Source organism: Chenopodium quinoa, unplaced genomic scaffold (assembly GCF_001683475.1).
Source record: "Chenopodium quinoa cultivar QQ74 unplaced genomic scaffold, ASM168347v1, whole genome shotgun sequence".
NCBI classification, from domain to species: Eukaryota; Viridiplantae; Streptophyta; class Magnoliopsida; order Caryophyllales; family Amaranthaceae; genus Chenopodium; species Chenopodium quinoa.
The window spans coordinates 1,816,880-1,886,885 of record NW_018743099.1 but is presented as its reverse complement, the minus strand read 5'-3'; the positions used below and the strand labels follow the sequence as shown (position 1 = coordinate 1,886,885).

At 37.4% G+C, this 70,006-nt stretch overlaps 7 protein-coding genes and 1 pseudogene across 9 annotated transcripts; 7 read left to right on the top strand and 1 right to left on the bottom strand.

The window, feature by feature from the left end:
- The window catches only part of LOC110731913, a 2,211-nt pseudogene extending 2,155 nt beyond the window's left edge, over positions 1-56 (top strand).
- Positions 57-1,173: 1,117 nt separating this feature from the next.
- On the top strand, positions 1,174-2,997 carry LOC110731912 (probable serine/threonine-protein kinase PBL26). Its single transcript, XM_021911830.1, has 4 exons — positions 1,174-1,230; positions 1,453-1,654; positions 1,973-2,370; positions 2,785-2,997. The coding sequence occupies exons 1-4, from the start codon at positions 1,174-1,176 to the stop codon at positions 2,995-2,997; spliced, it is 870 nt and encodes a 289-aa protein (XP_021767522.1).
- Positions 2,998-3,810: 813 nt separating this feature from the next.
- On the top strand, positions 3,811-7,009 carry LOC110731786 (probable serine/threonine-protein kinase PBL7). The gene is made up of 5 exons (XM_021911667.1): positions 3,811-3,937; positions 4,069-4,241; positions 4,397-4,586; positions 4,687-5,081; positions 5,553-7,009. Exons 1-5 carry the CDS (start codon positions 3,811-3,813, stop codon positions 5,784-5,786), a joined length of 1,119 nt encoding a protein of 372 aa, XP_021767359.1. The 3' UTR covers positions 5,787-7,009.
- Positions 7,010-7,446: 437 nt separating this feature from the next.
- Positions 7,447-10,542, top strand: LOC110731851 (probable serine/threonine-protein kinase PBL25). 2 transcript variants are annotated; one of them, XM_021911749.1, is made up of 5 exons: positions 7,447-8,321; positions 8,601-8,788; positions 8,923-9,112; positions 9,215-9,606; positions 9,879-10,542. In XM_021911749.1, exons 1-5 carry the CDS (start codon positions 8,237-8,239, stop codon positions 10,251-10,253), a joined length of 1,230 nt encoding a protein of 409 aa, XP_021767441.1. In that variant the 5' UTR covers positions 7,447-8,236; the 3' UTR covers positions 10,254-10,542. The 2 variants fall into 2 exon arrangements, with proteins under 2 accessions (XP_021767441.1, XP_021767440.1); XM_021911748.1 differs by having other exon boundaries at positions 8,923-9,606.
- Positions 10,543-14,682: 4,140 nt separating this feature from the next.
- Positions 14,683-21,040, top strand: LOC110731849 (thiamine-repressible mitochondrial transport protein THI74-like). The gene is made up of 4 exons (XM_021911746.1): positions 14,683-14,995; positions 15,400-16,097; positions 16,225-16,642; positions 20,223-21,040. The coding sequence occupies exons 2-4, from the start codon at positions 15,534-15,536 to the stop codon at positions 20,519-20,521; spliced, it is 1,281 nt and encodes a 426-aa protein (XP_021767438.1). The 5' UTR covers positions 14,683-14,995; positions 15,400-15,533; the 3' UTR covers positions 20,522-21,040.
- A 561-nt stretch (positions 21,041-21,601) lies between these two features.
- On the bottom strand, positions 21,602-27,599 carry LOC110731850 (desumoylating isopeptidase 1-like). The gene is made up of 5 exons (XM_021911747.1): positions 27,501-27,599; positions 24,505-24,547; positions 24,293-24,390; positions 22,775-23,091; positions 21,602-22,246 (listed from the first exon to the last, which is right to left on the bottom strand). The coding sequence occupies exons 2-5, from the start codon at positions 24,511-24,513 to the stop codon at positions 21,807-21,809; spliced, it is 864 nt and encodes a 287-aa protein (XP_021767439.1). The 5' UTR covers positions 24,514-24,547; positions 27,501-27,599; the 3' UTR covers positions 21,602-21,806.
- A 16,331-nt stretch (positions 27,600-43,930) lies between these two features.
- LOC110731848 (transcriptional corepressor LEUNIG_HOMOLOG-like) lies at positions 43,931-55,577 on the top strand. 2 transcript variants are annotated; one of them, XM_021911745.1, is made up of 19 exons: positions 43,931-44,220; positions 44,524-44,581; positions 45,810-45,907; positions 46,013-46,122; positions 46,931-47,087; positions 47,216-47,267; positions 47,376-47,451; positions 47,567-47,678; positions 49,959-50,008; positions 50,120-50,332; positions 51,010-51,081; positions 51,286-51,507; positions 52,263-52,404; positions 52,493-52,599; positions 53,035-53,184; positions 53,263-53,418; positions 53,738-53,854; positions 53,962-54,159; positions 54,844-55,577. In XM_021911745.1, the coding sequence occupies exons 2-19, from the start codon at positions 44,550-44,552 to the stop codon at positions 54,982-54,984; spliced, it is 2,205 nt and encodes a 734-aa protein (XP_021767437.1). In that variant the 5' UTR covers positions 43,931-44,220; positions 44,524-44,549; the 3' UTR covers positions 54,985-55,577. The 2 variants fall into 2 exon arrangements, with proteins under 2 accessions (XP_021767437.1, XP_021767436.1); XM_021911744.1 differs by having other exon boundaries at positions 43,934-44,220; positions 50,093-50,332.
- A 1,046-nt stretch (positions 55,578-56,623) lies between these two features.
- Positions 56,624-63,675, top strand: LOC110731847 (E3 ubiquitin-protein ligase PRT1-like). Its single transcript, XM_021911742.1, has 7 exons — positions 56,624-56,906; positions 58,088-58,116; positions 58,199-58,378; positions 58,913-59,209; positions 59,407-59,610; positions 61,712-61,839; positions 62,825-63,675. Exons 1-7 carry the CDS (start codon positions 56,824-56,826, stop codon positions 63,308-63,310), a joined length of 1,407 nt encoding a protein of 468 aa, XP_021767434.1. The 5' UTR covers positions 56,624-56,823; the 3' UTR covers positions 63,311-63,675.
- Positions 63,676-70,006: the final 6,331 nt, after the last annotated feature.

Here is a 70,006-nt window from a genome sequence, read left to right as displayed (position 1 = left end):
TTGATGACAACATGATATCTCTTCCCCATGAAGCCTATGTTGAGCATTTGACTTGAAGAAGGGTGCTGATGTAATTGATCATGGAAAATAGTGTTGAATTGCATCCAATTCAGTACCAGAACACCATTATTTATAAACATCATTCAGACTGAGTGCTTTGTAAATATAATGTTTGTTTTCTCTGTCTTTATAGATGATTGCCTCTTGTGTATAACCAAAATGTTTTCAGAAACTGAGACGTAACATACGCATTGTGAACAATTGAACTGGTGTATCAATATTCAATACTAGTTCTAGTTATTAATTGCAAACAAGAAACAAAAGACAGAAATGTGGTGTTAGGCTCCATTTTATATTTTTGATTTTGCTTTCATATTTAGACTTCATACTTTTCCCCTGTTTTCCTTAACTGATTCAAAAACTGCGCAAATTAATTTATCAAAAAAATATCTAGAATTATGTTATCTGACTAAAACCAGACTTGACTGACCTTTGAAATATGATATTACTATCGATTATCAGAACGGAATTATTATTACAGTTAGTGGCACCCAAGTACTGCTTTACCCCCATAAGACTTTGTATGCAGTCTACTCTTCTTCCACACAAAAACTTCAGGCCTTCTTCTTGTCACAAATTATATGTTTCTGACATTTTTAGCATATTACATACTTGTATTGTTTTCATTCACATAAAACTGTTTGATATTTGAATAGATAGGAAAAAAAATAAAACACAAATTCATGTAAGAAAATTGAGAATCATGAGCTGGTATTGTTGTGGTTCATCATCCCAAAGGACTACTAGCAAAGTGAGACGGCCACCTTCTGATTCCACTCTTTTGCCCGCGACAAATTCACAACTTGGTGAGTTTACCTCAATGCTTTTTCCTTTTTTTTTTTTTTTTTTTTTTAACTCTAAATTGAACTTGTAAGAATTCATCCTAAATTGGCATTAATCTACATGCTAGATTAGGCAGGTTCGCATATCTTAGTTGAATTGTATATCTTCTGCAACTGTTTTTAACTAAATCAACTGAGGCTTCACTATCTTCAGAAAACAAAGAACCTAACACAGCTGAAAGAACGAATGATGACAGTGCTCCAACCAGAAAGATACATGAGTTTACATTACAGCAGCTACTTGATGCAACGCAGAGATTCAGTATAGAATATGGATGAACGTAGCTTTGGACCAGTTTATCAAGGGAAACTCAACGATACCGGAGAGGTACTAACAAGGACTTCATTTCCCGCTTTCTCCGTTTCTAAATGTTCTTCTAGGTTTGACTTTTTTCTATCAAAAACATAACAACTAGGATTCTAGGAAGAACATTTAGGAACAAAGGAAGTACTTGACGAAGTTGAATTCTATCACCAATTCATGCAATGCTTCCTATCATATGTTTTCTCGTTGTTGGAAGACTGCTGACATTAAATCGTTTGATCTTAGATTGTAGCTGTCGAGCTATGGGATCGAAAGATTCAACATGAATCACAAGAACACAAAGAATTTCTTCGACAGTTAAAGATACTGAGCTTCCTTAATCATCCAAATGTGATAACTCTTATAGGATATTGTATTGAAGGAGATCAGAGAATATTAGTGTGCGAATATCTGTCTTTGACATCATCCCTGTACCAACATCTACACGGTAATAATCTTTGTTCTGAAATTGTGATCTTATGTTTATACATGAACCATCTTAAATAAGCACAATTTCGTACACATGACAAGATAACAAATTTTTCAATAAAACTGCTTACCATCAATCATAAGACTACCTTGTAGGTGGGTTAGGCCAAAGGGAGATAGAATTTCTGATAGTCATATGCTTGTATTGACTCAAAAAAGTACGTGCTCTTATGATGGTAAGATGGTCTTACACAAAGGTTTCTTAGATTTCATGGCAGCCAACTACTAATTGTTTCATGTGATATTTTGCATCAGCAAGTAAACTTTGAAATTTCAGGCAGATTATCAAAGCAAAAGCCGCCCTTAGATTGGAATACAAGAATGAAAATAGCTCTGGGGATAGCCAGAGGTTTAGAATGTATACATGCTGCCAGCCCTCCAATTATCTACGTCGATCTGAAACCCTGCAACATCTTTATAGATGATGATTTCAATGCTAAGCTCTCTGATTTCTGGCTATCTAAGCTTGAACCTTATGATGACGACGAGTATACTTGCACAACATTGATTGGAATTGCCTCTGGTGGCTACCATGCACCGGAGTATATAGCTACAGGTCATTTGACTGTGAAGGCAGATGTTTACAGCTTCGGAGTTGTTTTACTAGAGTTGGTCACAGGGCGAAAAGCTAAGGACATCTCAAGGCCAACTAAGGAACAGGATCTGATCTCTTGGGTAAATTTTATCCTCATTTCATGACTGCCTAATTTTCAATACAGATTGAAACTTTTACACACTTACCTAAACACACGTTATATGTTACACGTACCTTTATGTTTGAGACAGAGGGAGTAATTGTTAAGCCGAAAATTATTCCAATACTGGACCTTATCCCTAGTTGCATCATTGCAGACTGCAGTCTGCAGGCTATTGATTCATACTCTTTGCTCCTCTTACTGTCTAGCATAAACACTCCATTTTCTACGACGAACCCTACAAGGGCTACAACCTTCAATTTTTGAAGCTAACTAGTTCATTTAATCTTGTGTATAGCCATATCATGTAATTTATCCTGCAAATTTATATTTGGAATTTACTAGATCGTTTTGACTTTTGGAAAATAATGTTTTTTCTCCAATTAATTATTAGGCACAGCAGAAAATAAAGAACCCGAACAAGTTTCCAGAGTTAGCAGACCCGCTCCTTCAGGGGAATTTTCCAGCAAATGGATTCAGTCAAGCACTCGTGTTGGCAGTCAAGTGTCTTCGGTTAAAAGAATCAACACGACCCATGATGAGCAATGTGGTTGCAGACATTATGTGCCTCACATCAGATGAACTTAATGACAAACGACTTGTGTAGTCGTACACTCGTACGTGGATGAAGGGTGTCATTGAAGATCACCCTGTGTATTATGCTACACTTTTCATGCAATGCAACTAGCCCACTTTATTTTGCTATTCTTTGCTTGTTATAGGTGATTTTCAATATACATGTAACTACCCTTTCATTTTTCATATGTGGATTGATGAATGAATTTTGACTTATTGTTGACAATTGGAATTGTTCACTTATAAAGTGTTAAGACATAGTTGTCTTAGAGCATATGTTTTCCTAACGTGTCTAGATTTTAAAGTGTTGAACATGATGTAAAAAAATATGGTAATTGCAGTTACAAACTAATTTAGCATATTGGTAAGACTCTTAGATTGTGTGAACTACTTTCCGATTATTACAAACTAGCAATAAACAACAATTAAAGGAAATCAAGCAAACAAACCGACTATAAATAAAATAAAAAGACGAGTGACAAGAAATTGACATGAGAACCCAAATGATGACAGAAATTTCATTAACTTGCGCAATGGAGTAACAATCTATCACTGAATGACGAGTTCTCACCTAGATCCCAACCCTATATTACACCCCATTAATTATACTTTATATTGTGAACGCGATTCGACTTGACTAGATCGATTATATCAACAATTGTTAGTCTTCCTGCTATTATTATAACGGATAGTGGCAGCGTGGCGCCCAAGTAACTATTTCCCCTTATTGCATTAGACTTTTCTGCAAGTTCATGAAATCTTCTACTCTCCTACATTCTTCAATGAAAACTTCAGCACCTCCTTTTTTTTTTCAGGTAAGAAAATTGGCAAATTTTAGTAAATCATGAGTTGGTATTGTTGTGAATCATCGTCCCGACTCAATAAAGCACTGAAAAAGATAAATGGAAAACTGAGGCAGCACCCTTCCTCTGATTTGACAGTTTCGCCTAAGAGACTTACACAACCTGCTGGTGAGAATATATGAATGCAATTTCGTGTTTTTCTGTAAATGGGTTGATGATATTGTCTGAACAATAGAGGTGATCATGGAATGGCAATATAATTAAGTGAGGCTCTACCATTTTTTTTTCTTCAGACAAAGATGAGCCTAATAACACGGCTGAAAGAGCTATCAATGACAGTGGTCCACCTATCGCCGACATTTATACTTACAGAGAGCTAGCTGATGCAACACATGACTTCAGTCGGAATTGTCTGGTGAATGTAGGCAGCTTTGGCAATGTTTACAGAGGAAAACTCGGAGAAACAAGAGAGGTATATTATAAACATGTACCTTCATTAACATATAAACTTTTAATTTCTGACCGGTTTTTAGCTCAAGTAAAATTTGTTGCTGTTCTTTTTGGCTTTGCTCCCTTTCATATACATTCTTCATGTGGGAAGACTGACATTGGATAATTTATTCTTAGATCGTAGCAATCGAACATTTGGACAGAAATGGATCACGAGGAGATAGTGAATTTAATGTACAGGTGATGATGTTGAACCTCCTTAATCATCCAAATGTGATCAATCTTATAGGATACTGTACTCGAGGAAATGACAGATTTTTTATTCACGAGTATCTGCCTTTGGGATCCTTAGACAAGCATCTGCACGGTAATATTTTGTCGAATTCTCTTAAGCTGTTATCTGATGCAATCCTAGCAGAGTCAAATTTTTTGTTTTTATAAAAACTTTAGTCATTTTGAAATTTCAGACAGATTATCCCTGCAAATGCCACCCTTAGATTGGCACACGAGAATGAAAATAGCTCTGGGGACTGCTAAAGCCTTAGAATATATGCACGATAAGGCCAACCCTCCAGTCATATATCGCAACCTGAAACCCTGCAACATCTTACTAGACAATGACTATAATGCTAAGCTCTCTGATTTCGGCCTGTCTAAGTTTGGACCTATTTGTGATAAGGAACATGTTTCTGTGAGAGTTAGGGGAACATTTGGCTACATTGCACCGGAGTATGTGAAACGAGGTTTTTTGTCTGTCAAGGCAGATGTATACAACTTTGGAATTGTTTTGTTAGAGTTGCTCACAGGGCGAAGAGCTGTCGACATCATAAGGGAAACTAAGGAGCAGGAGCTGTCCTATTGGGTTAGTTTTCCTCTCGATTCATTTTCATAACAAAAAGATTGCTTCCTATTTATTTCACATCTATGTTACTCATGAAATTTAAGGCGCAAACTACCTCCATCTCAATCCATTTTCATAACAAAAAGATTGCTTCCTATTCATTTTGCATCTATGTTACTCGTGAAATTTGAGATGGAGGTAGTCTGCATCTCAAAAAACTTTTAGAGACAGAGAGAGTATTACATACTCTTTCTTCACCTAAACACGAGCTATGTTACTCATGCGAGTTAGAGATGGAGGTAGTCAGTCTGCATCACTGCAGACTACTGATTCATACCGTAGTTAGTCTTTTACTGTCTAATGTGAAGCTAACTATTATTCCTTATTTCATTAAAAATTGTGCTTTACATGAGATTCATGCAGCAAGTTTAACTTCAGAACTTCCTGGAACTAAAACTTTTGAAAAACAATGTTTCTTAATTTCCTAATTAGGCCAATCGAATGATATTGAAGAAATCAAAGAAGGTTCTAGAGTTAGCAGACCCGCTTTTGCAGGGGACTTTTCCAACTCGAAGATTCTACCAAACATTCGCGGTGGCACATATGTGCCTTCGAGAAAATTCAACAGTACGACCCATGATGAGCGATGTAGTAGCTGCCATCTTGTACATTTCATCCGATGGCAACGTTGATGGCAGCATAAATTCTCCACTACATGAAGCTTGAGTAGAGCATAATAACATGACTATGGGTGTCTATAATTTCAATCATTAAAAATAGGGATGAATTGCACAATACCCAATAACCATTCATATGCATCATTCTAAATATAATGCTTGTTTTCTTTTCAATATCTCATTACTTTTTTTTTTTTTTTTTTGAGGGGATCAATATCTCATTGCTTGCAGTATATGATTTGTGTATAAACAAATAGTTTTCTAATTTTAAGACGTACCCGTAACATATATTCCAATAAGGGTAATAAGCCAATAACTACGACTAACCTACTTGTCTAGGCCTTAGTGCCTTCCCCTATTGTCGTGTCGCCCCATGCTTGTACCATGTTCTAATTTTTTCATGACAAGTAGGTTAGTTGTGTCTATGGCTAAGCCTTGGTATACCCCTCGTTAGGGGTTTGCAAAAAAAGTACCGAGACCAGAAACTGAACCGGAATTAGACCGGACCGCTAGATTCCGAATCGGTCTTCGGTCCTCACAAATTGGTGATTTCGGGTTTTCGGTCCGGTCCGGGTAAAAACCAGAATGCATCAGAAATGTTTTTTTTTTTTTTTTGTGAAAATTTTAAATTTTATGTTTAAATTTCTAAAAAATTTAGGTACAAAACTTGTAAGTTATAATTTTTAGGTGCAAAATAGAAAAACACGCAAACAAAAACAAGACGTTAAAAAATGATGTATATATAAAGATATTAAATGCAAAAAAAAAGAAAAGAAAAGAATATAACTGGTCTATTCCGGTCCAAAATCGGACTGGACCGGAATAAACAGGTCTAGACCGGAACCCAGACCGATTGATTACAGTCCGGTCCCCGATCCGCAAAAACAGGCGATTCCGGGTTCCGATCCCAATCCAATTTTGGACCGTGCGCAGCCCTACCCCTCGTCCCCTCTATTGCTTAATGTTCATGTTTTTGATACTCCCTTTTTTTTTTTGTTTTATTGCAACAACACTTCTCTAAATTGATTTTTTTTTAAGGTGCAACTGCGTAATACTGTAAAAATTTGAACCTCATCTATACTTTAGTACTCGTACAAAGTATTATATCTTTATCTTCTCATGGTCTTCAAATCTTCACTCTTATTTTCTTCTTATTAAATCTATGTAATGTTGTTGGAGTTGTTTATAATTTTCACTACATAGTGATACAAATTTAAACACATGGCTAATTAAAAAAAATTATGCATTACCAATTATGAAAAAACAAATAGGTGGATGAACATTATTGAAATTTTATGATACACTAAGTTATAATTTATTCAATGTGTTTTGTGTGCGACTGGCCACACCGTGTGGCCGCTTTTAAAAGAACAAAGTAATTCCTAAAACACTGATGTAGTAACCCTGTAACACTGACCGAGTAACTCCTATCATACTAACGAAGTAATCCCTGCAACACTAACAAAGTAACCCCTGAATACTCATCGGGTAACCCCTGAATAACGATCGAGTAACCCCTATAACATTAATAAAACTAACGACGTAACCCCCATTATGACTTGCCACACGATGTGGCCAGCCACATATAAAAATTTGTGTAATTTATTAGTTGTTACTTGTTAGTACTTCTTCCAATCAAATTGTATCATTATCATTCACCTATAAACAATCAACACGATTATTAATTTCGAACTTAATTATGATCTTATGTATACTGTAATGCCACGGCAACATAATTACCCGCCAAATGCCCCGCTTATTTGGTTTTGATGAGATACCTTTCCTTAACTTCTTTAGTTCCTTCTTTAACCTCCCTCCATTTTTGTCGGAAATTCCAGCCAACAACTTTTTGCACAATCTACTATTTTTATTTTTATTTTTTCTCAAAAAAGCTGACTCCTTTCCACTTTGATCAATTCATTTTTCCTTTTTGTTTAATCAAGTGTCATGTTATTTTTTTTTTTTTTTTTTAATATTATTATGATCATATATAAATCCATGATTCATCTAGGTTGATTTTTAAATTGCTGAAAATTTCTGCATTTCGCCTGAATTCTTGGTTCCAATTTTAGTTTTAATTTCTGAGTTTTTGTGGGTCTTTTGATTTTTTTTTTTCTCTTTTAAATGATTCATTTTTTACAAATGTCAACCATTTAATCCATTTTCACACCCCAAAAATCTCAACAATTTTTTGAATTTTGAATTAAAAACCCCAAGTTCTTTCATTTTTCCAATTTTCATTATCAAACTTGAATGTGATGTTAATTTCCTCTATTTTTGACTTTTGAGGAAAAAAAGTTTTGTTTTTTTTCTAATTTCATTTCAAATTTTGTCAATAAGAAGTCTTAATACTATATTGCTAACAGCTGCGTACATCTTGTTTGATAAAAGTCCTCAACCAAAAAGCAAATTTTTTTTTCACATTAACAAAGAAATTATAAGATATTATCTTAAGTTTGTGTATTTTTTATTTCTGGGTTTTTCCAGAAAGGGTAAAATATGGGTTGTTTTCCATGCTTTTCATCACAGAGGAAAGCAAAATTGAGGCACAATAGCAGAAGGAATGTTTCTTCGCCTCGACACGGTAAGCTTCAGGATCACTGCACCTGTGAATTGATTCATATTGTATTCCTTACATTGCCTTCTATATGTACTAATCAGAATTCTGAAGTTGAAGTAATTTTGTGTCAGAGTCAATAAAATGGCAATCTTTATTTTCTGTTTTATTAACTGTTAGTAGTTGCAGAACATTGCTGTTTGTTGCTGGCTTGTAATAGTTGTATATCATCATTCATCAGTATCTTTTAAAATATGCAACAAAAAATTGGCAGATATTATATTTTAGCTCTGTTTTTTATAGCAGAAACTCAGGGAGCTAGAGAAACAACTTATAATAAAAATGAATATAGGGAAAATGGGGACAATAATATTGCAGCACAGACTTTTACATTCAGAGAGCTCGCGACTGCAACGAAGAATTTCCGTCCAGAATGTCTGATAGGTGAAGGTGGGTTTGGAAGAGTGTACAAGGGCCAACTTTCAAATGGACAGGTATATTTTAGTTGTCTGTCAATTCATTGCGTTTTCTTTTATGGTCTCACTTATAATACTAATTTCATTTTTCTCAAGTGAACTTTTTTAGTTGAGCTACTTGCTGATTATTTTATTTTAATGTTTGGTTTCAGACAATAGCAGTAAAGCAACTCGATCGAAATGGGTTGCAAGGGAATAAAGAATTTCTTGTTGAGGTTCTGATGCTTAGTCTTCTACATCATTCAAATCTGGTTAATCTCATAGGCTACTGTGCTGATGGAGATCAGAGGCTTTTGGTTTATGAATACATGTCTTTAGGATCTTTGGAAGACCATCTGTTTGGTAATCATTTGTCCTATTATTATCACCTCAAATTTAACTTTGTATCACATATACCTGCACTCTATTGGCTGATTTCGTGGGTGAAAAACTTGTATTGTACAGATATTTCGCGGGAGCTAAGACCATTAGATTGGTATAATAGAATGAAAATAGCATTGGATGCTGCCAAGGGATTAGAATATCTACACGATGCAGCAAACCCTCCAGTTATATACCGGGACTTGAAATCATCTAATATCTTGCTAGAGAAACACTACCATGCAAAGCTCTCTGATTTTGGACTAGCAAAGCTCGGTCCTACAGGGGAAAATTCGCATGTTTCTACTAGAGTTATGGGAACCTATGGCTATTGTGCACCAGAATACCAAAGAACAGGTCGACTAACAACTAAATCGGATGTATACAGTTTTGGAGTTGTTTTACTGGAGCTAATTACAGGGCGAAGAGTCATTGACACCAATAGACCAAATCACGAGCAGAATCTTGTCACTTGGGTGAGCTCTTGGTTCTTTTGACACAAACCCTCCCCCACCCCCTCCTCCCAGAATCAAGGGAAACATGTCTAGAATCTTAATTAACATCACCTAATTGAATGAAGATAACAGTCTTAAACAAATTACTCTCTAAATTAAAGAAAGATTGTTAATACTGAATTATTGTCAGTTAAACATCACAAAACTTTGCTATAGTATCTAAGATTTCTTTTCTTAGAACAAGAAAGCTTCTTACACTATGCATTCTCTTACTTGCGAAACTTAATATGCAGGCACAACCATACTTCAGTAATCCAATAGAATACCCACAGTTGGCTGATCCTCTTCTTGATGGGGATTTTCCAGTGAGGGGCTTAAACCAGGCTGTGGCAATAGCAGCCATGTGCCTTCAGGAAGAAGAAAATGCACGGCCCTATATGAGTGATGTGGTGACCGCCCTCAATTATCTGACAGTAGACCCACATGATGGCTATACTTCTCCTGATGGGTCTCCTGTCAGTGAATACACCGACTGTAACAACCACCATGTCCAAGGACATCACGATCAGAGTGCTATAGAGCGCCAGCGAGCATTAGCAGAAGCCATGGAATGGGGCTCTACTCACGCTGCTCTATCCCGGGCTACTAGCTATAACTCAACAACATAAATCTTTTTTTTCACTTTTTGTCCTATGGTTTGACTTTGCTAATAGCAATGCATAATGCAACCTAAGGCAGTATAACAAATTTGTTACGTATGTGCAATGTGTGTTGGAGTTTGGGTTTGCCAAATTGTGCAGTTTTTTTGTTTCGAGGATACAAATGCATATATGAGAGGGAAAGTGGTGTGTTGACAGTTGAGCTCTACATGTGTGGACTTGTTTAACTCCGGAAAGACAAATCTGTATAATGATATATGTGGGCAGAATGCTCAAATTTCTAATGAAATTTTTACAAACAGTAATAAACGTCTTTTCTAGAAGTTAAACAAGCTCAACTTATATATTATGCAATGCAGTACAATGTTGATAATACTTTGCTGTTGTGGTGCCAGTGTCCTACGTTCTGTACGCCAGGCGTGTACTTTCAAATCTGATTGAGGAATGTGTAATTGCCTATGTACCTTTGTGATTAAGACAATACCTTCTGTTGGGTATGGCCCAAATTTTATAAGCCCATTATATTGATGGAGTATAATCTAGAAGCTTCCTTAAAAATCAAGAGAAGATTACACTTGATTTTTCTAGAATTATCTACAACTTTAATATCTCCTAGAATATTCTAGAGAATATTAAAAGTAGAACCCTCTAGATTAAGAGCCATAATTATGGAGAAATTCCCATAAAAATCTAGAAGCCTCCATCCTCACCTATAAATATGGGTCAAGGGCATAACAACAACAACACAACACAAAAACACAAGAAGCCATACCAAATACAAGCCTTTCTACAAAATATTCTCCCTCCTTGTAATATTCCACTACTATCATAATACTCCTTTGTGACTTTCTTATAGTGAGAGTTCTCTTGTAATAATCACCCTCTCAAGGGTTCTTGTACTCTCATACTTTCGAATAGTGGAATAAAAGTGCTCGTTGTTGTATAAAATCGTGTGTTTATTTATATTAATTATCTTGTCAATTATCAATTTAGTTTATATTTCTCAATCAAACACATCTTCGCTTCCGCTGTGCACTCACCAACCCTAACAAGTGGTATCCGAGCCAAAGGTTGATTAGAGTGTTTACACATTAAAGATGTCTTCGATCACGAAGTTCGAGATTGAGAAATTTGACGGCAAGATTAATTTCAGCATCTGGAAAGTCCAGATGAAAGTCGTTCTAGTACAGAGCGGATTAAAGAAGGCTTTGGATGGAAAAGCTAAAAAACCAGAGTCAATGACAGACGAGCAATGGCAAGAGTTGGACGAAAAAGCCCTCTCGGCAATCCAACTATGTTTAACCAAGGAGGTACTGCGCGAGGTTGTCCATGAAGACACAGCAGCTGACCTATGGCTGAAGTTAGAGTCACTATATATGACTAAAAGCCTCGCTAACAAGCTTCGACTTGAAGAAAGGCTTTATACAATTCGAATGGCCGAAGGTACTTCTATTCAAACTCATCTCGATGAATTTAATTCAATTATAATTGATCTGGAAAATTTAGATATTAAAATCGAAGATGAGGATAAGGCCGTGTTATTAATTGTCTCCCTACCACCTTCGTATAAACACTTCAAGGAAATTATGCTTTATAGCAATAGTGATACTCTTTCTTTTGAGGATGTTAAATCTCACTTACTCTCAAAAGAAAAGTTTGACCTTGAAGTTCATTCTAATGAAAATGCCGAAGGTTTAAGTATACAAGGGAGATCACACGGTAGTAAAAGTACCAATAAGAAGTCCAAATTTAATGGACACAAATCCGGAAAATCTTGCAAGTTTTGCAAGAAACTTGGGCACACAGTTGAAGAATGCTGGTTTGCAAATAAAAAGCTCGAAAAGAAAGAGCAAGAGGAAAAGCCGAAAGAGACGGCAGAAGCCGGTTTTGGAGAAATAAAGTCCGGTGATGAAGTTCTCTTAGCTACTTCACCAAGAAGAAATAAAAATTCTGATTGGGTACTTGATTCGGGTTCTGCCAACCATATTTGTTCTCAAAAGTCTCACTTTACCGACTATCAACCGGTAAAGAATAAAACTGTTACAATGGGTAACGGTTATCATTGCAAAGTTCGTGGTGTTGGCTCCGTACGGATCAAGACGCAAGACGGTGTGATCAGGACTTTGTCTAATGTTCATCATGTTCCTGATCTGAAAAAGAATATCATTTCTGTTGGCATTCTGGACTCAAAAGGATATAAGATTTCGGCTCAAGGTGGAGCACTCAAAGTCTCCAAGGGTGCTCAAGAAATATTGAAGGCCATCAGACATAGAAATATCTATGTATTACAAGGATCTTCTATTATGGCTTCGTCATACTCAATCCGGACTCGGCAACAACGCTCACATAATACGGGTCCAAGTAACATACGACGAGCGCACAGATAAAATTTGGTCCAAGGTGGAGATTGTTGGGTATGGCCCAAATTTTATAAGCCCATTATATTGATGGAGTATAATCTAGAAGCTTCCTTAAAAATCAAGAGAAGATTACACTTGATTTTTTTAGAGTTATCTACAACTTTAATATCTCCTAGAATATTCTAGAGAATATTAAAAGTAGAACCCTCTAGATTAAGAGCCATAATTATGGAGAAATTCCCATAAAAATCTAGAAGCCTCCATCCTCACCTATAAATATGGGTCAAGGGCATAACAACAACAACACAACACAAAAACACAAGAAGCCATACCAAATACAAGCCTTTCTACAAAATATTCTCCCTCCTTGTAATATTCCACTACTATCATAATACTCCTTTGTGACTTTCTTATAGTGAGAGTTCTCTTGTAATAATCACCCTCTCAAGGGTTCTTGTACTCTCATACTTTCGAATAGTGGAATAAAAGTGCTCGTTGTTGTATAAAATCGTGTGTTTATTTATATTAATTATCTTGTCAATTATCAATTTAGTTTATATTTCTCAATCAAACACATCTTCGCTTCCGCTGTGCACTCACCAACCCTAACACCTTCTGCAGAGAAGGCAGCGTAGAATGGGAAAATGGGTGGTAATTACATTCATGAGATGCTAGGTTGGAAATATAACAAGTGAATTTAAGAAACACTGCACAATCCCTCAAAACAAAATAAGGAAATACAATTAATCGAATTGTTCTTTATCGTCCACCCTATAGGGCAGCTTCATGCCTTATAGGGTAGAACTAGCATGTTTGCACATAGAATATAAGGAGTATTTTCTAAATTTGTCCGCCCAATAGGGAAAATTTCCGTTAAGGATGGTGTCAGGCGGCGATCTCTAGACAAATGAGCGTAAATTTTGCTTGTTATGTATACCTTTTTTCTCTCCTACAAAATAATATTTTGGCCTCAACTTTAATATTAAAAATATGTATAAACCTATGACTTATACACATTTCTCTTCACATTAATTTCCTTTCAATTGAGGAAATGAAGTTCCAAACAGTTGGAAGTTAGTTGTGTTATCTTTGGGGAGTAGTCGTCACATAAGATAATATTGAAGATAATAACTATGGATAAAATTGTACTTAACGAATTAACAATAATAACTTAGAAACTTATAGTATTGAAGATATTACACAACTTGTTAAACCATGTATAAATTTGGTAAGAAATCAATTTTGGAGATCTTGCCCAATTCCTAAAGGTGGGTAGCTTTATCAAACATGTTGATTCAAAACTTGTGGGAGACATCAAAAAAATTACACACAATGAAACTAGTAGAGGACTAACGTTAATATAGTAAATTTATTTATTTTCTTATACTAGTATGAAAATTCGGATCGAATATCCAAAAATTCAGGTCGGTTGCGGATCGTATTATTGTATTATTCGATAATACAAAGCGGATATTGGATGCGGATTTGGATATCGATTTTCAAAATTTCGGATATCCGATACCCGAAATATAAAGGCTAAAATAGTGAAATATATATAAAAATTTAAATTGTTCATATAAAACTAATCCTTATTATTAATTAATTATAATATTCTTAATATATTTGATGATAATTTTTATTGCAAAAAGACTACTATTTTGTTAAAATATGTTGTACAGTGATAAAAAAAACGGTAAAATTAGTGAAATTTAGAAAATAATCATAATTAATTTTACTTAATACTTCCTCCGTTCCTTAATAGATGACACGTTTCTTTTATCACATTTGCCAACGCAGAATTTTCACGAGTTATATCTCCCATTATCAACATTGTAAAATTATAAAAAGTGGATATTAATAAAATATACATTAAGACGATTCAAACAAGATCCCACATGATTATGTTTTATCGTAGCTACAAATCACAAAAGCTAGTCAAAGTGTTGTTTGTGAATAGTGCAAAAGTCAAACTGTGTTATCTATTAAGAAACAGAGGAAGTATTGAATAATGGATATGCGAAACATCTATACAAAAATTTTGGATATTTGAATGGGATTTGGATATCAAATCGGATATCGGATTTCGATCCGTGAACAGGTACGGAGTATTAACTTTTCCTGCCAATAAAACTTAAAATTCCATCTTTTCCGATCTCAATACGACAATAACAATCTATCTCAAACCCAAAATTTATTACTTAACTAGACTTGAAAAATACTCCGTACTCTAATTTTTTTCATCAGTTTCATGGTTGAACATTCTACATTGAATCAAACCCAGATCACCCTCTCTCCCCAATTTTTCCGATTAATTCTTATTTTCTACCGACATTCAATCAAAAAATTTAATCTTTCTGATTCAGCAATCGCTTCTGGGTTCACCCAAGACAGGTGCGTACTTTATTTAATGCTAATTAAACTTGATAATTTCCCTATGTTCATCTTTATAGAAGTTATAATTTTTGAAGATATTATGCTGCAATTCGCGTTATATTTGATTTTGATATGTTGGGTCTTTAGATTTTTTATCAAAACTATAATCTATGTCCCAATGCAAAAGATTTGATTTTTTTAGTAGGGTTTCTGTGCTTTTTGCTAAATTCGGCTTAATTCGTTTTTCTGGGTATATGTATTTCACTGAATCATAACCTTGTTTTAACAGTGTAGTATTAAGTTTTTTTTTTGTTTCCTTGGACCTAAAATTAATTTGTTGTTTGTGTTGGTGCTGAGTTATAATTATTCTATGTTTTGACTGTAATTTTCCCCTTTTTTTGATCAATTCCTGCATAATTCAGGTGATAGTTGATCCATATTCGTTGTTTACACCAATGATAATGAGGCTGTAGTATTTGAGTGTGACGGTAATTGGGTATTTCGGCTTGATGCTATCTCTAGTTTTAGAGAGTTTTGTAGCTTAGGTGTGTGGACTATGAGAACTGAGGTTTCGAGATGGATTATAGGTTTGATATACATTGTGGCGGTGGCCGGTATTTGGATTGCTGCTAGCTACGTGGTTCAATCTGTTGTTGATGAAGGAATTTCGCCCTTCCTCATCACATACATTTGTAATTCATTGTTTATAGTCTATATCCCTCTTGTGGAAGCTTCAAGATATTTGGAAGGTTATAATGGGAGATTTTGCTTTTGGCGGAAAAAAGTAGAAGTTGGCTTGCAAGAATTAGCTCGTTCTGAGGAGGCTGTCCTTCTTGGGAAAAGTGATTTAGATGAGCCTACAAGTGGTTTAAATCCCCATTTAGGTATTAGCCAAGAAGAAACTAATCAAAGCTCTATAGAATCTGGTCCTGAGCCAAATTTTGAAGAGGAAAATGATTTGCCTGGCCAAGTTAGAATTGATGAAGATCTTGATAAACAACTAGATTCAAAGGGACGTTGGACACGCTCTAGGGTAGCAAGAGTCAGCCTATTGATCTGCCCATTTTGGTTTTTGGCACAGCTTACCTTTAACCTTTCGCTGAAGTATACGACAGTCACTGTAAGAACAAATCCTCCCATCTTTGTCCTTTCCTTTTCACTTTCTTGGATATATTTCTTTTTTTGATTATATGTTATGTTTGAAGAACATTGCATAGGTGCCTAAACTGTATCTCTAACTTCTGCAGTCAAATACAATCTTAAGCACGTCTTCTAGCCTTTTCACCTTTATGCTCTCTCTGGCATTCTTGGGCGAGAAGTTCACTTGGTTGAAGCTCATGGGTGTACTTCTTTGCATGGGAGGAACAATTATTGTCAGCTTGGGTGACAAGGAAGCAGGAAAGGGTGCAATCAACTCGAATCCTATTCTTGGAGATATATTGTCTCTTTCTTCAGCTGGTCTATATGCTGTATATATAACACTCCTTCGTAAAAAGTTGCCTGATGATGAGAAAAGCGGTCAAGCTAGCATGGCACAGTTTCTGGGGTATCTGGGATTTTTCAACATGGTGATTTTCCTACCTGTTGTGCTTGTATTGCATTTGGCTAAGGTGGAATTTTTTACCACATTTACCTGGAAGCAGTTTGGCTTGATTATAGGCAAAGGTATGTTTCCAAGTAATTTTCTTTTTTTGATGGGTTATCCATGTCTTCCTTGCATGTATGCAAAGCCTGAAGTTGAAACACATGATCCTTCTTTCATAGCTATCTGCTTTTACATCAACTCCCCCCCCCCCCCACTCTCTCTCTCTCTCTTTCTCTCCCCCACCTCTTAAAAACATAAGTGAGATACTGCATTGATGATTGCGATGTAGCTGTACAAAATACATGTCTTGCAGATAGTAGTTAAAGTAAATTCCTTTGGTAAATCAACCTAGCATTTATATCTACGATGCATCTTGTACACAGTCTGGATCCTGTATCACCTTTTTCCTTATTGCTCAGATCCTACTTGCCATAAATAACTTTTCAGTTTTACAACGATGAGGATTCAATTAAGGGCCCAAGAGGCGATAAATAAGCCTAGATAGATAGGTTTAGAAAATAACAGAGGTTACAGGCCTTAGGGCAGTCATCAAAGTTTGTCTATTGCATACTATGACAACCTATCTGATCTGAGCTATCTCTATGTTTCCTTGACCGTATGATTTGTTGAGGTCAGCCAGCCATCACCACATACTCAGTATATTTTAGTTTGTAGGATTCAAAAATGGGTTTGTTACTTGGACTTGGCTACATGCCCTAGTGTCACACTGTATTTTCAAAAATATACTGCTTGATTTTGGTTTGATCTAAAGGGTTTTGGCCTTTGGAGGAGATGGATTCAGGGTTATTTCGTGTTTTTCAGTGATAGTAAAAGGACAGCCTAAGAGGTGTTTGTGGCTACTTGTGATCCATGGAGGAAATGAACTAGGGAGCTTTTGTTTTTACAATTTAAACTGCGGGGAAACAGGCTTTGACAGGGTGATCCTCTTTCAATTTTATGCTTTCTATGGGAGAAGAGTTGTTTTTTTTTTTCCTTTTATGGTTTTCATATAGAATGGGAAGGGGTGGGGATGTCTCATAGATTTTTGAGTTGCTCCCAGCTCTAAGCATTGATTTATTCTGGAGTTTATATCCTTCCCACTGTCCTTAGGCTTTCTTCTTTGGCTGGCTGTATTTGTTGTGATTTACCTCCTGCTTACACCTTCCATTTGGGAATAATCCTCATGGTTTTTTAGGACCTACTTGTTTAAAAAGGTTGCTTGGAAGTTACCTTGCCCATCTACCTTTGTTTTTATTTCCCTTTCTAAGCTTACTATGGGTGTTTCTAGGAGACTCAAGAGGCTTATTGTGAGTTTTTTGTGTTTAAGGATAGTTTAGGGGAAGAGGGATCATTTTGTGTTGTGGAATAGTGTTTGTAGCTCTAAGGACGAGGGTGGCCTTGGTTCTAAATATATTTGGTTCTTAATCGGAAGCAATAGTGGCGTTTATGCTAATGCCTGGTACAGAGTAATCTTAAGGCTTGGTTGGATGTGATAACAGGATGTCAGATTGGTTATTTTGACCCTGTAATAGACTGAAAGTACTGCGAAATTACTCACACAAAATAACAGGAAAATAGAGAGAAAAAGATTGATTTGATTAAAAGATTGATTTTTACACCCTACCGGAGTTGCAACTTTAGGTTGCAAATCTCCAAGGTAGCTTGAGGCTACTACTCTACTAATAGTGACTTGAGGTCACAACTCTCAAAATGATTCATTCCAAATTCTGCCTACCTTTTCCTTTCTTCCCTCTCTCTATTTATACTAAAGCTAAAGACTTTTAACCTAATAATACTAGACTAACCATGTTGCCCTTTCCTTAGGATAGTTTATTACAGACCCAAGGAAGTTGTTTCACTGCATTCATTTCTCTTTAATCTTCTTTACCTTGGTCGAATACAAGGGTAATATAGAGCATATCGGGCGTATTCTTGAGCAGGATAGCATCTTTTGGTTCCTTTTCTCCTCTCTTTCAGCTGACAAATTCGTGAATAAATATACTCCTAATTAACACTTTTGGGTGGGTAAAAGTGAACTCTTTAAATTTCTTTTTAGAAGAAATCTCCATGATTGGAAACTCGCTGAACTTAGTAGCTTACTACCTTGTTTGGAATCCTTTAGACTGATTCCTGGGTTCCTTTTATATCCACCTTCAGAACGCCAAATTGACAATCCTCCCCTTTTTCTAAATTCATTTGAAAGGCTAAGGCTCCATAACAGGTGGGCTTTTATTAGTGCTGCTTATCTGGGAATTCTTAGTACTTGTGATGATCTGCAAGCTCAGAGACCACAGAAGCGATTTATCCCCTCTCATGTGTATGTTATGTCTTGCTAATTAGGAGACATGGAATTATTTGTTATTGCATTGGACCGCCCCCTTTACTCTTCAAGGTCATCTACACTTTGCTGATATAATTTATGAAGTTCATTAGGAGAAAGGGGCATAAACATTTGTGGCAGGTTGCTTTTTTGACATTATGTGGGTGTTTTGGTGTATACTGGGGTATTTTATGGGAGCGAATGGTGTTTGCTCATGGGGCAATTCCTATTTCCTATTAAGTCCCTTTTTAATGTATTGCGAAATTTGAGTTCTTCTTTCCTATTGCCTTGATCTATGGTGGACTTTTTTCCCCTGCTTTGTATCATCACTTGAGAAGTTGAGCTACTAAACAAAAATTTATACTTACCAAAAAAATGGACGCATCGAAGCACTTGCAATGTACTTTTTAGCTATTAGCAGCTGTGTGAAATGAAATGAATCTGCAGATCAGAACATTTAGAAGATTTTGATTTTGAAAGAAATCATGTTTGAATTTTTTTTCACCTATTTCAATTGAACTTACAAAACTTATTTGAACATGCCTAAACTTGTTAGCCCTAGACTGAATTTTTTTGTTTATACTCGTCAAGGAACTAATAAATCCTGAACTAAAGTTATCTAAACTCATTAGCTTTTGATCTATGAACTTATTAAAGTTATCTAAACTAATTAGCTATGAAGGTTAAATCCTGTACGCCTTAGATCTGAAACGTGTTATTAAAATGGAAAAGGAAATAGGAAAAAGCCAGGATTTGAGGATGGTCATGGCATTGTATGAAGGACTCTGCCTTTTGACATGAACTTATGAAGTGGTGCTGTATGTTTGAAAGAATTTCACATGACTAGGCGGCAAGCAAGCACTCGTGAATTGTTTAAATTTTTTTGCATTCTCCTGGGGCAGATCTGAGAGTTTTCAAATGATAAGTTGCATTGGAAGGTTGTGTGATTAGTGAGACTATGCCTTGCCGGCTTGCCCTTTCAATGCTGAGGGTCATGTCCAGTTCTTTATTTTTATTTTTATTTTGGCTGGGAAAATTGCAAGGTTTTTCTATTTCCTAAAGTCCTTGCTTAGTGTCTAAGGTTGTTCATTGAAATGCTCTGGTGTAGTAACTGCAGTTAACTGTGTTTTAGGTCATTTCCCTCTCCCACTATCCTAACCACCCTTTTAGACTTTTGGTGTCCGAAAGACTGATGCATTAGTTGAATTAGAGCACTTTGTGGCTTGGTAGCCTGTGAGTTCCAAAAAAGTTGAAACATTGCGTCAAAAAAAAAAAAAAAAAATTAAAAGAAAAAATGAAACATTATTCTGATAAATATGTTACCGTGTTCCTAATTTCAGGTTTGCTTGATAATGTTTTGAGTGACTACTTGTGGGCCAAAGCTGTTCTTTTGACGACAACAACAGTGGCAACGGCTGGTCTCACAATTCAGGTACCTTTGGCAGCTTTGGTTGATACACTGGTGGGCAACGCTCCCAATGCAATGGATTACATTGGAGCTGCAGCTGTCATGGCTGGGTTTGCTGGCATCAATATTCCTTCAGATGTATGTAGTCAGTCCGAGGAGGCTACCTTGGAGTTAGAAAACAGAACTCACCATCAGAACCATGTCCTATCAGACACCACAGAAGAACTTTAGGTTTCTCTAAGGATTACACTCGATATCTGCCAGAGTATGCTGAACACCATCCCGGGAAATGGTTCTACCTCTCCATCAGAGGCAGATTTACGCTAGATTTCAGCCAATGCTTGGCCATTATTGAACAGTTTCAACTTCTACTCAGAGTCCATTACACTTGTACACTAGATAGCCTTGTATCTATTTTTTGTGGATATAGTTCAGTGACATATAGATGCTACTAAGAATTTTTATCAAGAAATTTTATGAAATGTAAAAAGAAAAAAAAATATAACTAAGCCATTGCTGGTTGATCTTCAAATAATTTACCTCGAATGTACTTGATTGGTTATATGTGTGGCACAAAATTGGTCACTATTCACTATGAATCTTCAAAAATCAAAATATTAACATTAGAATGATATTTGGGAGTTGGCTAAGATGGATTTGCCCTAAATCAAAATTTCACCCATTTGACAAATTAGAAAGAACACAATCCAACATTTGGAAAATTTTGAGTGAACAGTTGGTTGAACTGCAATGAAAATATGAAATCGCAGATAACTATGAAATCAAAACTAACTAGAACAGATGCTTTATTGTCTCACATCAGAAGAAACTTGAGGTGTTTTTTTTTTTTTCTTTGTTGGTAGAGTATCTACAAGAACAGATGCTTTATTGTCTCACATTAAGATAATCAAATGTAAAATCGAATTATTTTAATCAATATACTCGTTCTAATAAATGGTATTCTGTTCTAGTTAGACCTCATTGGGGACTGAGTATCTTGCTAAGTTGCTAGAATGCTTTTAATCACTTTTTTCTTGACCTGATTTGTTTCAAAATTGTATTACTAATTGAATTGTTTTTCTCGTGAGTTAATTGATTATAATTTAGCCACTCAAACTCCATATAATTCGGAGAGTTGATAAATCTAACTAGTTAAGCTTAGACAAGTGTTAAGAAGACCCACATTTAATTTATAACTAAAATAAATTTTTACATTTGGTAGATAAATTTAATTTAATTCAACTAAGTTACATCTAAACATTAACTGAGAGTAAAGAAACCTTTTAGTTCAATTAAGATCAAATAGTTCCCTTAAAAAATATAGTTGCATTTTCTATGAATTTGAATTAAAGCGTTATCAAAATGACTAACCAGTATCCAATGCAATGTGTCAAAGCAGTTAATACTACACTACTACACTTCAACAGGGAAAAAGCTATGTAGCAATCTATCATATAGATTTAATTAAGTTAAAATTTAAAATAAAATTAAAAAAATGATAATAAGATAATTGTTTCTAAGACATTGCAACATTTAACTTTCCATATCTCTCCATCACTTTACGAGTTGCTAGAGCAGCGGCCTCACTTGCCCTCAGAGTCCCTGTTGCCATGAGAGCAGCAAATTCTCTGGTTATCTCCTCTTGCACTTTACCTCTGGCATTACCAAGAGGGTCTTCTGCTGGATCAGCCGATGTGTCTTGCGCTCCCTTTGGCTGAACAGCAGGAGGCACTTCTTTATCTAGAGTCTTCTGAGATGTATTTGCTTCCTCCTTTTTGTCGGATTGCTCCTGAGATTTGCTATTGCTCTCGGTTGCTTTGGCAGACACATTTGAGGACTTGCTCTGACTGCTAGTAACACTTGTTGCGGCCTGCCCCAATGATGATGGTCTGAACTGAGGAGCTTGAGGAACCGCCCCTGCTTTCATTGTTGCCTCTAGTTGCTGAATCATAGGCACTGTGAACAAAGGTTGCAAAGTCCGTCAGCTTTGGTTAGGTAATAAAAATAACAACTATTGATAGATATAAACAAACATCAAGTATTGATAAATAAACAAACATCAACTATTGATATATTCATAACACAATTTAGAACTTCAGCTTTGATAAATCAATATACTTCAATATCACAACAAAATCTCAGAAATGTACCACATAACTTCATTAGCCTACATTCAGAGGGATACCAAGTATGAAAACAAGTCACAGAACTCCAAAATAACCAGATTAGTCTAGAATCAGCTTGGATGAAATAATTTAAATGCAAATCATTTTGAAAAGATCTCAACAACACTAAATTCAACAAAAAGTCAATCATCAACAATAAAATTCATAAAGTTGTTAAAACAAAACAGTGTTTAGTACACATAGGAATGGTAAAGGACAGATTTGAGAAGAGAGGACGCACCAGCAAAAACAGTTAAGGTGATAACAGAAAAGGACACAGCAATGATATACAAGTCAATGTAATGGAATGACAACTTACATATCATAGCACCCATGGGGCTACTCATAACTTCATTAGGAAGCTGAAGAATATAATCTGGAATGGATGTTCCTACAAGAAATTGAGCAACCTCATTGCTGAAGTTGTTGCAATTGTGGGAAAGTAAACTGTAAGTTTCAGCAGTGTAACGATCACTGATTTCCTCCAGGTAACTTTCAAACACATCTTGTGGCACATATGTGATCCCCAATTCTACAACTTTCATTGGTGTCCCATATTGTGTTGATCCAGCAGGAGCATGCTGTATTCCTCCTCCAAAGAAGTACTCCTTACCATAAACTACAATTCCGGTGTGCCTGAAATAGAAAAATTCAAGTAAAAAAAGATATCCAGCCAGATTTCCTATATTGCACTTTAGCTACATCAAAAGATTCAAAACAATCCCATCCATGGTATTTCCGCATTCTTTCATCCTAAATACTGCAGTGTGATACAGATGAAGGGCAAGTATACTCCCTCTGTAGACATTATCTTTACAGTTTTAATTTTGGTCTCTTTTGAGATTTTTTACATTATTATATAAAAAAAAATTATAATACCTCTATTTCTATTTATTTGCAACGATGTGACATTCATCAAAATCTAGGTAAATTTGTTTGTGAGTGGTAAATGGAGAGAGAAAAATAAAGTTGCATGTGATGAGGAGAGAGAGAGAAAGAAATGAAAAGTAAAAAAGGAAAGAAAGCATTTGTTGCAAATAATTTGTAGTATCAATTTATTTTAAGTAAATGTTGTAAATAAATTGGAACGGAGGTAGTATATCATTTTTTCTGGCATAGTAAGCAGTTTCTCTCTATCTCTTTCCTCATCACATGAGTACCTTAAGAAGCATGAATATTGAAAAAGGTTCTTATCTATATTAATCTCTTGTTTTGGAGTTTTAATAAGTAATATCCTTAAAGATCTTCCCATCTCTCGTCTCATCACACCGGAAAGTCATTGGCAAGCGAAAGGAGAACTTCAAAGCCACCACAGATCACTACTTTTCACAAGTATTTGCTGGTCTAAAACTAAAATGGTTTCTTGTTAAATATGTTATGAAAAAATTCCTCTGCATTTTATTAGTGAAAAATGGTAGTCTACAACTAAAATGGTTCCTTGTTAAGCATGTTATGATATGATTCCTCTGCTTCATATTGGTGGAAACGTTTAGACTTCAGCACTATTCACATAAGGTGGTTTGACATCCTTTTGTAATATACAATTACATAATTATAAAAACAGTCATGAAAGTTCTAGTTAGATTCATCTCAACCAGCTGAAGTGTATTTTCTGAATATCAACTATTTATATTTTATGCCTACTATATTGATAATTGAAGGTATTGATGTTTGACATCATGCATTGGAAAACCATGCCTACAACGTGTCAACTAATATGAAACAAAGAAAGTACTACTATATCCATTCTAAATAGAGCAGTTGCAAATCAGATACTATAGGATCGCTTATTTACTGTGATAGATCCAAGTATACAACATATCACATAGACACATACCATATAGCTTCAATGGCTTTCCCAAGAAAAGTGGTAGAAAGTTGCCGAGCAAGTCCCTGGCTCAAGTCATAGACATTCAAAGTGACTCTGTGACCCTCCTGTAAGCATGACAAGTAAACAACAAGATCAGCACCATCCTATTGCTTGAAAATTAGTACATTAATAATACCAAGAAAGAAGTGTAATTCATTGGACATTGGTTGATGCCTTACTTCAGCCATCCTCAAAAAAAATCACCAACCAGAATAATCAGCCCTGAAAAAAAGACAAAAAAAAATTCCGTTTATCAAAGCTGCATAAGGCTCCAGCAACATCAAACTAAAAAGAAGATAGCCAAAAGCCAACCCAATGCTTCACATAACCAAACCAAAAAAAATTAAAAATATAATTAAAAAAAAAAAAAAACATGTAATACCACACTTTAAGTGTGATGCCATCTGGGCTTATTAATATTACAGAGTAGTAGAATACCATAAAGCTGGGTAAAGGGAAGTGCCGCAAGTCCCAAGAAAGACATGTTAATGCCTATGCTATTGTGAAATAGTCATGTATTCATCTTTTTTTATGCCCAAGAACGAAAGACTTAGTTTACTAAAGAACCCCTTTTGATAATATTTTAAGGACAGTTATTATGGATTGCCAAGAAATTAGTTTTTTTTATAGTTTAAAAAAATATAACATGACTCGAAAAGACAATGACCCATAGGTTTGCAGATTAGGGGGAAAAAATCACTTTCAAATGAAAACAAACACTGGACATACTAGTATAACAACAAGTCATTCAGTACTACAAAACCCAAATGGCAAATGCAACAGGCACTCTACAATTTGCAGACTGATTGTCTGCGTAACAATGGAACTTAAAAAATTACTGCAGCTAAAGGACTAAAAGGGTTGTGTCTCCACTTAAATCCCATTCAAGAATTGATTTCATATACCCAAAAGAAGAAATTGCCGGTATTTAAGATCTTCACTCCATATTTTAGGCACAAATGTCTCAAAGACCTCCTATGATGTTCTCCCATTCCTAATATATTGCGAGAGAGCCAATCACTAAAAAGTACTCTTATTGCGAGAGACCCAGTTACTAAGGAACTCTTATGAAGCAAGTACAATAAAGACATCTTATTCCTTATGAAAACCAAATCAGAAGTTAAACCAACCACTAGCATCCAGTAGCATCATAATACAGCATAGATCTTCATATCTAAAAAATCATAGTAGAGTCTGTCAATAAGCTTTTGAACTACTAAAATGAATAGGAGACCTAAACTTAAGACTAAAATCAATTATAAGTAAAGGACAATATATTCATCCAATAATCTCTCTTTCACCCAAGGTTAAGATATAAAAAAAAAAAAAAAAAAAAAAAAAAGAAAAAAATTAAAATACAAATATGCTAATATCGTCCCATCTCCAGTGAATCAATGATAGCGAGTGAAAATCAAAAATGATGCTTCAATTCAATTATCCCAAAAGTATGCTGTGTGAAAAGTGATACAAGTGCAAGGGCAAGAGCGTTGGATTTTTGCTGCTCAAATGCTCCACATACGGCAATTGGAACTTTGGAAACTACTGACATGCATTGTGTGGTTGAAAAAACTTCAAACCTGGGAGAAAAGGTGGCACCTGAAATAAGTTAGAATTGGCCACTTCCCTCCAGAATTTGTTTGGTTCAAAGATGGGAGGAAGACAGCTAGATCAGGAGTAAGGTGACTTATTGTTTCCTGACTATGCATAATTCCGTAGGTCAAGTAGCCTTGACGAGGAAGGGGCAGTGACTGGACCAAAAACACTAGACTTCGTCGAACACCTAATGGTAGAGAAGAAATATGTGACAAACAGCCTGTAAACCACCATTGGCAACCACACGAAACATGTGACTGAGGCTGACAGCTAAACGGATGAAGGCAATGTGGTTCTGAGAAAGATGTTACACAACACGAAACAAGCAAAGGATGTGGGAAGCCAGAAACAAAAATAGCTATTACTCTGACTAAGATTACTTCAGCATTATTGAGAGGCTAAAAGGTGAGATTGTCCTAATACTTCAACTTCCTATAACACAATAGACAGGGTCTTTGGCAAAAAAGTTCAGCTTTCTATCTTAATCATTTGTTTACAGAAACGACATTGCCACCGCTTAATCTAGCCAGTTTGTGACTTTAAAGCTTCATAATAATCGTAACAAATAACATTATCAATCAAAGCATCAAGCAAGTTCAGAAATTCCAGCAATTCAAGATGCTGCTCACCAAATACAGTTTTCAACCTTAACTCTTAGTGCTCATTTGGTTCACATGGGAATTAACTTCCCATGAGAATTTATATTTCATGGGAAATTTTTTCCCTTGTGATTTTCCTAGGAATTAAGCTAAATTGTTTGGTTGACACTATAGGAAAAGGAATTAAGCTAAATTGTTTGGTTGACACAATAGGAAATTGCATTTCCTAGGAAATTCAACTCACCAAGGGGGAGTTGGTGAGTAATTTCCCATGAATTGTGGGAATTTGTATTTCCCTTGGAATTGCTATTTCCCATGTTTAGCTTATTTTCCTCCAACCAAACACACCTTCATTTTAATACTTCCTAGGGAATTCCATTTCCAAGGAAATTATCTTCCAACCAAACAACACCTTAGTCTCTTACAAACCTAGCAGTGAACAATTCACAGATCTACTCTGTCCTAGGAACAACCCACAGCCACACATTTGTAGTACCACAAATTCAGTCAACCAATGTCAGTACTAGCAGCGTGCATCCATATGTCCACCCCCTAAATTATCATCATCAAATCTACAATACTCGCAATCTGTATAATCAGCAGCTACAATTACAACAATGCGCTTTACACAAGCACTGATCACACTACATTCAATATACATACCACACAATCATAATATGAAACAATCCGAACTCTCTCGCACACCATAGAAAAAGAAAAAAAAAAAATCAATTACCTACAACAAGCAAATTGTACTAATATAAACTCAAATTCAAGCAATTTCATCGCAATTTCAGAAAAGATGAAACTAATTATCCAATTACAAATCACTCCAAAAAAAAATGCATAGCAAAACAATTAAGCATAGATCGATCGTAGTTTACACATGAAAATTTCTTCCCTAAAATATTCAATCAGTCATCATCAAGCATTCAAAAAACCTAATTTCAATCAAATTTGTAAAGAGAGAGAGGGAGTTTTACCTGAGCAAGCGTTAGTTGGGGAGGAGAGAGAAAGTCGTAAGAATGCACCAAATTTATTGGATTTGAAAGCAATTTGGGGTTTTATAATTAGTGCGAAGGAAAGTTTGGTGTGTGGGTTTCTCCCATATTCTGTGACATTCTAGAAAGTACCTGACCACTTCCTTTTCGACACGTGTTATGTGCTGTTAGAATGTTAACCACGGGAAAATTCTTCAATGTGTTTTTTATGTTTTTTGTTGCAAAGGAAAATTCTTGAATGTTAAAATGGGGTTGGGTGATTGGCGCGTATTTATTTTGACATTTCTCTTGGGTAATTTCTGATTGTTATGTTTAACCTGTGTTTAAACCTTTTACTCTTATTAATTAACACATAAGAAAATAAATATTATATCACATACGGGATAAAATAAATTGTAGTAAATTCTAGAGTTATTACAAAGATTAATGTTCGTGTTATCATTTACCAACCTATTTACATTAGTACGAAGTAAAATCTAGGCGAGGTGATAATGTGTGTATGGGATTTGATCTCATGACCTTTAAGGTATGAGGTCAAATCATTAGTTCGTTACCATTAGGCTAAGTTTTTAATTTGTTTGCTATGAATGCTTTGGTGTTGTTGATGTTAACTTGTTAAGTGTACATCATTGTGTGTTTACAACTTGAATTGCAATGTATAAAATCAAATGTAATATAACTTTGATTATAAAAGTCAATTGTGGTAGGAAAGTTAAGTCAAGTTCTGACTATACAGTGGTCAATTCGATATAAACTGTGAGTTTGACTTATATTGACATTCAATTTTAAATTAATGAACGATATTGTGTTATGTGGGTCACATCTCACTAGGATTATGATGAAACGCACATAAGTTTTATATGGAGTTAAAGTGTTTTGACATATGAAACAATGTGTATAAAATATACTCGTATTTATTAAGTTTAGAAATAAGCTTTACAGCATCCAATGTAAGTTTTTGAACATTTTAATTTTTGGAATTTAGATATTTCGTACAGCTATTTGAAATTATATACCAGCGTTTTAAATTTAAAATTATTTTTTTGGACATTTCATATAAGTTTTACACATGATACCCGGCCTTTTGGAATTTAGATACTCGTATTTAACAGGGGTTTTTACTTTTTATCAAACTAGTAAAAAGTAAAAATCCGCCTTAATTTTTCCAGTTCAATTGATAAATACATAGTAAGATCTTAAAATAATTATGAGGGAATCAAACCAAATTATAGCAAATAATGTACTCGTATTTGTTCCATACAAGCTAAGAGATCTCGTATTCGTAGTGAAAATAGGGTACTACACTACTACTCTATTTATATTTGCCTTTTATATCATTTTTGATACTACCTGTTTAGGGTAAAAATACCCCTAAGACACGTGGCCCTATAAAGGCTTGTCACGTGTCAAGCTTGCAATGATCAGCAAAGGCTCAATCCCTTTACGACACATGTCATTGTACCCTAATTGAGGTACAGCTCTCCCCTACTATAAATAGTAAGGGCAGACCTCATTTATGGGGATCGAATCATTTTCCACCAACCAACCAAACACAAATCCCCTTGCAAACGCTCTCAAATCGAGAAGCATTTATTGTCTTATTTCCTCATTAAGAAAGGGACTAACTTAATCTTCGGAGGCGGAACACCCCAGCCCCAGCCGGAGTATTCCGTTATTTGTGCAGGTACAGGCAAAGGAAGGAGCATACTAGGAAATTGTAACTCTCCCGTAGGACACATAAAAAACCCCCAAACATCTGGCGCCGTCTGTGGGGAGAGTACTTTCTAGATGACTTCAGAACCGGTACTGCCGGGTAAAGGTGGTCAACCTGCTGGTGAGGCTGAGGTCCACTCGGACCAAGATACAGCCGACAACCATGAGATTGAGACTTACACAGCTGCCGATGGTTCTTTCAGAACCAAGCATACTTGTTCCGAAGACAAAAGAGAACGGGCAGAGCAGCAGGCAGGCCCAAACCATCCCATTAGGGGAGCGCTTGGGTTAACTCCTGCTTCAGAAGGGGCCACCCCAGTCTCCAGGGATGAACTCATGAATATGATGATGAGTTTCAAAGGGGAGATCAAAGACCTTCTGGATAACACAGCCGGCCCCGTAAGGGTCAGGCGGAAGAAAGGCGTCTTGGAAAAAAGACGGCCAGAACAGTAAAGGGTAGAGCATCTACCCCGCATCCGAAGTCAAATGTGCCGGCTAGGCCCATTGATTTCTCGAAGATACACACTCCCATGGATGGAGCCAGAAAACCCGTCCGGCACATACAGCCGGATGGAACAAAGAAAGTCTAATCTGATGCTCGGACGCTCATTCAGGATAAAAAGACTCAGCAGCGCTCCGAGTCGGCATCAACATCAACCTTTCGAGGCAGCTTCAATGTCACTTCAGGGAGGCACTCGAGAACAAACAATGGCAGCCGGACGAGCAAGGTTTCCGCTCGATCCGACCCTCATATCATCCAACCGGCATTGCATGGGACACCATACACGCCTTTTGGATCTCCGTATGCACAGCCGGGTCTTTTCGGGGGGCAGCAGCAGCCGCCTGTCCAGCCTATGGACTGGCAGCTCCGGCTGCTCAACCTTGGGGAACAGCCAACGGCGTTTTCCAGGGAAATCACCGAGATGACCCAGCCGGCAAAAATTAAAAACGTGTTGGTAGGTGCCTATGACGGTACCACCAACCCGGAAGATCACCTCATGGCATACACCAACCTGATGTATTTGCAGGGTTTGGATGATGCCTCATGGTGTAGGTGCTTCCCGGCAACGTTGAAAGGGATTGTTCAATGTTGGTTTGGCAACCTCCCAGCCGGATGCATCAACAATTTCAGGACGTTGGCCTACTGGTTTACGTCCAACTTTTCTATGAATATCCATGCCAAGAAAACAAGCCTTGATCTAGGGGCAATTCAGCAGGGAGATAAGGAAGGGCTCCGGTCATATGTCAGGCGGTTTAACCTGATGAGGATCCAAATCCATGGATTGTCTGATGATGTTGCCTACACCGATTTCTTTAAAGGCTTAAAAGACGGGTCAACTTTTAAGTTTGACTTGGTTAGGAAGAGGATCTCTTCTCTTCACGAGGCGCTTATGAAGGCGGAGGCTTACATTCAGGCAATGGAATTATGTGCTGTGAAACTTCCAACGGATTACAAAAGATCCGACAAAAAAGAGAATCGGCCTACCCAGCCGGCCAAAAAGGAAGAAAATAAGATAAAGGGGGTATGGGCGGCAGACGCATCCGAACAACCTTTCCAGAAAAGAAAGAGGTCGGATCCGTATGTGCCAAAGTACGAATTCAACAAGGATTGTGCCTCCATTCTCAAAGAAGTAAAGGACCAGTTGAATCTTGAAAAACCGGCTCCCATGAAGAGTCCTGTAAGTTCCCGGGATAAGAGCAAATATTACCTTTTCCATGAAGAAATTGGCCATGACACTGAGGGTTGCTTTAGCCTCAGGCGGCTCTTTGACCGGCTTGCTGACGAGGAGGCTCTCAAGTCCTATCTATCCAAGTCAAAGGGTGCTCCCAAACAAGTAAAAGGACCACCCCCAAAGACGCCGGCTACTCAATCGGATACGGATGAGGATACCATCCTGACCATAGCCGGTGGATTTGCGGGAGGTGGGCCTACCATCCGGGGCACAAAGGATAACATTCGGAAACTGGTCAATTCAGTGGATGAGGGCCAGTCATCTTAATATTCATTTCCGAAAGTTAACATCTTCGAGAAAGATAGAGGAAAGGTCAGGCGGCCTCATGATGACCCCATAGTCATCGAGTGCAAAATCGCCAATCAAAGAGTTGGCCGGATCTTGATCGATATCGGGAGCTCATCTGACCTCATAAGCTACCGGTGCTTGGAAAAACTCAAGTACAAGCCCAGTAGCATGCATCCGGCCTCATACCCTCTTGCTGGTTTTGGGGGAGGAGTAGTACATCCGGTGGGCATGATTGATCTACCCATCCGGTTCGGAGAAAAGGGAAAGGGCCGGCACCTGGTTGTCAAGTTTCTTGTTGTAGGAGAGCTGACTGCCTACAACTTGATTATTGGCCGCCCACCCTTAACATCTCAAAAGCAGTCATCATCCCATCTCTAATGTTGATTAAGTTTGAAAGGGATGATGGCACAGTCGGTTCCTTGAGTGGGGACCAAAAGATGGCGAGAGAGTGTTACCTCCCGGACATCAAACCAACGCTTGACACAAACGGTCAAGAGAAAGAAATAGTTGAACTTGACGACTGTGATCAAAGCTCACCGGCTACTAAACCGGCCGGTAAAAAGAGGAAGGCGGGCCAACTGGCGCCTGTAAAGGAGAAACAATAGCAATCACTGTCAGGGTAGAGGCCAGACGGCCTTCGCCCCCAGCCGGCTGGAGAAATAATTGACATTGTCCTTGAAGACAGCCGGCCAGACAGAACTGTCAAGATTGGAACGACTGCTTTTGAAAGCTTGGGACCTGACTTGCTCCTTTTGCTGAAGGAGTTCAAAGATGTGTTTGCCTTTGAAGTAGAAGAGATGCCGGGTGTAAGCCCGGATCTCGCTGTTCATAAACTCGCTGTGGATCCTAAGAAGAAGCCGGTCAGGCAAAAGAAAAGGAACCATGGCGAGGAAAGGTCCCAGGCGGCAGCAACCGAGGTCAAGAAGCTCTTAGATGCTGGGTTCATCCGGCAATGCTACTACCCGGATTGGGTAGCCAATGTTGTCCTCGTGAAAAAACCGAATGGAACCTGGCGAATGTATGTAGATTACACGGACTTAAACAGAGTTTGTCCAAAAGATAGCTACCCGCTTCCAAAGATAGATCATTTAGTAGATTCAACAGCCGACCATGCCCTGATGAGTTTTATGGATGCCTACTCCGGCTTCCATCAGATACCTTTGTGGAAGAAAGACCAAGAAAAGACGGCTTTCGTCACAGATCAAGGGCTATACTGCTACACGGTGATGCCGTTTGGGTCGAAGAATGCGCCCGCCACTTTCCAACGAATGATGAACTCGGTCTTTTATGATCAGATTGGAAGGAATGTGGAGGTGTACATCGATGACATGATAGTCAATTCAAAACTACAGACGGATCATCTAGCCGACCTCCGAGAAACCTTCACCACCCTCAGGCGACATAAAGTCATGTTAAACCCGAAAAAATGCGTCTTTGGAGTTGAGTCTGGGAAGTTTCTCGGATTTTTGATTGATCAGAGAGGCATAGAGGCCAATCCGGACAAAGTATAGGCGGTGATTGACATGCAGTCGCCTCGTACCGTCAGGGAGGCTCAAAAGCTTACCGGTTGCCTGGCGGCATTGGGGAGATTCCTCAGCCGGTCAGGTGACAAGTGCCTGTATTTATTTCAAGCAATAAAAAAGAGGTCAAGGTTTGAATGGGGTGAAGAGGCTGAGGCGGCATTTCAAAGGTTGAAGCAACACTTGCATTCTTTGCCAAGATTAGTGAGTCCCCTACCCCAGGAGGCTCTCTACATGTACTTGGCCGTCTTAGATCATTCCTTAAGTGCCGTTCTCCTTGCTGAGAGAGGCGGCAACCAGCTCCCGGTCTACTTTATAAGCCACGTCCTCCGGAATGCGGAACTTCGCTATCCCATGATCGAAAAATTCGGTCTGGCTTTGTTCAAAGCAGTCAAGCGGTTGAAACCTTATTTCCTGGCTCATCCGGTTACCGTCTACACTGACCAACCGCTTAAAAGGCCTATGACCACTTTAGAGTCATCCGGAAGAATGATTAAATGGGCTGTGAAAATTCAAAGTCTAGAAATCACTTTCGAACCTAGGCGGGCAGTGAAGGGTCAGGCGTTTTCCGACTTCATTGTTGAAATGACAAGGCCGATACAGCCGGATAAAACTGATCAAGTGTGGAAAGTATATGTAGACGAGAGCTCTACTGTGAATGGTTGTGGGGCAGGCGTAATTTGTCATTCTCCAGAGGGGACAAATACGAATATGCTCTACGATTCAAATTTCAAGCTTCAAATAATGAAGCTGAATACGAGGCCCTGCTAGCCGGTATCCGCATGTGTAAGGCAGCCAGGGCAAGGAAAGTTGACGCCTGTTCCTATTCACAACTCATCGTTAGCCAGTACAACGGTGACTATGAGGCTACCCATCCGGTGATGATAAAGTATAATCTGGCGGTCAAAGAGGAGGCTGGGGCATTTGATGAATTCAATCTAATTCAAGTACCCAGGCCCGAGAATAATCAGGCGGATGCACTATCAAAATTGGCATCATCCGCCACATGTGATACGCCTAGGTCAGTCTTCTGGGAAGTCATGGAAAAGAAAAGCATTGAACATGATCCCATTGGAGTTCTAGATCGAAGCTCCACTTGGATGGACCCATCCGGGATTACTTGGTAGACGGCACTCTACCGGGTGTCTCATCAGAGGCGCCTGCTCTTAAAAGACGAGCATTAAGCTTCGTAATGCTCAAAGATGAACTCTTCCGGAAGGGTTACCTGCAGCCGCTATTCAAATGTGTTACCCCCGAAAGGGGAATGGAAATACTGGAAGATCTACATGCCGGCTTCTGTGGATCGCACAGTGGCGGGAAGACCCTTCCCAAAAGAGCCAGGCGACAGGGATACTTTTGGCCCACTCTCGAGGCAGACGCATTAGATCTGGTAAAAAGATGTGACAAGTGCCAGAAGTTTGGTCGGCTGATCCGACAGCCGGCCACTGATTTAACGGCTATTCACAACCCTATTCCTTTTGCCAAATGGGGCATGGACATTTTGGGGCCATACACACCTGCCCCAGGCGGCAAAAGATACATTTTAGTGGCTGTTGATTACTTCACAAAGTGGGTTGAGGCCGAGGCGGTAAAGGGCATCAAAACTAAGGATGTCATCTCCTTCATCTGGAGAAATGTCATCACCCGGTTCGGTGTACCTATGTCAATGGTCTTTGACAATGGTACCTAGTTCGATACTCCTGTCCTAAAGACTTGGTTGCAAGATCAAGGGATTTCCCATTACTTTGCATCCGTTGACCGCCCTCAAGCAAACGGTCAAGTTGAAGCTTTTAACAAGCTCATCTCAGGCGGCATAAAGAAAAAGATTGAAAAGGCAGGCGGTCTTTGGGCAGAGGAATTGACTCATGTTCTTTGGTCTATCGGAACTACTGAGAAGGGGTCAACCGGTGAAACTCCATTTCTCATGGCATATGGCATAGAGGCGGTGCTTCCCATTGAATTATATGAGCCAACACTTCGAATCATGTTATATAATGAAGAGGCAAATTGGGAAGCCATGCGCCTGACTTTGGATACTCTTCCTGAAAGAAGGGGCAACGCCGCCTTGCGTCATGAAATCTACCGTCTGCGAATGACGAGGGCCTACAACAAAAGGGTGCGCAAACGCCCCCTCAAAGTTGGAGATTTTGTTTTACGAAAGCTTGAGGCAACCGGTAGGGCGAATGAACAAGGGAAATTAACCCCAAACTGGGAAGGACCCTACCGGATTTTTGAATAAGTTAGAAATGGCACATACTGCCTGGAAACCCCAGACAGAATGCGGCTGCCTCGTACCTGGAATGTAGATAACTTGAAAAAGTACTACTTCTAAGGAATTTGTAATTTATTGTAATTAGTATTGAAATGTGAAAGCATATAATTTCCATTCATACAACTGTATTAGCACCTGTCTAGTGCAAAATCACAGACGGAAGAACACTTGTTAAAAACCACTGTTCCAAAAAGAGCAGTAATCCGGCGACACCCATCCGGGTGAAATCGTTGAAGAGAACAGCTCCCTTCCAAGTGGTACATTGTTCTAGCGATCAAATAACAAACGGCATTTTCTTAAAAGAAACTTGCAGCCGTTAGAAGTGATCCTTCGCATCTAGGATTCATCCGACGAGGACCCAAAAGTGGTCCATCCGGCAAAATGAAAATCCTAGTGGGTTAATACAACCGGGTATTATCTAAAATCCACCCAAACGGTTTTACAACCCTTCCGGCTGCCAATGAAACGGCTGCCTGTTTACCGTCAGAGTAAACAGTTGGCCATTTCAGGGGCATTTTATTGTACCAGCCGGGGCAGGAGTAGATTAGCCATTGATCACCCGTCCGGCTGCCAATGAAACGGCTACCTCTTTACCATCGGAGTAAACAGTTGGCCATTTCAGGGGCATTTTATTGTACCAGCCGGGGCAGGAGTAGATCAGCCATTGATCACCCGTCCGGCTGCCAATGAAACGGCTGCCTGTTTACCGTCGGAGTAAACAACTGGCCATTTCAGGGGCATTTTATTGTACCAGCCGGGGCAGGAGTAGATCAACCATTGATCACCCATTCGGCTGCCAATGAAACGGCTGCCTGTTTACTATTGGAGTAAACAGTTGGCCATTTCAGGGGCATTTTATTGTACCAGCCGGGGCAGGAGTAGATCAACCATTGATCACCCATCCGGCTGCCAATGAAACGGCTGCCTGTTTACCGTTGGGGTAAACAGTTAGCCATTTCAGGGGCATATCATGGTACCACCGCCTCATCCGGCGAAAAATAGAACGGCTGATCATGTTAACCGGATGAGTAGTAGAAACTTGTTAAAATGCATAAATAAAAAAAATGCAAATAGTAGAATAGCAAAACCGACTGCGTCGGTTAGTAGATTAAAAATTTATATATAGAAATGTTAACCGGACCCCCGTCCGGGAAAGTTACACTAAAAGATACTCGGCTCGCAGGCCGGAAAAGAAGATAGAAAATGTTTATGGTTGTTGCTGTTGAGGTTGTTGTTGTTGTTGAGCTTGCTGCTGCTGATGCTCCGGCTGTTGAGTTGGATCGACTAGAACTTCGGCTGACTGCTCCACCACTTGCTGATCCTCTACTTGCGCTTCTTGATTAGCCCCATCCGGCTGAATCCCATTGTTGCACTCAACCCACTCGTCAAAAGCGGGAGGAGGGTCAGTCCCGAGTACCTTTGCCTCATAAACCTCAGAGGCATACTGGTATCGAAGATTCCAGTATTCGTACTCGAAATCCGGATGGATCAGGTTCCAAGCGAGCTTCATACGCTCTTCGCAGTCGGCCTCATTTTCTGCAATCAAGCGGAGTTGTTCCTCTTCCAGCTCTTTCTTATGAGCCGCCTGATTGTTTGCAAGTTCAGTTACTAGCCGGTTGTTGTCCTTCCGGAGATTGACATTTTCCTTGTCAGCATTCTCCAGGGCTTTAAGGTCAGTTTGAAGATTTTTGACTTGGAGCTCAAGCTCATCAACTCTCTTTAAGGCCGCCTCCCCAGCTTCAGCCGCCTTCTTCAACAGTTCCTCCTGTTGCAACTTCCTTTGTTCAGTTTCCAAGTCATATGAAATGGCATTGAATTGGCAAACGTCAATAAGCTCAGATGCGCGCTTCTGAGCGTCTCTTACCTCCTCCTGCTTCTTGCGGAGAGGGACGCTAAGCCCATCAACTCTCAGCAGCGTCTGCGATATCAGCCGGGAAAAGTGTTAGGAAAGATAAAAAATAAAGTACTTGCATCCGGTAAAAAAGATTATTGCTTAAACATAGGCCATCCGGTTTACGTACCTCAGCAAGAAGAGAAGTGATCCGGTCAAGATTGACCGTGTGCACAGCCGGCACAGCTTCTCTCTCAGACCGAGTGATGGTCTTGACCATCCTCTTAGCATATTGCTGGTAGTTTGGACGGCTGGAGGTTGTATCTGCAAGCATAGAATCATCTGTAAGGTATTGGGCATATGCCTCGCCAATATCCAGGCGATGTCCAGAAGAATCCCCGGATTGGCTTGCTTGGATTTTTACTCTCATATGCCCAAGCGGCCAGGGGGGGATCAAAGGCAGAAGTTTTACCTTTCTCGGACTGTGGGGTCAAAGCCCCCCCAGCCGCTAAAGAACCGGAGCCCGTTTGAGTACGAGCATCCGGTCTTGCTGACTCCACCACCATTTCAAAGTGGGGAGTGAATTGTAGGCTCTTCCCTGCTGTTGTTGGCCTGTCCTTATCAGGCGTTTTCTATTTCTGACCAGCAGCCGGGGTAGGAGCCGCCAACCTAGGCACTTTGGCGGCTGGCTTGGGAATATTCCCAGCCGGTCGTTTTTGCATACTCGCTACAGAGCGAGGTATGACTTGGCTCCCGGCCTGAAAACAGTCAAAATAGGATGCATCCGGTAAAAACCTTGTAACAAGGTAAAGGGTACATCCGGCAAAAGAAGAATAAATTGTAAACAGAAAGATGGTTAAGGAAAGACTACCCCGGCATTTTTGGCGGCCATCGCCGCCTTCTTCTCTTCCAGCTGCTTCTTCCTCAAGAAAATGGCAGAAATAGCCGGTGTCTTCTGTGGTGGCACCATTCTTTTTGCTTCTTCTACAAAAAGAAAAGAAAAACATGGTTAGAGATCATACAAAGCATACCCATCTGGGAAAAACTTGATCAATCAGTGAACCTACCCTTGTTAAACATAGTGCTTAAGTTACAAAGGGACAAAAAAGCCTCATCCTTAAACCAATCCGGATGGGGCACCCAAAATTGGGGAACTATGATCTCACCCCCGTCATCTAGTGGGGCGGTTGTCTTCAGAAAGAGACCCTTCTGCATTATTTGGTCTCATGCCTCTCCCGGTACTCTAGGGAGAGCGCATTTTCTTCCCAGCAATGACGGGTGCTTATTGTATCTACGCAGCCGGCGGTTAAGTTGGGGGGATGGGGAAGAGACGACATAAAATTTACTCTTCCAATTACTCCATTTAGACGGCTTGTCCAAAGTCATCATGTACTCCGGAAGCGTGGTGAGAGTGTACCACGCATTCCACCCACCCGGCGCTCTGCTTAAATAATGCATATGCGCAAATGCTTGCGAGCTTGGCTTGACACCCTGCAGCTCGCAGGCGGCGATATATCCAAGAATGTTGACCCATGAATTAGGGGTCAACTGCCATACACCTAAGTCATACCCCTTTAGTATGGCTTTTATGCAGTGATGGAGGGGGAACCGGAGGCCGGCTGTAAATGTCGCCTCGTAGCAGCCGAAGTAGTTGTCGGCATTGTCCACATCGTCGGTCTAAACGACGCTTGCCTCTACAGGCGGGACAACCACTTCCCATTCCTCCCCAACCGGCTTCTTCTTTAGAAAAGCAGGGAGTGTGGCGTTTAAAGTGACCACATCCCTGGCGGACATGGTCATATCAGTTGGGTCGCCCTTAGCTGGCCATTTGTAGGCCTCTTCATCAATGGGAGCCGCCTCTTCAGAAGACTCTTCATCAGGGCCAGGGCCGGACTCCTCATTATCAGCTGACCCCTCTCCGGATTTTTCACCGGATCCCTCTCCGGATTCCTCAGCGTTAGAACCAGAGCTATCCAAGATACTGTCACCCGGTGTGCTAGGTGTATTCGGGGAATTTTGCAGAACCTCTTCATTAGGACCCATCTCAGCCGGTTCCTCGGCTTGTTCTTGATTTATAGGGTCAGCCGGGTCAACGGCTGCATCGTCGGACTGGTAGTCAGGGTCGATTGTCGTCACTCTGATCCGAGCCATTCTGTCCTGCACATGAACAAAGACGATCGGATTCGATGTAGGTGAAGGTTGTTCCAAGCACCCCCAAACGGCAATCCCAGTCCTAGACTCAGCCGTTCCTGGTGATCGGCTGACCACAGTTATAGGATGTGCCGTGTGTGCATTGGTGGAGTCCATATCCTAATACTATGCAACCGGAAATAAAAGAAAGTGACAAGTATGGGATGCAGGCGGTACCTTTGAAATGAGAAAGATGAGAGTTGGCTTGAAGTCCCCTCAGGCGGGGAACTCCGCAAAAGTGTTTTAAGCTGAAAAAGACAAAGTAAATACTTAGCCGGTTATTCATTAACTCGCCCAAAAGCACCCCAGACGGTGTTCAATGAGGTAGGTCAGATTTACCCCAGACGGTAAAAAGACCGGATGGGGGGTTATGACTTGCATTTTTGAAAAGGCTAGCTAGATTATTGTAAAGCTCTCTATGATACCCCAGACGGTATTCAGCGAGCTAGGTCAAAAGTACCCCAGACGGTTTAAGACCGGATGGGGGGTTATAACTTGTATTATTGTAAAGCTTAGCTAGATTAATTGTACAGTTCACTGAATAATACCCCAGACGGTATTCAGTGAGCTAGGTTAGAAGTACCCCCAAACGGTATAAAACCGGATGGGGTGGGTTGTGATAGGAATTGGCAAAAGTAGTAAAAAGAATTGTAAGGCTCACTCCATGATACCCCAGACGGTATCAGGGAAGTTGGGTCAGAGATACCCCATCCGGTAAAGATGTCGGATGTAGGTGCTGCAAGCAGCATTTAGGGTCAACCATACCTCAAATGGTAAAATACCGGATGAGGATATAGTAAGACCTGCTTCAAAAGGCATGTTCAAACAATACCCAGACGGTGAGTCACCGGATGGGGGTACATTCAACGCATCTTTAAATTTGAAGAGGTCGCGAAAAGTCAAGAATGATGACCCAACCGGCTTTAAAACCGGTTGGGGTTTTTGAATTCATTTCTTGACAAAACAAATACCCAGGCGGTGTAATACCGGATGGGGATACTTTAAAAACCTTGTTACCCTTTTTTTTTTAAAAAAAAAAAGCCTGCTCAAACAATACCCAGACGGTGAGTCACCGGATGGGGGTGCATTGAGCGCATCTTAAAATTTGAAAGGTCATGAAAAAGACAAGGATGATGACCCAATCGGCTTTAAAACCGGTTGGGGTTTTTGAAATCATTTCTTGGTAAAGGCTCAAAAGTACCCCAGCCGGAGTTTCACCGGATGGGTACTTTGAATGCCTGGTTTTATAAAGGACAAGTCTATTTGGGAATGGACCAGAGATCCCCCAGACGGTGTTAAATCGGATGGGGGTGTTTAGAATGCATAATTCTTAAAGGTTGAAGACCCCTCAGACGGAGCTATGCCGGTTGAGGGAGAGAATCCAGCACTGGGATATGGGCTAAAGGCCCCCCAGACGACATGCAACCCGGATGGGGTAAAACGTTCAAAGTCCTCAAAAACGGAAGTTAAAAGCAGAAAGGAAAGAACAGCCGGTACCTTAGAGATTGGAGAAAGAATACTCAACCGGTCGCCGGATGTGCTTGATTCGAAAATGCCGGATGCAAGGAAACTTAGGAAATTATGCAGTCGGTATCAGAGCTCTCTCAGAAAATTTTTGAAAAATTATGCAAAGTGTGGAGGAGAGAGAGAGTGTCTCTCATTTATAGAGAAGGAGCAGAAGGCGAAACGCCTTCTGCCCTAAAAACTTGAAATTTGAAAAAAGGAGGGAAGAAGACGAACCGTCCCCTCCCATGCGTCTGACACTTGTCACAGGTGACACGTGTACATGCCACGTCACACCTGTGAGGGGCAGATGTTTAGGGTAAAAATACCCCTAAGACACGTGGCCCTATAAAGGCTTGCCACGTGTCAAGCTTGCAACGGTCAGCAAAGGCCCAATCCCTTTGCGACACGTGTCATTGTACCCTAATTGAGGTACAGCTCTCCCCTACTATAAATAGTAAGGGCAGACCTCATTTATGGGGATCGAATCATTTTCCACCAACCAACCAAACACAAATCCCCTTGCAAACGCTCTCAAATCGAGAAGCATTTATTGTCTTATTTCCTCATTAAGAAAGGGACTAACTTAATCTTCGGAGGCGGAACACCCCAGCCCCAGCCGGAGTATTCCGTTATTTGTGCAGGTACAGGCAAAGGAAGGAGCATACTAGGAAATTGTAACTCTCCCGTAGGACACATTAAAAACCCCCAAACACTACCTCCATTACATATTCTTTGCAACTTTTGTATTTTTTTTATATCACACAAATAATACCCAAAAGCTACAAATAATATTGTAAACATTAATTTTAATTTGTAAATAATAAATGAAACAAAATGTTAACTTTATTAATTTAAAAATTTCTGGGTACAATCTCTAATTGGTCCCCTAATTTGATCTCCACTTTGACTTTGATTTGAATCACGCGCGGACTGACTTGAATTGTTGATTGAAGGTCGTCAAGGCTTGATCTCAATCAAAGATAGTTGATGTAGGTTTTAGACTTGCATCATGAATTGACTTGATTTCTTGATTAAGGGTCATCAAGGCTTAATCTCGATTGAAGATATTTGACGGACGAACTCATGATGTGCTTGATGTTTTGAACCTCTTCTTTTCTCCTTTGTTGAAGGCCGCTGAGGCTAGATCTCCCATAAGGATTGTTCTTCTTTTTTCATGTTAAAGGTCGTCGAGGCTTGCCTCGTCTATGGATGATCATCTAGAGTAGAAAGACACATCGAATGCTTGTTATTCTTCTTCTAAGTTTTGAGAGGTTTTCTTTGGGGAGGTGTAGGGTTTTGAGAAACTTTCTTTGTTTTATGAAGTAGCCTCCTTGTTTCCTTCTCCCTCTCCAATGAAGAAGCTCTATTTATAGAGTAAGTGACTCTTAGGATTAAGTTTTAATGTGTACAGGGGTCTTGACTTGGTAATCATGATCCATTTATTATAGTTTAACCCATTATTTTATAGGTTTTAACCATTAAAGTAAATGGACTCAATTAAAATGGGATAATTTAATATATTTTACCCAAAGTCAAATAACGTCGAGTCAATAATTTGACTTTTGATGACCAACATCACATCTAACGTGGCACATGTACAAATTTTGTGCGCCTGACCAAATCTCAACCCTCACATTTTTTTAAGTCCAATATTTGAAGGCTAGAAACTTGGACTTTGGGGGTGAGGGGAAAGGATAAAGGGATTCTCACCCCCAAGTATCACAACCGAGAGAACTCAACCTTGTAAACTTGTAAATTCATCACCAAAACTTAAATGAAAAAATTACAAAATAAAGGATGAAATCATTCATGAAAAGACCACGCGATCCTTGTTTTAAAAAGTTACCTAAAGCTGAAGAAATATTGTATAAAACGTGAGGGTTGCTTTCTTGAGTCTCACACCTATAAATTTGCGTGCGGATAATCCACCACTAGATTGTCTTCTTAATAAACATAGATAATCTTCACCAAGAAACAAATTCCCACTATCTTACTTCGTATTTTTTTAATTCACTTTTCAAAAATTGTTAATAAATCCCAAATGAAGACGTTTAATTGTTATTATTATTATTATTTATTTTTGTACGGTAGGGAGATAAGGATCCTAACCAGACTTCAACCCTTACGATATTTTTTTTTTGTCCAATATCTGCTACTTAGACTCTTGGGAAGTTGGGAGTGAGGGGGAAGGATAAGAGATCCTCACCCCGGCCTCAAGTATTGCAACTGAGAGAATTTAACCTTGTAAACTTGTGAATGTCTCAATAGCAGCTAAAACTAAAATTAAAACTAAAAGAAAACCGAATAAAGGATGAAATTAGGAATGATAAGGCCATGCACCGAGATTCCTACACCCACAATATTCTCATTTCAAAAACTGCCTAAAGCTGAAGGAATATCGTATATAACGTGAGAGTTACTCTCATAAGTACGTCACATCGATTTGCAAAGCTAATACACTGTTAGATTGTCTTTTCCATAAACGTGGATAATCTTCATAAATCAACAAATCTTCACATATCTTTACTCTGTAATTTTAATTCACCTTTTTCTAAAATTGTGTACAAAAGGCAAATTAAGACTTTTATTTATTTATTTATTCTTATGGTAAGGAGAGAAAAACCATGGTCAAACCTCAACCTTCAATGTTTATTGGTCCAATATTTGTGGACTAGATACTTAGGAGTGAGGGGGGAGGATATAGGGATTCTCACCCCAAGTACTGTGTTTGAGAGAATTTGAGCTAGTAAACTTGTGAATTGCTCACCAATAACAAAAACTAAAACGAAAAGAAAACAAAATAAAGGGTGAAAGCCGGCATGAAAAAGGCCATGCGCACACTCATAATATCCTTGTCTAAAAAACTACCTAAAACTGAAAGATTATCGTAGAAAATGTGAGCATTGCTCTCTTTAATCACACCTAGATTTAAGAATCAATCCACCATTAAATTGTCTTCTCGATAAACATGAATAATCTTGATCACCAACTAACAAATTCAAAACCGTGTACTAAACACACATTAAAACTATTTTTCTTAATAATTTTTGTAAGAGAGAAAAATCCTAACCAGATCTTAACCCTCAGAATTTTTTTTTATTATTTTTTTAATAGACATTTAGAAATGAGAGAGAAAAGGTAAGAGACTATCACCCCCTCCCAAATACCACAGTCCGTAGCCGAAAGAATCCGACCTTATAAACTCGTGAGTTCCTAACCAGCTACGCCAATCCTATTTTTATTTGTCCTCTTGTATTTATACATGTATCGTCACACAGAAATCATCAAGCTTTAATACCGGTATTATAATTACGCACTAAAAAAGAGGTAAACGCATAGCCGCAACATATTCCAAGCCTAGATCAAACACTCCACCCGAACCCAACCTCTTCACACTCATACTCAAAACTCAAACTCAAACTCAAACGTCACAACTCTACTCAAACAGCGGTGTGCTGTATCCACCTCTCTTCATATCTTCCCTTATATTTTTCCACTTTTTAACTCCACCTTTTTTTCTTTCTTTTTTTTCATTTTCTTCAACTCTCTCAGCCCAATTTCTTCTCCACTCGAGAGCCTAATTTCACTCCTCCAGAAATTTTCTCTCTCCCTTGATCATATTCTTCTATTCTAATTTTATTAATTTCAGGTTAGAGATCTCCTTTCTTCTTCTGTGTTTAATTTCTGTTTGTTAATTTTAATTTGTTGTGATTTTTTTGTTATTTTTTAACAAATAAGTTGTGTTTTTAGCATGAATTTCGTTAATTTGTGTGTAGATCTTGTAATTAATGGTGTTTAATTGAAAATGCAGTGATTGATTTCTGCTTGAGTTGAAATTTTGTATTAATTTTGCTTTTTTTTGTTGTAATTTTTTGAGTAATTTTTGTGTAAATGAAATTGTAAGTGGATTATAAAAGGTAATTCTGATTATCGGAATTGTTGTTTTCTTCAGACGAGAGAGAGATCGAGCGAGTAATAATGGCGCAGAGTAATTGGGAAGCTGATAAGATGTAAGTATTGAGATTTATTGCTTTATTTCTTTTATGTTGACTGAAAATAAAGGCTGTAGTAGTATATTGTGTTTTTTTTTTTTTTTTTTTTTTTTTTTTTTTTTTTTTTTTTTGGAATAGTATAACATTGTTAGCTTTGACCTCAATCGTTGTTAAATTTAGTCATAGATTGATGTTTCCGTCCTATATACTCGTAAACCACGTAAAAAAATATGTTAAGTTTGAATTTTGGGTGAATTTTGAGGACTTGTAAGATTTTTTTTTGGTAATAATTATTGGTTGCAATTTAGATACTTGTATTTAATTAGTGGAAAAATTATGTATTTAGATTACTTAGAATCTAATTGACATTAGTGTGAGAAAATCCCGAGTTTACTACCTCGGTTTCAAAATCATAGGGGATATTTGATTTTAATGGGACAAAGCTCGTTAATCGCTCGATTTATTGAAGCTAAGATATGTATCGAGTCATGTTGGATATTGATCATTTACATGATACAATTATACAAGAGTTGACCCTAAAAGTTAATTAAGTTTTGTTAATGTAAGAAGTATTAAACAGAGGAACTACTATGTAAGGAAAGTGGATTGGCAAAAAGACCTGAAATGGCTATAGTTACATTGATTCTAGGATGGAGAGTGTTTCGTATCTGAAAGTAAATGTGCAATCTCCTACTCTCCCTCGTATTATTATTTTGATTCATTGGTCTAATTTGCATGGATGGACTGTTAATATATTGTTGTCCTGCAGTCATGACAAAGGTCATGCTCGGCCTTAACTTTTCAACTAGCTTTTAGAGTTGGGACTTGCTTAAAAAATCAACAAAAAGAAAAAGGTGTTCGATGAAGTAGTTTTGTAGGGTAGCTGGTAGAGGTGAGTAAGTGTTCTGGAATAGGCAAATAGCGTAAATTTATTATTTTTACGGGTAGTTATCTTTTAGAGAAAAGCACCGTCTTTTGGTTGACAAAGAGTGAACTATATTAGGCTAATTACCTGGAAAAGTTAAAAAATTATGGGAGTTAACTTGATGAGAAGTTCACATTTATTTTTAGCTGGAGGGACTGTTAGATATTTGGATTCTGGCTCCATTCACTATTTTCGTATACAGATTTATGGTATGAATGTTTGACTACCAGAGCAAACAAGCTTTGGATGAAAAATAGTATGCTTGCGAGTAACAGGCTGCAGTGTGTGAGTCTCTAAAATGGATAATTTTTTTTTTTGTAGGCTGGATGTTTATATCCATGATTATTTGTTGAAAAGAAAATTGCATAATTCTGCCAAAGCATTTATGGCGGAAGGGAAGGTGGCTACTGACCCAGTTGGTAATTTTTATATCCTTACACCAGCTTTGTCGATTAGATCATCAGCCAGTGATCAAAAGGGCATCACCATCACAATCATATTTAATTTTCATTGTCTCATTGCAGCTATTGATGCTCCTGGTGGGTTTCTTTTTGAATGGTGGTCCGTCTTCTGGGACATCTTTATTGCTAGAACGAATGAAAAGCATTCTGAAGCTGCTGCAGCTTATATTGAGGTAACTTCTACCTTTAACCTGGCTTGTATCATTTGTGTTCTTGCTTCTGCCTGCCTCCTTAATTCCTTTGCGAGTTGTTCTTTTCTTTGAAATAAAAGTCATGTAAACAACTGTTATTTTTAAAAAAAAAATTGTTTGAAGTAAATTTATTTGAAAAGAATTGGATTGTGCTTTATATTTGAATATGTACGTCATCTCCTTTATGTTTGTCAGAATTATTGTATGTTGCATGGCCAAGGTGGATATGAGAGAGTGTTGCATGTGAAGTTTGTGTAAGAAAAAGTAGGAAATAGAGTCTTACATGAGGGTTTTGTGTAAGAAGTACGAGAGGGTGTGTTGCATGTGGAATTTGTGTATGATAGAGTTTGAGAGAAAGTGTTGCATGAGGGATTGTGCGGGGTAGGAAGAGTTCAGGTGCATGTGAGGTTTAAGTATGAAAAAGTAGGAGAGAGAGTAGCATGTGAGATTTGTATGTGGCAGGAAAGGTTAAGGTGGGATTAAAAGTTTGCCAAAATAGGACTAAAGCATGGAGTTAAAGAGTAACTAAAATTAACGATTATGATTACAAGGGAATTAAGGCAGTGCATGGCTCATTTAGCAAAATCATGATATATTCTTCATAATGGGACAATGTGACTGATGATTTCAAACTTAGGAGCTTAGATATTGCATTAAAATTTCCAAATGACAGATAGTGGTGCAATATTATTTTAAGTGAGACAAATTGATTTCTGGTATGTCAAGTAAGCAAATAATGACTAAAAAATAAGGGCTCATTTGAGAGTTTGCACTTCTTATTGGAAATCAGACACAACAAATGAAGACTAGAGAGCAACAGCAGCAGCAGCAGCAACAACAGCAGCAGCAGCAGCTGCAAATGCACCAGATGCAACTCATGCAGCAGCGGAATGCTCAGATGCAGAGAGGCGGTCCTAACCATCCTCCCCTTGGTGGTCCTGTAAACGGTGTGTAGATCTATTGTATAGTTGGTGAAAATAATTTATTGACCAGTAGATGAAAAATGTTGTGTAAAAAAAAAAGGATAAATGTTGTGTGATAAATCTCTTTTTAATCTAGTTAGATGCGTATCCAGGTATCATGGATAACAGGATGGCGCTCCTAAAATCAGCAAACAATCAGCAAGGGTAATTTTTTTTTGGCTAAATTATTAAGGATTTAGCTTAAGTTGTTATTCTCCTACTTTTTCCTAGTCTTGAAACACTATCATTATTTTGTCAATTTTGTTGATTCAGCCAGTTGATCCAAGGTAATTCAGGGGGCATGTCTGCAGCCTTGCAGCAGATCCAGGCACGGCCTCATATGACATCTGTGAGTAGTTCTAGATAGCTGTATGATAAATTTTCCTTTCCTTTTATTTCTGCTGTCAGGGAGTTTGCCTTTGCCTTACAACCAACTGTTTATGTGTAACATGTGGATGGTACAGGATATCAAGAGTGAGGTGAGCATAGGTGGAGCACAGAAATCATTACCCATGGATCCTTGCTCCATTTATGGTCAGGCAATTTTGCAATCGAAATCTGGACTTGGGGGTGCAGGTCAGATTTAACATGATGTTTTCCAATATTTTCCTATCTTTTCTCTGCATTAAGTGTGATAATTGATAGAGATGAATGATCCATAAGTGAAAAGATATATTACTATACTAGAGAGTATGAATATACTAGATCAGCTGGAGCTATGCAGCGCGAGTAAAGTACTTGAGACAGCTGATAGTTTTTGCATGTGATGCTTTCATCTTATTCTAGGAAGCCATGGAGGATGAAGATGTCTTCAAAATAACTTCTTAGCAGCCATTTGGTACCAAGGCAATGAATTGATGAGAATGGTCATACTCTCCCTTTCTCATTATGACAATTAACATTCACACTAAATTTTTGGATTGCTTAAGTGAAGTCATATCAATTTCTGAGACAAGTCTTTCCAAAAACACATTTCTTTAATTTAAGGAATACATTTGCAGGATGTAGCGCAAGATTTTAAAGTTTATTAGAATTTTGAAGAGTAATATTGATGTATGTAACATCTTAGATGTTTTTCTTACAAACTTTAGGATAAGCTGGGACTCCAAAATTTAAATATTAGAAAGTCATTCCAAACATCTAAAGCTAACTAGCTGTCACTGTTGAAGGTAGTTTACCAGTGCTGAGGCCTTTTTTTTTTTTACTGTAAAAGCGTCTTTTTGGCTACATGATTCCTCTTCACTCTATCATGTTGATAGCAGTGATTTTGCGAGCTGGGTAGCTATCTATGTGCTAGTCATACTCATATTGGAGCCATGCCTTCCCGTAGCTACCCTTTCTCTTTCTGATGATTTCTGCTTCTCTTAAGTACATTTTCTTGTGTTTTGTTTTGTCAGTACAACCAGTGCCTATTAACCCTTAATATATTGTTGAAGGCATTGATTCTGTAATGGATGTTTTCAATAGTTTATGCTGTCACATGCTGCTACTGAGATACTTAAGATCCTCTCGTCATCTAGCTAACTGTCAAGTAAGCTTGACAGTAACTATGATTTCTGACCGGTGTATCCTAGCTACGTCTACCTCTATTCTTATTAGTCCCGGATATCAGAGTTACAATATTTGAATCCATCCATTGGTTCCTGATGTTTATATCGTTGATACCTTTTTTTATCTTCATTTGCCTCGCATGAAGACCTATGTCGCTGGTCGAGGTACTGATGATTTAGTGGCAAACACTGATCGTTCATTATAAGTGGTGATTTCCACCCTCATTTACCTATATCTGGATGGTGGCAGGACTACAATCGTAGAAAATAAATCTTCTTTTATATATAAGGTTATTGGAGTTTAATAGAGGGCATTATTTGATTTCTCAGATATCTTAGAAATACAATTTCATAGGAATACTCCTTCCGTCCCAAAAGTATCTTAGAAATCCTACATCTTCTTGGAGTTGCTGAGGTTATCTTGCCTTATTATGGAATGATGTCTTATGACAAGAAGGAGAATGGTAGGCTGTTCTCTTGTACTGGAAAGCAGTGCCTACAAATAGAAGGGTTGTATGGTGCAGCTTGGTTCCTAAATGCATACTATACTTTTCTGCCAGTTCTTCTTCTGGTTCTAATGATTTCAATATCAACTGCCCCCCCTCTTGCATCTGCCCGGTCTATTCTTCATTTTCTCAGCACATTATGTCAAAGGTTATACATGTTGCCGAGGAAGGTGAAATAATGGAGTAAGGTATTTCGAGGGCTTAAAATAATATTCAGGCTGTATTTGGCACTTCTTCCTTTCATTGATCTTGACAAGAGAGATCTACTATAAGAGGTCAAACAATCAAAGCACTATTTTGCCCCTTTCACTCTTCAAGGCATGTCAAACTGTTAATGAGGCCCTGGTGAAAGCGTTAATGCCCTTAGTAGATCTTTTCTACTCTAAGCATAACTTAACTTAATATACTTTGTTAGAACATGTACACATTTCCTTTTTGGCAGTCTGTCTTGACTTGTGGTCTTGTGAGTCATACTCATATGACCAAACTTGCACACAGGTTCTTGGCACGGTCAAGACTCAAGACTGCTTTTTCTTATGTCCTTTTTACTGTTTCAGATTGACTTGGTGATGGCCTAACTTTTTCTTAATAGTCATTCTTATCAGAATTTCACAAAGCATTTTAATTCATTGGTTTTCTATTTAGTGGGTGACACTGATAATTAATATAATATGGCCTGTTTGTTAGGTTCTTTGCTTATAAGCCCTCTGAATTTGAATTTCCTACATAATTTTTTGTACTTTCAATGTTACAAAGAATTGGCTTCACAGTTCATACTATTAATGAAGTTCTGTGTTCAGGTTTGAATCCCGGCATCAACAGTCTTCCTTTGAAGGGTTGGCCCTTAACTGTAAGTCCCCTCGTAAGGTCCATAGATGTGTACTATCATTTGTTTCAAACCTTCTTAGTATAGATTTCTTGAGTTTCTTAACAGGGAATTGACACCTTGAGGATGCCACAGAAGCCTCTAATTCAAAATCAAATTCTTTTGGCGGCTCAGCAGCAACAAGTCCTGTCACAGGCTCAGGCACAAAACAGTCTTGGAAGTTCACCAAGCTATGGAGATAATGATCCTCGAAGATTTAATGGTTTACCGAAGGGTAGCATGAATACAAAAGAAGCTCAATCTGCTAGAAATGATGTCTGCTCTCCAATGCAATCGAGTTCACCACAGGTTTTTATTTTTTACCTCCTTTCAGTTGCTTGAGCTGCAGCATTAAGGCTGACATTTATGATCATTTTAGTTTTATAACATATACTATTATACTTCAACACCTAGAGGCTTTAGAAGCCCAATAATCATATGACTCTGGCTTACCGCTTACAAACAATATTCATTTATGCTGAATTTGATTGCCCGTAGCAAGAAATCCATGCAAAAGCTTGAGTTTAGGTGGTTTGGATGCAGAGATCAATACAAAATCTATTGTTTGGGTATTTGCTACTTTGTACGACATTGATAATTCAATATAACTTACCCCCCAAGCAGGAGCTGGGGCTATTCATTCTGTCATTATGTTTGTCTCCGCTTATCAAATGAACTCAATTTTTTTAAAAAAAAAATTTCTCTCCAAGTCTTCCTATAAGCTCCTCTCTTTGCATGGATTAATATTGTAGGTTTCTTTCGAAAGAGAATTAATGAAAGTAAAATATTAGCTAGAATGGATGTATGTTTCAGCAGAATTGTAGTACAATTAATAATTTTATTGTTAGGTTTATCTGCAATCTTGTTCCCGGTAAAATATTAGCTAGAATGGATGTATGTTTCAGCAGAATTTTGGTTGTTTTTATGTGCTTATGATTTTAGAGACTTGATTGATTGATTTATTCTTCATGCATGTGTATTCATAGATGAAGATGGGTCAGATGCAACAATCTTCCTCTCAGCAGCAAGATCAATTACAGCAGCAGCAAATACAACAGGTTGTCCATTAGAGAGAATTACAAAACCTTTACACCCTTCATGACCCCCATCATCCTCATTGTTCACTGTAAAGCACTTGATCCCCCCCCCCCCCCCTACATGGCGCGTATTGAGACTATGGCATGTCATTCTTTTCAACTTATACAGATTTATCTAACCAGTCTGTAAGATTTTAATTCTGAATTGTTTTCTGTATCCAACAGAATAATAGAAAAAGAAAACAGCATTCTTCTTCTGGACCAGCGAACAGTACAGGAACTGGCAACACTGTAGGCCCCTCACCTAACTCCCCTCCATCAACTCATACACCTGGTGATGGGATTGGACCAGCAAACAGTCTGCAGCAGGTTAACAGCATGCCTAAAAGCTTATTGATGTATGGTGCTGAAGGAACTGGAGCACTGGCTTCATCTTCAAATCAGCTGGTATGACATTTTGTTTCTTCTGATATTTAGAATTTGCGTTGATGGCTCTATTGATCCTAAATGGCATGTGTGCATCTTTTTTTGAAGAATTAATGTATCTATTACTTGAAAGAGTCTACCTATGCTTGAATCCTCAATCTCTTGGATGTAATAGTTAACCTTTGACTATCAGTCAACCCTAATAGCTGTGATTTAGAAAGAAAATACTTATGGTGACTTGCAGATTATAAGGGTCATATAAGATGGCAAAAAAAGTGAACATAACTAACACCTATCCTTTGCCCACTTACGTTACTTAGTCTTCCTCATCACCACTTGCCATGATATTGTTAATTATCCATGCCAACGCAAACAAAACCACATGATATACCATGATACACACCGGCCCATCATCAAAAACTTATTCTATACGTACAGAAGGTTAATGAAAAAATTGCAGGTATGGTTGTGCATTCCAGAAGCGCACTTTATTGTGATGTTTCATAAAGGTCATAATTCATGATTAATATAGTTTTAATTTTACATCAATTCATCTATTGTATCAACCTATATAGGCTTTTGTTGTCCTTGTGTTAGCTCTTTATTAGTAAGATGAACTGATAGCTACCCATCCTCATTCCTCAATGAGTTGGAAAATATCATTGATCACCAATTTGAAATACCAATTTGTGTTAGCTAATACGTCACCATATGATCACCACAAAAATGCTATTTGTCAATTAGATAATTTGATCAAGATGCCATTTCTTTTGCAGGATGACATAGAGCAGTTTGGAGATGTTGGCTCTTTAGATGATAACGTGGAGTCGTTCTTGTCACATGACGGAGGAGATGGAAAGGATCTCTATGGATCCATTAAACAAAGTCCAGCTGAACCAAAACCAGAGCCCTCCAAGGGTAGATGTCTTTTGTTACTGTATTGTGCATGCTTCTGGTAATTTTTTTTATTTCCTTCTAATTCTCATAGAAGCTGCTGCTTTTTCAGGATTTTCATTTTCTGAAATGGGTTGTATACGTACTAGAAATAAGGTCACAAGCTGTCATTTCTCTTCAGATGGGAAGTATTTGGCCAGTGCTGGGCATGACAAAAAGGTATGTATTATGTGTTTTATTCATCACCTGCCATTAAGTAATCAGTATCTCTGCTTAAGTATGTTCTACTTTTTCTTTCTTTGGCTGAACATATTATACAGAATCACTAACCCTAAGACTTTCATTTCTCTATTACCTTGTCTAAACGGTGCTGACATCCTCCTGGATTAGTATTTGCAGTAGTCTAAGTTAATTTAATCATGTCAAAATTTTATGATTTTCCCAAATTTCTTCTTAACCTAGTGATGTGCATACAATTGAGAAGGAATATTGGTTAACTGTAAAATCCTAGCAATAAGATAAGATAACTAGATAAGTTGCTGTATGGATTGGATGGGTTACCTGGCTTGATTTTCATTGTTGCACAATTTGGTTATTGCCCTTTGTAAGATTGCAAATGGCTGAATATCTAATGTGATTTCCCCCTGTAATTAGGCTGTTCTCTGGAACATGGATACTCTGCAAACAGAGAGTACTCCTGAGGATCATACACTTGTAATAACGGATGTTCGTTTCAGGCCAAATTCAACCCATCTAGCAACGGCTTCATTTGATGGATCTGTGCGATTATGGGATGCATCCAATGTCAGTTTGCAATTTACATCAAATACTTATTGTTTGCTCTTTGATATCTGACTAATCATTTCAATTCTATCCTTGCAGCCCAGCCATTGTATGAATGTCTATCCTGGACGAGGCAACCATGTTATGTCTCTTGATTTCCACCCTAAAAAGAATGATCTTTTTTGTTTTTGCGACAGTAACAGTGATATTCACTACTGGAGCATGAGTCCATTTTCCTGTATCCGCATGTCAAAGGTTAGTTGACTATCCCTACATTGCTTTTCTGTATTACTGAGCCCATGTTCTCTACTTCTCTTCACCTTAGAAAGTACTTATGTTTTAAATCTGTAAAAACAAATTTAATGCTATTACCAGTAAAATTCGATTCTAATTAATAAAGATAACTACTACAGTTATAATCAGTTTAACCAGAAAAAATAATTTCAGTTCCGGATAAAAAAAAAAAGTGAAGAGAACTAAGCCTTGAAACAATGTTAAAAACACATCTAATAAGCTTTTCCACACATAATGATTTTTAGTTGGCATCAATGACACTATTCTTTTGGAATAATAGGGCGGTACTGCACAAGTGAGATTTCAGCCAAGAGTAGGGCAGCTTCTCGCAGCTGCATCAGATAAAGTTGTTTCTATATTTGATGTTGAGTCAGACAGGCCAACACACTCTTTCCAGGTTAGTTTGAAGAGCTAGCATTGGATAGTGTTACCAGTGAAGCATATGCCTTATAATATGTGCACAAAATTTTGCAGTTAACATGCTGCATGTTTTAATGTGAGTAGGCACACTCTGATGTTGTAAACTACATATGCTGGGATGCAAGTGGAGAACTTCTGGCATCTGTCAGTCAAGATAGTGTTAAAGTGTGGTCATTGACCTCAGGAGACTGCATTCATGAGCTGTGCTCGAATGGAAATCAGTTCCATTCATGTGTTTTTCATCCCAGTTTCCCAACGCTCTTGGTGGTTGGAGGCACACGGGTAACTCCTATCCTTGAATGAAAGATTTAAGTTGCTTTTTCTGATGTGCCATTGTTTGGGGTGAGGGGAATCTTATATCTAACGAGCTGAAAGGAACTTCCCCCAAGCCAGTAGGTTATTAGGTTTATGAAAAACTAATCCCATAGAAAATCCCAGCCCAAAGGCTAGAAATTTCAAGGCCTAGAGAGAACATTACAAACCATCATATACCATCCCCACTCTAAAAGAAATAGATGCCTACCCAAGTCTGAATGGTTTGGTGTTGGGCGCTTTATCAGTGAGTTCACACTTGATTAGTTTTTATTGTCACTATCCAAGCAGGCAAGCACCATGATTTAAATGCTAGTATGACAGCATATATTGTCTCCAGTATTGTTTTGGTGAATCTAACCTCGACAGGCATTTTCTGCTCAGTTTATGTGATTTAATTGCCTTACTTAGGCATTTCTTATCAGTTTTACCAATATTTGACTACTGATACTGATCCGCTCCATCCAAAAGGACTTTAAGAGCTGATCTACGGAGATTTTCATGCTTGCTGCTGTTTTCCTGGGACTATTCTCATTTATGTGAAGAAATCATAACAATATGTAGCTCAAGTTTGATGATAACTGTCTTGCTAAAAATAAAGTCCTCAGAATTGCATACAATAACTTATTAACTAGAGTTTTTCAATTTTGTCAGTCCTTGGAGTTGTGGAACATGGCTGACAATAGGAGCATGACGGTACCAGCACATGATAATATTGTATCAGCTTTAACAGCATCTGTCACCGGAATGGTTGCTTCGTCAGGGCATGACTGTGCTGTTAAGATATGGAAATAAAGGGTGATTGTGGTTAACTTCAATACCCTTCAATCCTAACTAGTATTGTTCCAAAAGTTCATCGAAGTCTCAGAAATAAATGCTTGAGCTTCAGGATGAGAAATGTTACCCGTGCTAAATGCACTATACATAAGAGATCAGCACCCCACATCTCAGAGTATTTAAACAGTTTGTTCAAGTAGGAGCCTGACAATGGAGGTATAGAAGCACAGCAAAGACAAGTGTTTCATGAAAATTTTACTAGTATCGCCATTGATGTTTGTGTTGTAGTTTATGGTGCATTGGTCCCTTGAGCTTGAATTTTCATGTATTTTATTTTCTTCCTTTCTTATTTTAGTTCGTCTGACCTAGATTTCCTTGTCAATAGAATGTTGTTTTTACAACCCCGGCTTTAAAGTTGTAGAGCCCCTGGGTCATCTAGCGTATTCTATAGGTGTATTAATTTAATTGCAGCACATGCTTTAAGATCTGTAGTCATGTCAAAAGGATGTATTTGCTCATGTGACTGAAAACCAGGTTAAACTGTTTCTGTGCTTGTCATATTGACATATTGTTCGATCCAAGTATATAGAATAATGTTCTAATCTTTGATATCAGTTTCTTAGTGTAGAGTATTTCTGTGTGGGGCGAAACACCTTTGTAGTAAACCCAATCTATGAAGCAAAGTTGGAATAGTTTGTAACTAAAGGTTTGACACATCAAACAACCGATTAGACACCATTTTAGAGGTTAAACACTTGACCGACCAATCGAATATGACTAGGGGAGGTTCTTTTTATCTGACAAAGGCTTTGCTATCTTCTGCTTATTTTCGCTGTTTGCCGTTTGCTGGTTGATGCATTTTGCTCAACTAAACTCATTTTTTTGTTGATCCCTACTAATTTGTCATAAATTATAACTCTACTTATTTTTACTACTCCGTATAAGTTATTACATTGAGTGTAGCAAGCCTAACTTAGCAAGAGAAACTTAATGACATCTTTGATGGTTTGATGGATGAAATTGAACCTATGTGTGGTTGAGGTTACTTAGGGTGTGTGATTTGACAACTACTCTAAAGACGCTCAATTTAATAATTTGCCAACTAAATTAGGGAATATAAGTTAATGAAAGGTTAATTACAGTGCATAACGTATATGTAAAAGTCGACAATTATTCCTAGTAAAATATCGCGGTTTTATTCTTTGTAAAATCACTAATCCAATTAACAACTTGCTGTTAAATTATGACAATTATCCTTACTTAAAAGTTCTTCCTATTTAGACAATTATCTAAAAAAATACTCTGTAAATAAATTTTGACGAATCAAGCATCTAAAGAATTCATTGAGTCAACAAGATTACCACTCCGTAGTATTTAACTTAATGAAGTGATCTAGGTAGGAACAGAAACGTTTTCGCTGTTGTCACCTGAAACACCCCCTTACCCAACCACTATAAAACACGTCAGCACATGTCCCCCCTTTTATTTTTTATTTTTTACTTTTAATTTTTGAGTCAGACACTAAGATTACCGACCATTTCTCAAGAATAACAATTAACATAAATAGTCCGTCAAAAAAATAGCCCATCAAAAAAAACAAAAAAAACCAAAAAAAAAAACCAATAACATAAATAAATAGACAAACTTGTTTGTTTTTTTTTTAAAAAAAAAAAATAGATAAACTTGTTACGACAAATTGCTAATCATCATTTATGTATCTTAAAACAAAATTGACCTTGTTCTTTCTTTTCCTATATCTTCTCCTTAATTTTCTCTCTCCTAGGGTTCTTACTCATACTCTTTAATTTATTAATCAATCAATTTCAAATTTCGTTTCTCAATTCTTTTTCTTCTGTTATGGCCAATAAATTTTCCAATTGCTTCGAAATTGATCATCACGATGAAACAATTTCTGATTCTTTCATTTGCTGCGTTTGCTTGTAAGTTTTTAATCTTAATTTAAATTTTGGCTGTAATTTTCATTCGGAATTCTGCTTAATTTGAATTGATTAATGCTGCAATTATGCAATACCGCGAAACGATGCTGAATTTTTATTTATTTATTTTTTTAATTTGGTGGAATTTGATATGATCATTTATTAAATCGGTTGAAATTTTTGTATTGGTTTTATGGATTAATTTGTTCAGTGGATGATGATTCTAGATTCTTCAGCATAGATTATTGAGCTTTGTTGATTAGTTTAGGATGACGTGATTGTGAATTTTGCCCCGCCAAGGTCTATTACGTTGATGGGCTCCTGTAGAAGGTGGTGTTAATTGTTTCGTGGCGTCGGGTTTTCTGCCACTTGTGTAATCTAGCTTAGTTTGTAGTGCACTCCTGTGTTTGTGTTACTGTCATATGAGTCAGGCATTGCTAACGTTCGTTTTTTGTTTGTAAAATCAATGCATCATATGCCGTGATTTGTGAAGAAGATGCCGTCCTATGTTTAAGAAGGACCTCTGTTTCAATTTAATTTGAAATTACCAACATGTAAAGCGAAATTAGTTTTATTCCGCTTTAGGGACTTTAAGACCTTCAATTAAACTTGATTTTGGGGATGCATATGAATATCGAGCTTCTTGTTAGTAAATATTTTCTTTTTTGTGATATATGTATTTAGGTTTATGCCTTATCCATTCCAAATCAGTTTGTAGTTGCGATTTATGATTCAATCTTGCATAAAAATGGACATAAAGCTTTTGCTCAATCGTTAATTGCTTTGAATTAATTTTTAGCATGTGATGTTTTCTTTACGAGTATATAAGGCTTCAATTTATATATCTTTGCGTTGCCTTTGTATTATTCAACCATTACAATATTTTCACAAGCCGTTGACCTCATGTCTTCATCTATGTCATACATCCATAATTTAAAGTTATGGTTTTGGGTCGGACATTTTGAATAGCTTTTGGTTTTTGTTCTTGCAACTCTTGATTTCTATTTCCCAGTTTCAAATTTTGGTAAGGAGTTGAACATTAATCTATAATGATGATGTGTGTCACTTTGGTGATGAAAGAAGTTGGGGGTTGTTTTCAGCTTTTGATAATATAGCCAAGTATCATGTTTATTTTCACTATATATATACTTTTTTTTTCTGACATCTAGATTATTATGTTGCAGGGATCTACTATACAAGCCCATTGTGCTAGGTACAATATTTTATAGTGTCAACTGTCAAGGCAATTTAAATTCCTGTTGTTATGTAGTAATTCTTCTTATTCGTTTTTGCAGAATGTGGTCATGTTTCCTGCTTTTGGTGTGTCCATAAATCCATGGACATGGTCCATGAATCTCATTGCCCAATTTGTAGGAATCCATATCATTACTTTCCAAATATATGTGAAATGTTGCACTTCCTGCTTTTAAAGATGTATCCCTTAGCCTATAAAAGAAGGGGAAAACAAATTCTTGGTAAGACTACTTCCAACTATTTATTATGCATCTCACTTTTATCATTAATGTTGAGTTGCTTTTCTTTATTGGAAGTTTGAATCATTAATCTTCTTTGATTTCGATGATACAATTGATGCATCTCTTTTCTTGCTTCCTTGTATCTTGCAAATTCCTTAAATTAAAGGACAACTTGTCCTTGCTGTTTTTACTCTTTTTTTTTTCCTATTATTGTCATGACAGTATCACTTTGTTAATATACTAAGTTACTAAAGCTATAACGTGCACTGGTAGTATCTTTTTTTTTTCACATGCAGTGTGTGTTTTTCTCCTCATATTTTACCTAAACACCTCTAACCCTAGGCACTGTGAGTTTTTTTTTTTTTTTTTTTTTTTTTTTTTTTTTTTTTTTTTTTTTTTTGGGTGGGGGGGTGAGGTGGGGGTTGGGGACATGTTTAGGGTGCGATTTCAAACTGACCAGGTTTCTGTGTCATTTTTATAAATGAATAATTGTAATCCAATATGTTTCTAAAGCTTCGCTATTTAATGGTTCAGAGGAAGAGACTGCAAGGGATTGCTTCTCACCACAGCTTGATTGTAAAGAGGACAACAGTACTGATGGATCCAAACCTTCTCAAGATGCCAATACTATGTCTGATCCGGCTTCATCCTCATGCATCACTAGTATAGGCGAAGATTCTTCAAAGAGGGATAGTAATGGTTCAGATGATATCAAGGAAAAGGATTTATCAGCTATCAATAAAACCACTGATAGGGTTTCAAGTTGTGATGTCCTATGTCCTGCTTGCAAGGAACTTCTATATCGTCCTGCAGTTCTTAATTGTGGTCATGGTACTGTCTGATCTTCCATGTCTTTATGTCCTTTTCTTGTTCTTTGTGTGCGTGCATGTTTTAAACTCCTCATTAGTTGAGGGGAATACATCTATTTAATTTTCTTTGTTGTATGCTTATATTAGTTTTTCTGTGTTTGCTATTGATTTGTTAATTTTGCTTGATTGATATACATATGATTTCATATCATTGGCCAGTTTACTGTGAAGCTTGTATAATAGTTCCGGAAGACGGAATAATCATATGCAAAGTTTGTGAGTACCCACATCCAAGTGACTGTCCAAACGTTTGCTTGGAGTTTAATAACTTCTTGGAGGAGCTATTCCCCAAAGAGTACGCTGCACGAAAAGAAAGTGTTGAAGAGAAAAAAGCACGGTTTCAACATAAGAATCCATCCTCCTGTATGTTTTTCTTCTTCCTTCATCTTTCCGAGTACTTGTATTTGCAATATTATGGTTTTAAACTTTTAATCATAGCCCATTTCTCTTGTATCAACTTTATTACTGATTAGAAAACATATTTGAAGTAGAACATATCTTAAAATGAAAATTTGTTCCTTATGTTTTTAATGACGAATTGATGATATAAAATTGGAAATATGATTAATTTTATCACTGTAGTTATGACTTATGAGGTTTAAGATGGGTTTAGAGATAAATTTGTTGGTTTACATGGTTATGCCTGGTTATAATTCCTTCCATACATTTATTCTCGTAAATAACCAAAGATAGTGAGGTTTTGTCAAGTTGTGGTGACTGGTATCAATAAATGCAACTATCATTTCATGTTAGTTAGTTTACCTTCCTCTTGGTTGGTAATATGATGTTGAGATTGTTAGCTGCATGTTTCTAATTAGGCTCTTTTCCAAATTGTTTTGGAATTTCTTTTTAAAAGTTGATCGTCTTCATTTTGTTGTATTGAGATGAGCAATACAATTCCTGGAGCTTCTGATCTTCTATGTCGCTAGTAGGGTTTTTTTATTTTTATTTTAATTTTAATTTTAATTTTTTTATTTTTTTGTATCTGAAGTTAATGCTATTAGATGATGTAAATGTGCAATATGAAACAAGCAACTATTCTCTAACCTTTTTATTCCAATTAGAAATTGAATAAAACATGGTGTACCCAGAGAGGTGTCTTGAGGCTTTCTTTTTGAACATTTTTCTTTCTAAAAAATGTATTATGTATTGCTTAATTTGCTTAGCTGGACAAAGTGGGTGGTATTTTTGAAGGCCTTAAAAATAAATAGCTACTTGATATGGTTGATGTACAACCACTAGTGACTCCACTTCAACAAGACAAGTTTTCCTTCTATAAAAAAAATTACACTTTGGATGGGCATGTGGCTTCATGACCAATACTGGGGTTCTTTCATGGCTTGTGAGATTTTGATGGTAATAGGGGAAAGTATCTTGCATGATCTAAGAGGACATGTGGCCTGTAAGTGGTATTTTGAAGTGTTATATTAAGCCTCAAAAGTGATAGTTAAGGATATAGGGCTTGGAGCTGCATGAGCAACTGGTCCTTCCATCCTGTTGATTTAAGTCGTGTTTCAAAATAATACATTTTGAGGAATATCTTTGCGACTATGAAGAAGAATATTAGAGATGAAAAGAAAATGAGGAGTATCTTAAAATATGGACTCAGAAGTCAGAAGTGATTTTCTTTTAAACACTTTTAGAATGGAAAGGGTCCGATATTGTTCTGTGACAGATACCTAGAAAACCGATGTTATTATGAAGGTTCAATATTTCTTCACAAAAGTGATGAGTTTGTCATTAATATCTGCTTAATAAGTGCACCATAGCTGAAAAAAGGGGTGTCATTCATTAACTTAGTTTACGCTTTTTATAAGTTTAGATTTCAAAATCGTAGGGAAATTTTGGGGAAAGTGTTTGGAACTATGAATGTGATTGGAGAATGGAGATTTATTTCTAACATGTAATATCTTAGTACTCCCTCCGTCCCCGAAACTTCGACCCTTATGGCCTAATTTTAGTCCCAAAATGTTCATCCCATTTGCATTTTAATACCCTTTAATTTGCAATAATATTTGTGCAAAATTAGCTTCCCCATGCAAATTTTGCTTTTTCTATATACTTTTATTATTTTCTCTCTCTACTTTTTTGCAATTCCAATGTAAATTTCCCTTTTCAATGTACTTTTCTTAGTTTCCCCATACACTCTTACACTTCCAATTTAACTTCTTAATACCCGCGAAATCAACCCAAAAGGGTCGAAGTTTCGGGGACGGAGGGAGTAGTATAGATTTAAATTAAATGATGATGACACTAGAGCAATTGACTCTTTTTTTTTTCATTGATTGATGGAAATTATGCTTTGGTATCTAGAAAATGCATGGATTATATTGACACCAAGTGCCATAAGTAATTTGCTAAAGTATCATAAGTAACAGCTTTACTAACGCTGAACCTTCATTCACATGCCCTGTTAGAAAGAAATTTTTGTTTCCAAGTTGACATTTCTTGTTCATTGGTCCAGGTTCTAATTCGAAGGCATCTGCTAAAAAAAGTTTCATCACGCCATTTAGGGGCAGTGAAGACTTCATCCCGTGGTGGAATGAACACGGTTCAAAAGTCCATGCGGGAGCTGGTTGTGATTATTGTGGAGTAAGGGCCTCATTTTTGTTATCTTATTATAATCTATATAGCCATGCTAAATTATATATAAATAATTTATAATCTATAATCTATGCCCTGGTTGTGATTATTGTGGAGTAAGGGCCTCACTTGTCCTATATATTTCTTATGCATTCTTCATTTCTCATCATACTGATTCATGTGTTGTAGTATTATAGGATCCATTATTTTACGGAGTCCAAATATTTGGAAGGCTTTTGTCATTATCAACTGTAATTTGTATTGTGATTTCGTTGCTCTAAGTAGTTATTCCATCATACCTATATACGATGATTCTCGTTATTCTTACAATGGTCTTATTTCTTGTCAAAAGAGACTAAAATGATTCGAGAAAATATATAAATGAAAAGTGATCGAGGAAGTGACCAGACTAATTCCAGGACATTAAATATATGCTCAAGGATCTTTTGACATCACTTGCTATGGGTTTTTTTTTTTTTATTTATTTATTTATTTATTTAAATTTGATTCAGGTGTACTTTTGTTTTTTGAACTGGTTTGCTGCAACCCTGGTTCGAAAAATTATGTTTGCAGTGGACACACAGAAAGTTTTTGGAATTACAGTAAACTTAAGTTACTAAGGATACAACCTCAGGTTTTGAAATTGACTTTGCTATTAGAAAGCACAGTTAAAAACATGTGGAGGAGTATATCTTAGGAAGGCTATTTATTTCCGAAGTATCTCTAGACTTTTGACCTAGATCAAGCCTTGCTTTTTCAAAACTAAAATAAAATTAATAATAAAAATAAATAAGACATAAAAGATCAAGCCTTGCTCCAACCAATTCTCTTCTGAGTACAGATGATTATAATATGATGTCCTTGATTGGATGCACTTGACAACTTTCTGTGAAATTTCATGGTACATGAAATTTTTGTTTTCACTTTATTGATTTTGTGAGATAATGAAGCATATATGACTAATGCTCTAGTGTTTGTTTTTTGATTTGCACAGATGTGTCCCATAGTTGGGGATAGATACAGATGCCTAGATTGTGTGGAGTTGATGGGATTTGACCTTTGTGGAAATTGCTATAATACGCGGTCCAAACGGCCAGGCCGATTCAATCAGCAACATACTCTGGATCACAAGTTTGAGCTTGTCAAGCAGCCAGATAATCTACGGAACCTAATGGTGCGCCTTGTTGGAGGACATCTCATAGATAGTTCTGGAGCTCCTGTTCTTGCCATTAGTGCTATCGAAAATCCTCCAGATGGTTGGATTGCTGTTGAATCAGTTGATGACCTAGTAAATCCAGGTAACAATGCAGCTGCTGCTGATGAGAGTCCTGGGGATATGCATGATGACACTGACACACAAGACGGTTCTATTGAGGTGGAGTTTGTTGATGCTCTGGAAGTTTCTGACAATAATGCAGCTTCTCTTTCTCTTCGTGATCATATTATCGATCAAGATGGTAACGAGGATCCTCCCTTTTAGATCACAGGAGCTTTTGCTGCAATTTTTTTTTGCTTTATTGAATATGTGCATCTTCAGTCTCACAACCGGAAACCTGAGGATTAAGTTAGATCTTAGTTCTTGATAATTGATATGGTTCAGGACTTCAGGTCCTGCAGGTATTGTAAATGACAATCCTGTTGTTAATTTGATATCTCTGTTGTATTAATTTGTATTTGCTGCATAATTTCTAATGTTAGGAGATGTGAATATCTGGAAGAGGCGGGATTAGTATCCAATGTATAAGCACTGGTGTGAATGCGAATGTCAGGTTCAATTTTATAGAATCTGTTACGTCGCAAGAAATCTATAATTTCTATAACTTGAAACGCAGTGATGTTCAATCTGTTTTGGCAGTATCTATCAACTTGAGCAATTTCCCTCAATAATGTTGAAACAAAAACAAATTCCCATTATGCATCCATTTAAAAACAAATTCCCAAAGTACCGTCAATGTAGGATTGGTATTTGGTTTGGCTTAAAACCGCTAAAGTTGCTAATGGTTTTATGTCAAAACCGCTTTAGCGGTTTTGTATATTTTAACTAATGTGGGGGCTCTTTTTCCTGCTTCAGAAAAGAGACCTGTTAATAGAAAAAGGTCTCTTTTCTGAAACTGTTAATAATATTAGCGGTTTTAAAGCTATAACCGCTATTGCCATTAGCAGTTTTAAGCTTAACCAAATATAAAAAAATTGACACCGGCACCGATCCTACGTGGACGATATTTAGGGAATTAGTTTTTAAATTGACGCACAAAGATAATTTATTTTTATTTTAGCAATATTGTGGGAAATTGCTCTATTAACTTTTTATTAAAACAAGATATTATTGACGTCATCAATCCTTAAACTATCCTACGTGTCATTCTCACATTAAAATTTTCCCTCTATATCTATGTGTGATGTCATAATTTATTATTGATTTTTTAATTTTTATTTTATAATCTACACTTTTGACTTCAATGTATAAGTGTATATAAAATTTTCACATACCTAATTTGATTGATGTTTGATTGGGGTTTCAATTTTTTTTACTTTCCTTAAATGTAAAATATTTTTCTATCTAATAATTCTAATCTTCATATACAATGTAATGTAACAGAACATAAATTACAAGAAATTTTTTTTACCTGTACATCGCATGAGAATAACCTAGTTTACTAACAAAGAGTCGTCTTTTGTTATTGTTTTTTTTTTTTTTTTTGACAGCCGTCTTTTGTTATTGTTGCTTAAAATTTTATTAAAATAAAATAAAATAAAAGAATAAAAAGTTTTGCTTAATACTTACAATTATAATGTACTTGTATCAAAAATAAAGTTTTAGATTACGCAAAAGTGAGTAACAGATTTTGTAAGCTGAATTACTCTAATTGGGCCCGATCTATACTCAAAGTATGATTCGAATCGGCCCAACTAAATTAATGTCCAACATTGGTTGTCTTGTTATTGTTAAATTTGTAATAACTGCAGATTTTTATTTAGTCAAATATAATGAAAATAAAGGCTATAAAAGCTAACGAAGAGGTCAAAACTTAAGGTTAATTTTACTGATCGTATACTTGAGAACATGATGTACTTCATGTCTTCATGCGTTGGGTTACTTTTTATTTTTTGAAAAAAATGCATTGGGTTACTTCGGTATATATAATTTTGTATACTATTTTTCATATTTTTTTTTATCTATTTTAGCAAAATATAGAACCGCACATATATAGTACATTTACATGTTCTTTTACCTTAAATAATTTGTAAAGAAAAGATGATGTTTATTTATATAAAATTGTACTGTATCTCGAGCATGATACACATCATAATCCCACTTGTAGTATCTAATATGCGTATGTATCATATTGGTACAATTATAACAATTATAAGAGGATTATCATTGTGTATTGATGAAATCCTTATTTTAAGACATGAGCTATACTCGTCATGAGGGAGTATTGATCATAGTGTTGTATCAAGGATCATAAATGATCTCGTCTTTAATTCAATTAGGATCGTGAGACATAAGACTAGAATTCTAGATTTGAGGGTCACAGGAATCATTGGCTTGCAGTTTTCACTATTCCTACTATGAGTACTATCCATTCCAAATAGTTCACTTTTGATCTCAGTTACATGATGACTAATTTCACATTTTTGAAAAAAATTGACTAGGTATCATTTATTGAGTTTTGGAACCGAATATGTACCTAATAATCTTTACTTTAGTTGTAATACGTTTTGTTGGAATTTATTTGAAAAGCGATATTTATTTGTGTCGAGTCATTATTCAATTCTATTGTTAAAAAGTTAGTCCAACAGCATTTGCGTTGGCCTGGAGGTATTAACCTAAGGCCATTTACATTTGTACTCATTATTGTTAAATTAAGTTCATTGATGTGAATGTATCGGTGGATATATAAGATTAGCTTTGATTTCGTATAAAAGGAACATTTGTCTAGGGAAAGTAGTTTTCAATCAACATGTCTATTGTCTAATAGATAATGAAATTCTCAATCAACTTGATCGAATATGAGAAAGTTTTTATGGCCATCAATAATATTTTTTTCCTTATATTGGAAGATTTTTTCACCTAAGAATTACTGAATTGATATTTGACGACAAAATATTACTCAGACTGACATTGATAATGACCCTCTTACCCTTATTTTCAATTTTTATTACTTTCTCATCCTTCAAACCACAAATTCAGACCACCACACAACATCACCTAGATTGCCACCACAACCACCATCGCCACCACACCGCCACCACACCAACACCATCGCCACCACTCCCTTTAAATTTCGATTCTAATCAATGCACCGGCGTAATGCATTTATCACGGAAGTAGTGGGCGGTGAAGAAGAACCGTCGGAGGTTAGTTGAATAGCTGCCGGAAATAGTAGGAATTAATCACCGAAAAATTTATAGACATCTGTAGAAGACGTCTACACCACGGTATGGACATCTGTGGAAGATGTCCATACCACGGTAAAGAATTAATTTCGAATTAATTTTTTTTTTTTAAAAAAAAAGGCAGTAGACATCTGTCGGAGACGTCTTACCCATGGTAGAGACATCTGTCGCTACAATGGGTAGGACATCTCCATCAGATGTCCACACCATGGTACCACGGAGAAGACATTTCCACCAGATGTCTTCACCGTGGTGGTGCCCAGGGGCGAAGCCAGAAAATAAAATTCGGGGAGGCCGAGACTTATATTAAGTAAAAGAGTAAGATTTGAATATAGGACCAGCGTGATGTAGATGCACAAGCCCTAAACCACCGACTTGTAACTTAGCACAACTATAATTAAGCAAAAATATTTTATCCCATATATTTATGGGTGCCAAGTTCTAAATTAAGGCGTTGGCGGTTGGGCCACGGGGGTCGGGCCCCCACCAGCCTCCCTTTGGCTCCGCCCGTGGTGGTGCCGTCTCCAACAGATGTTTGTAACATAAAAAAAAAAACCTTACTGGCCGGCGCGGTTGCCGGTGTTTTCCCCCTTAGCTGCTTCCCTTGACGAGGCATGAGGGTGGTCTTTCTGGGCTCGTCGATGGTGGTGTTTCTCGGCTAGTATTGCGGTCATGAAGGTGGTGGTGTTGTGGAGGGTTGATGTTGTCGTGAAGGTGGTTGCCATCGTTAAGGTGGTGGTGTTGTGGAGGGTGTGAAGAAGATGGTGGTGTAGAGGGTGGTGGTGTTGGTATGGAGTTAAGGGTTTGATTGAATTAGGGGGAAGGGGTTGAAAATTATAAGGGTATGTAAGTCATTAACAATGTCGTCATGAGTATTTTTATTTCATCGGTCTAGGTCTTCTAATTTCCAATGCATATCATACATCATACAAACATACATACAAAAAAAAACATTTATTGAGTACATTACACCAAATTAAATTTTGTTTTATTGGAAGGGTAGTGAGGGCGTGGATAGTTCCCAATAGACGTAAAGTTGGACAAAAAAAGTAAACTTTGGTAAATAAAAACCAAAAAGAAAGCCAGAAGATCAAGACCTAAATAGTGGTCAAAAATTCACGCGATAAAAAGATGGTGTTGGGCAGTATGTAGGATTATGGAATTGTGTGGGAAAGAGGGAAGCAAAGGAATCTAGAAATAGCATAGGGAACTCTGATCTAATCTCTGTTACATATCTAATTTTCATGCATGATTGGCTTCACCTTCACGTGTGCATACCATAATACTTCTACTATTAGTACATTATACACTTGTACACTTTTTAATTTTGTATACTTGTATTGCTTTCAAAAGTATCATACCTTTAAAAATCAATTATAAAGTGGAAGGGTTTGAAAGAGATTAATCGGTTGCCTTTCTCATTGCTCAAGTGTGGCATAGTGTGGTATATATACATGATTACAAGAGATATCTTGGCTTTTAACTAGGAAACTAACTAGCTACAATTAAGGCACTAGATATATACATTCTAAACTAATGATATACATAATAAACAGAATATATTGTCATATATCCAAATACTCCCCCGCAGTCGTAGCGGGAGGATGATGGACGCTAAGACTGTCCCGAAAGTCATCGAATAGAACCCGTGGAAGTCCCTTCTACTACTAGAAAACAACCTATTTCCGACGGACAAGTTATTCCGTCGTAAAAAGCAAAATTTCCGACGGATTTTTATTCTGTTGGATATTTCCGACGAATTCAACAATTTCATTGGAAATTTCCGAAGGAATAAATCCGTCGGAATATATGTACTTTCTGACAGATTTTTCCGTCGGAAATTACCTTTTCCGACGGATTTTTATTCCATCGGAAATTTCCGACAGATATTCCGTCAGAATACAATTAAAAAAAATAAAAATAACAACCGTTTTAAGGAAAACCCTAGAACACAACTTCTCCCTTCTCTTTTCCGCCTCTTCTCTTTCCTCTTCTCCTTCTCTCTGTCTTTCCCCTTATCTCTCATCCTCTTGTTCTCTCTCCTCTTCTCTTTCTTCTTCTTCTACTCTTCTCTTTCATCTTCTCTTTCTCGCCTCTTTCTTCTCTCCTCTTCGTTCCCCTCTTTCTAACTGCCACCGCCAACACTAACCACTGCCGCAACAACACCAACACCAACACTCACATCAACATCAACGGCGCAAAATGAAGGTCTTTTTTCCCCTATCTCTCTCTTCTCATGTTGAAAACGAAGGTTTTCAAGTCAAATTCAACCATGAAAACTCTAGATCTAGAGTTTTCATAGTTGAATTAGGCCTCGTAAACCCAAATTCGAGGTTTTGTGTCGTTGAATTAAGGTATGTATCTCTTTTTTATGTTTAATTTTGATTTTATTTGTGGTGTTTTTTCGGATTTTTTTGAAAATTTATGGTGGTGGTGGGTGGTGGCTGTTGGAGTTCGGGTTTTGGGGTTTGAGTTGGCGAGGTAGTGGTGGGAAGTGGTTGGAAGATCTGGGTAGGCGTTTGGATTTTTTTGCTTTTTTTTTATCTGGGTAGTGGTGTTTTTTTTTTTTTGATGTTTTGTGATCTGGGTCGGTTGTGGTGTTTTTTTTGATATTTTTTATCTATGTTTTGATTTTTTTTTATTTGGGTTGTGTTTTTTTTATCTAGGTTGTGTTAAGATTTAATTTAATTTAATTTAATTTAATTTAATTTTTTTTTTTTTTTTTTTTTTTTATCGAGGCTGGGGGTGGAGATGGTGGTTTAGTTGTGGGGGCTGGTAGTGGTGTGGGTGTTGCAGGGCTTTTTTTTATTAATTTTTTTTACAGCATTTTTAGACGGAATTTCCGGCGAAATACTTTCCGTTGGAAATTTCCGACATAATTTTTGGGCCGAAGAATCTCATTCGACGCACAAAATTTCGTCGGAAAATTGTTTTCGTCGGAAAGGCCTTTTTTCCTACAAACACATTTCTGATGACCGTTTTCGACGAAAACAGGTGTATTCCGTCAGAAATCACTTGTTTTCTAGTAGTGTTCATAAAGATATCTATCTGATAACGGGATGGAACATGAAGTACTCGTACCTCGCCTTTAGCGACCTTTTCACGAACAAAGTGAATGTCCATCACAATATGTTTGGTGCGTTGGTGTTGCCGGATTCCCTGAAAGATAAATGGCACTCACATTGTCACAATATACAAGAGTAGCTTTATGAATAGGACGATGAAGCTCAAGTAACAGATTTATGATCCAACAAGAATCAGAGACCACATTTGCAACCCCGCGGTATTCCGCCTCTGCACTAGATCGTGATAATGTAGGCTGCCGTTTAGAAGACCAAGAAATCGGGTTATCACCTAGGAAAACACAATAACCTGATGTAGACCGTCTAGTGTCGGGGAATCCTCCCCAACCAGCATCTGTATAGGAAATCAATTTATCAACAGAGGATTTATACAAATGTAACTCGTAGGAAAGTGTACCCTGCAGACAGCGTAATATACGCTTTAGAGCACTCATATGCGCATTGCGCGGATCATGCATGTGAAGACACACCTGCTGAGCTGCATAAGAAATATTAGGTCTTGTAAAAGTGAAGTACTGAAGAGCACCTGCAAGACTGCAATACTTAGTAGGATCCTCATATGGGGCATCATGAGAAGCACTAAGTTTCGACTTCGTGTCAACTGGTGTGGGACAAGAGCTATAGTTTGCCATATCTGCCCCGTCAATAATAGAGGCAGCATACTGTTTCTGAGACAAAAACATACCATTAGC

Excerpts from the sequence above, each read along its gene's own strand:
- LOC110731912 (XM_021911830.1), top strand. The coding sequence starts at position 1,174 with ATGGATGAACGTAGCTTTGGACCAGTTTATCAAGGGAAACTCAACGAT. Across the intron at positions 1,231-1,452 it reads AACTCAACGATACCGGAGAG|ATTGTAGCTGTCGAGCTATG; the intron begins GTACTAACAAGG and ends GTTTGATCTTAG. Across the intron at positions 1,655-1,972 it reads CCTGTACCAACATCTACACG|GCAGATTATCAAAGCAAAAG; the intron begins GTAATAATCTTT and ends TTGAAATTTCAG.
- LOC110731786 (XM_021911667.1), top strand. The coding sequence starts at position 3,811 with ATGAGTTGGTATTGTTGTGAATCATCGTCCCGACTCAATAAAGCACTG. Across the intron at positions 4,587-4,686 it reads CTTAGACAAGCATCTGCACG|ACAGATTATCCCTGCAAATG; the intron begins GTAATATTTTGT and ends TTGAAATTTCAG. Across the intron at positions 5,082-5,552 it reads AGCAGGAGCTGTCCTATTGG|GCCAATCGAATGATATTGAA; the intron begins GTTAGTTTTCCT and ends TTTCCTAATTAG.
- LOC110731849 (XM_021911746.1), top strand. The coding sequence starts at position 15,534 with ATGAGAACTGAGGTTTCGAGATGGATTATAGGTTTGATATACATTGTG. Across the intron at positions 16,098-16,224 it reads TGAAGTATACGACAGTCACT|TCAAATACAATCTTAAGCAC; the intron begins GTAAGAACAAAT and ends TAACTTCTGCAG. Across the intron at positions 16,643-20,222 it reads TGGCTTGATTATAGGCAAAG|GTTTGCTTGATAATGTTTTG; the intron begins GTATGTTTCCAA and ends TCCTAATTTCAG.
- LOC110731847 (XM_021911742.1), top strand. The coding sequence starts at position 56,824 with ATGGCCAATAAATTTTCCAATTGCTTCGAAATTGATCATCACGATGAA. Across the intron at positions 58,117-58,198 it reads ATACAAGCCCATTGTGCTAG|AATGTGGTCATGTTTCCTGC; the intron begins GTACAATATTTT and ends TCGTTTTTGCAG. Across the intron at positions 59,611-61,711 it reads ACATAAGAATCCATCCTCCT|GTTCTAATTCGAAGGCATCT; the intron begins GTATGTTTTTCT and ends TCATTGGTCCAG.
- LOC110731850 (XM_021911747.1), bottom strand. Across the intron at positions 23,092-24,292 it reads AAAGCCATTGAAGCTATATG|GCACACCGGAATTGTAGTTT; the intron begins GTATGTGTCTAT and ends TTTCTATTTCAG. Across the intron at positions 22,247-22,774 it reads CCCCATGGGTGCTATGATAT|TGCCTATGATTCAGCAACTA; the intron begins GTAAGTTGTCAT and ends CTTTGTTCACAG.
- LOC110731848 (XM_021911744.1), top strand. The coding sequence starts at position 44,550 with ATGGCGCAGAGTAATTGGGAAGCTGATAAGAT. Across the intron at positions 45,908-46,012 it reads GGTGGCTACTGACCCAGTTG|CTATTGATGCTCCTGGTGGG; the intron begins GTAATTTTTATA and ends GTCTCATTGCAG. Across the intron at positions 53,419-53,737 it reads CCTGTATCCGCATGTCAAAG|GGCGGTACTGCACAAGTGAG; the intron begins GTTAGTTGACTA and ends TTGGAATAATAG.
- LOC110731851 (XM_021911748.1), top strand. The coding sequence starts at position 8,237 with ATGGGTTGTTTTCCATGCTTTTCATCACAGAGGAAAGCAAAATTGAGG. Across the intron at positions 8,789-8,922 it reads GCCAACTTTCAAATGGACAG|ACAATAGCAGTAAAGCAACT; the intron begins GTATATTTTAGT and ends GTTTGGTTTCAG. Across the intron at positions 9,607-9,878 it reads AGCAGAATCTTGTCACTTGG|GCACAACCATACTTCAGTAA; the intron begins GTGAGCTCTTGG and ends CTTAATATGCAG.